The sequence below is a fragment of the Quercus robur genome, chromosome 8, assembly GCF_932294415.1.
Source record: "Quercus robur chromosome 8, dhQueRobu3.1, whole genome shotgun sequence".
NCBI lineage: Eukaryota > Viridiplantae > Streptophyta > Magnoliopsida > Fagales > Fagaceae > Quercus > Quercus robur.
The window spans coordinates 22,055,602-22,127,690 of NC_065541.1; the positions used below are offsets into that span (position 1 = coordinate 22,055,602).

General features: G+C 35.9%; 3 protein-coding genes across 3 annotated transcripts; all 3 read right to left on the bottom strand.

The window, feature by feature from the left end:
- Positions 1–26,222: 26,222 nt before the first annotated feature.
- On the bottom strand, positions 26,223–34,073 carry LOC126694993 (uncharacterized). Its single transcript, XM_050391581.1, has 8 exons — positions 33,386–34,073; positions 32,962–33,007; positions 29,162–29,211; positions 28,790–28,831; positions 27,711–27,824; positions 26,745–26,823; positions 26,578–26,649; positions 26,223–26,490 (listed from the first exon to the last, which is right to left on the bottom strand). Exons 1-8 carry the CDS (start codon positions 33,991–33,993, stop codon positions 26,443–26,445), a joined length of 1,059 nt encoding a protein of 352 aa, XP_050247538.1. The 5' UTR covers positions 33,994–34,073; the 3' UTR covers positions 26,223–26,442.
- A 1,833-nt stretch (positions 34,074–35,906) lies between these two features.
- Positions 35,907–47,703, bottom strand: LOC126694994 (pentatricopeptide repeat-containing protein At4g21705, mitochondrial-like). Its single transcript, XM_050391582.1, has 2 exons — positions 47,282–47,703; positions 35,907–37,393 (listed from the first exon to the last, which is right to left on the bottom strand). Exons 1-2 carry the CDS (start codon positions 47,558–47,560, stop codon positions 36,134–36,136), a joined length of 1,539 nt encoding a protein of 512 aa, XP_050247539.1. The 5' UTR covers positions 47,561–47,703; the 3' UTR covers positions 35,907–36,133.
- Positions 47,704–66,706: 19,003 nt separating this feature from the next.
- On the bottom strand, positions 66,707–69,882 carry LOC126693937 (expansin-A12). Its single transcript, XM_050389990.1, has 3 exons — positions 69,725–69,882; positions 69,066–69,375; positions 66,707–67,385 (listed from the first exon to the last, which is right to left on the bottom strand). Exons 1-3 carry the CDS (start codon positions 69,870–69,872, stop codon positions 67,073–67,075), a joined length of 771 nt encoding a protein of 256 aa, XP_050245947.1. The 5' UTR covers positions 69,873–69,882; the 3' UTR covers positions 66,707–67,072.
- Between the last annotated feature and the right edge of the window lie 2,207 nt (positions 69,883–72,089).

Below are 72,089 nucleotides of genomic sequence, written 5' to 3' on the forward strand. Positions count from 1 at the left end.
CCGTTACCGTCCGGTGCTCTTCTATGCTTAAAGCCTGAACCTGATCCTCCATTTCCATCATGGCTATGTAGCATTCGCGCGCGACCATCTGACTTCCGCGCAACTCCCATACTCCGTAGTCAGTCGGGAACTTTATCATCAGGTGGTAGGTGGAAGTTACCGCCTTCCATGAATTGAGCGTGGGTTGCCCGAGGATAGCGTTGGAGGCAGACGAGCAATCGACCACCAAGAATGTCACGTCCCTGGCTATCTGTTGAGGGTAATCGCCTACTATTACGGACAATGTGACCGCGCCCAAGGGGAATACCCGACTCCCTCCGAAGCCAACGAGCGGGGCATTTGTCGGAATCAATCACTCCCTGTTGATCCTCATCTGCCGGAACGCTGGGTAGTATAAAATATCTGCTGAACTGCCATTGTCGACCAGCACCCGGTGTATGTTGTAGTCTTCTACCCGCAAGCTGATGACGAGCGCATCGTCATGTGGATGGTGAAGGCGTTGCGCGTCCTCTTCTGAGAACCCGATTATGGGGCCTTCCCTCCGTGCTATCTTCGGCACGACTCCCGTCAGCTGAACATTTTGTACCATCCGAAGGTAGGTCTTGCGGGCCTTCTTGGATGACCCGGCGATAGCCATTCCTCCTACGATCATCCTTATGTCCCCTATGGGGGGCCTCGGTCGCTCATTATCCCGTCGGGGGTGTTGGTCTTGTGCAGGGGAATCCGTTTTCTCCTTACTAATGAATTTCTGCAGTTTTCCTTGTCTGATAAGGGCCTCAATCTGTCGCTTGAGGTCATAGCAATCAGCCGTGTCGTGACCATGGTCACGGTGGAAACGGCAATACTTATCCCTGGAACGTTTGTTGGGATCACTCTTCAGCTTTCCCGGGAATGTCAGAGCATCCTCGTCCTTGATTTGCATAAGGACTTGATCTATTGGGGCTGTCAACGGAGTGAAGCTCGTGAATCTTCCTCCCAGGAGCTTAGGGCACCTCTCGTTCCTTCGATCTCCTGTTCTTGCCTTCTTCCGGCCTTGGTCCTGCCGAGTGTCTTCCTGCGTTTCTCTTTTCCTGGGCCTCTCTTCTCAAGCTAACAACGCGTCTTCAACGTTCATATACTTTGTGGCATGATAAAGTACTTCCGACATGGTATTTGGGTCGTTTTTGTATAGGGAGAACAAAAACTTACCCTTCTTCAAGCCATTCGTGAATGCCGCAACAAGTATCTTATCGTCGGCTTCGTCGATCGAGAGTGCCTCCTTGTTGAAGCGGGATATGTAGGCTCTTAAAGTTTCATCTTCTCGCTGCTTCATACTCATCAAGCAAGCCGTAGACTTCTTGTATCGATGGCCTCCGATGAAGTGTGCGGTAAATTGAGCACTGAGTTCTTTGAAGGTGCTGATGGAGTTCGGTGTCAGTCGGCTGAACCAAATTCTCGCTGCGCCCTTCAGTGTTGTAGGGAAGGCCCTACACATGATTGCGTCTGCTACTCCTTGAAGGTGCATTAGGGTCTTAAAGGTCTCTAGGTGGTCCAGAGGGTCCTTGACCCCGCCATAACTGTCAATCTGTGGCATGCGGAACTTACTTGGTAGGGGGTAGGAGTTGACGGTGGCGGTGAACGGCGAGTCGGTTCTGTTCACTAAATCGTCGAGATCAGAAGATACCCGTCCTTGAGGGCATTCATCATGACCTCCATTTGCTCCTTCATCGCCTGTATCTCTGCGACGATAGGCGGTGGGGCGAAGTCCATGAGAGACGGAAGGCTTACGTTTTGCCGCTCCGGTCGGCTTGGGGCATTGCTGCCCTCATGCCTCTCCTGCTCCCTTCGCTCGGCACTTTTACCTTCCTGGTTTTGCTCCTGAAGGTTAGGTCCTGCGTCCCTTTGGCGTAGTTGCTCCTCCAGGTCGTGGTTCTGCTTTGTGAGTCGTTCTACTGCTGTCATGAGAGTCTGGACCTGCCTTTCTAATGCAGTAGATCTCGGTGGCTCGTCTTCCTGAGTGTTGTTGGTGGTGGCCATCGAGCGAGTGAGTACCATGCGACTCTTATGTCCGGGAGGCGATAATCTAGCTTAAATTCTTCGCTTTCCCATAGACGGCGCCAACTGATGATGCCGAAAATACCACCAATGAGCCACACGGTCCTCGCGCGCTACAAATAGCACCTGCACAACGAAAAGAAAGGACCTAGCAGAGAGTACCGGTGTGGTACCGGCCAAATACCCTCCAAAGGTCAAGTCAGAACTATTCTCACTGCTTTAGAGTGCTAGAGAGGGTAAATTATGCGTACCTTGGTTCGTGAGGGTGCTTGGTTTTTATAGTAGTAGGGCTTGACCCCCTTTTCCTTGGAGTAGAAGTCTTTTCCTTATAGGAGTCTCCTTGGGCGTATTTTGCGGGATCCTTTCCATATAGGAATCCTTCTTAGGTTTCACGAAACGTGGAGTGCAAGTCATTTACTTATACACGCAAACGTGATTAGCAAGCATTCTTTGACGAGTGCCATCAGTCTATGTTGTGCCTTCGGTCTATGTACCGTCACTTTAAGGATGACCTTCAGCTTTATGATCCCGTCTGTCTATGGAGTTTTTTACTTCATAGCGCCGTTAGTTTGTTAAACAGAGGCTGACAGCCAAATTGGTACCGTCACCCTTGTCTTTCATTTGACCACTTCTTTTATCCTTATCACGATTAATGAAAAACTTAAACTAAGATTCATATAATAAATGCGGATAAAAACATCTACAAAACTCTCTCAAGAATCACTAGCATTATATTCAAAGATAAAAAAATAAAATAAAATAAAATAAAATAAAAACAAAAACAAAAACAAAAACAAAAACAAAACAAACAAAACAAAACAAAACAAAAAAAAAAAAAAACAAAATGAGAAGGTAAGCAAGACTCACCTGGTGAAGTTAGATCCTCCACAAGAAAAAGAGTTTGAACGAAGCGTGAGTGTTTGAGGAATGTGTGCTAAAACGACTCTTTACCTAACAACTTTTCTAGTCATTTTATTAGTCTATAGACTAACACCCCATATCAATCAATCATCAATATATATAAAAGCAAACCTTATGTGGGAGAGCTTATGGTTCTGCCATGTAGCGCATTCTATGAAGAGAACTGAAATATTCTTAAATTAACCACAACAAAGAGAAGAACAAATATATAAATAAGAACTCTTTATTTCCTTTGGTTCAATGTTTCAAGACTATTTTGTAATACATTTTTTATTCAATGCTTTAAGACAACTATTTGTTTCATTTAGTTCAATATCTCAAAACTTTTCCTCTCTCTCACACACAAAAAATTATTTGTATTTCCATTCACCCTTTTCACTTATACTCCTTTATATACACATGCCCACAGCCTTTCAAGAAATCTCATCTCAAATACAATTAGACAAAAAATGATGTCATTTACCTTCAACCTTTCAACAACACCTACATAACTCCAACATTACAGTACCATTTGATTCTAACATGTATAAGTAGACTACGACCAAGGAATGAAGCTTTTGTTTTTTATTCAATGATGGTAGATTACGGTTTTGATGTTGAAGTCAAATTTTGTGAAGGTTGTGATTCGCTTTGAGTCTTTGGATGTTTGGGATCTTGGTTTGGGAAAGTCATAAATGTATTTTGTTTTAAAACTAAAGAAAAAGAACCATTCTAATTGATTATTTATGAAGTTGGATATTTTTATTTTTTTATTTTTTGTTAAAACTCATAATTTGTAGGTTTTTTGTTTACTGCTATTTGTACAGTATGAGCCATAGAAATAAAAATAAGAATCAATGATGATTTCAAAATATTTTCCACTTTTTTTTTAGTCAATTTCTCTTTGTTTAATCACGTTCTCTTTATGTTGAAACTTACAAATGATATCCTTAATTTCATTGAAATAATGAATTGGGTGTTTGTGATTAAGATCTCTATATTTGGTTGTGAGAATAGAGTGGTTGACTAAGTGTTTGAGAGGTTGCTTAAATTAATGTAATTTTAGGATATAAAGTATTTTGTGCTTTAAATTCTTATTTATAGATTTTAAAATCATTTAATCTATTTAAAAAATGAAATCTACTTTTAACCGTAAATATTATAATTTATTATAGTCTTATAGTGTTATACAATTTTTTAAAAAATTAATTATGAATTAAGAAAATCAAGTTTCAAAGTATTCAAAAATATTGTGGGCAAACATAAATATTATACAATAAAATAAGTAATGTATATATGTCTTAATATATATAAAAAAAATCATTTTAAATGAAATTGTAGAGTAATCCGTGAAATTGTAGAGTAATCCGCGCATTGCCCGGAACATCGCCTAGTTATATGAATACAAATTCTCTATACAACTTTTTGTGTTCCACTTTATTTTTCACTAATCAAAACTTACCATATATATATATTTTTTAATTTTCCTTATAGAATAGCCAAAGCTTGAAATGGAGAAAATTTAAATACATGGCAAGTTTTGATTGATGAAACACAAAAAGTGGTATAAAAGATTTATATTCATTAAAAGGTTTCAAAACGAGCAACATGTGGTGATTATTATCCATTATTAATTAGGTCTTACAAATATTCTGTAATACACTCCAACAGTTTTGGATTTTACTAAATATACAAAAATGGTTGTGTTAGACTGCAAAAATAAAAGGGCAATGATTTGCTACAAACCAAGTTGTAGCAACTCTTGTAAAATGAACACATGTCAAGTAGCCATTTGGTAAAAAATTCAATCGTTAAAAATTCAATCTTGACAATGAAGTTTTTATTTAAATATAAGCTTGGACATGTGTCTATTTGAGATACATTGACATGTGTGTATTTTTGTAAGAGTTGCTGTAACTTAGTTTGCAACAAATTAAATCATTTCCCAAAATAAAATAACACTAACACTAAAAAGCAAACAGTGATTTCCAAACTCATCATGTTAATAATTTATCTAATATTTGGAAAAAAAAAAAAAAAAGAGCTAGCGTTTTTTAATAATAATATGTTCAATTATATTTGAAACATTTTTTTACGCAAAATGCTAAAAAAAGTGTCACAACTGGTAAAGTTTCTAATAGTTGAATAAGAGATCTGAAATTTAATTTTCGTTTACACTAAAAACCAATTAGTGTTTTGGTTTGTTGATAAAGAACAAAATATATCACAAAAGTGATGCTATAGATTGAAACTCTATAAAAAAAAAAATGTCAAATACTAACTATACTATTAGAAACATAGCCTCGTTAGTCCAAAAAAAAGAAACACAGCCTTAAAAGGGCCAAATAAAATTGTCATAGATGCTATTTAGGCTTTCATGATAATTAGCTTATATATATATATATGCATTTAAGAAAACCTTTTTGAATTTTTTTTCATCTTTTTTTTTTTTGATACAAGATAGAATTATACTCTAACATAATCTAAGTGTATATGTGTGTGAAACTCCTCCCTCCTGGAGACTTGAACCCTGGCATTTGCCCCCCACACACCACAAGCACTTATACTTGTGGAGTGACCATCGTACCAAGGGTGTGTGGTGATATATATATATATTTTTTTTTTTCATCTTTTAAAACCTTTGAAATAGATATCATTTTGTTAGAAACTTCTATAGGTATATAGATACTAATTGTTGTAATATTGCATTTAATTAGTTAGTTACAATTCCAAGCATGTTAATCACTTTTAACACATGTTGGAATTATTAATATACATGGGGAATTATTAATATACATGTGGAATAATAGGACCATTAGGATAAGGTCATGTGGGCCAATAGAATAGTTTTATGATTCTATAAATACCTACTTGTAATCACATTTCCATCATGGAAAAATAAACCAATTTCTTACTGCATTAATGCATCTTTTTCTCTATCTCTTTCTTTCTCTATGGATGGTGGCTACCTTGAATTATATCAATTCCCCTACAATTCCTATTCATCTCCATTAAGAACCATTGGATTCCTAACAAGTGGTATCAGAGCCATCGATCTTGAGATGAATGAATGTGACCGAAGAGAATTTTAGAAAGAATTACGACAAATGGTGAACAAAATTTTAGAAGATGTCAAGGCTTTGTACGAATCTCACAATGCTATTTTAGAGAAGGTCAAGGGCTTGGCTGAATCTAAAAAAGGCCATGAAAGAAGAACTTTTGAAATTACAAAAAGATCTTGAAAACATGTCCGAAGAAGAGTTACAGCTTCTTGAAGGTACAAGTGACAAGTTACAAATTCTTGAATCAACGAAAAATGCCTTTGATTTTGAAAGCAACAGTGAATATGTGGCTAATCAACATCTTGCAAAGGTTGATGAAGTTGTGGTGGTTGATGCCACTCGAAGCCAAGATGATCAGCTCTTGGAAGAGACCCTGAATGGTTATAAGGTACTGCTGTTAAATTGCAAGACATTGCCAGCTCTTGTGGAAGTTCTACCAATCAATGTTGACTGTTTAGGTGATCACACTTATAGCAAGACAAAGCATGCTCACAACCAATTAGGGAGTTACACTATTGATAGTTTCATTGGACGTGCACAAGCTATATTAGTTGGACTTAAGGAGATATGGTTGAGCAATAAAGGTATTAGAGCCTACGGATGTGAACCTGGGGTCAATCATCCAACTTGGGTATTTAAGCACTAGAAGTACAACTCTGTTTCTTTCCCTCCATCTTATGAAGAATGGTTCAAGAAAGCAATATTTGCTTTCCAACATCAAGGAGTTTATGATCCCATCAATGAAGACATTGAATATTTTCCTATTGGAGATGATTTGGACTTGTTAGATCCGTTGGTCTCACACTATAAAGTGAAGGGCATAGCAAAGAGTGATCTTGATCCATTTGTAAAAAAGTCCTTTGTGTTAGAGAATGCTAGCGTTGACAAGCAAAGAGAAATTTTAGGCCCGCATATGTCACCTACCCATCCAAGTTCAAAACAACGTAGAAGACGAAGGGTGATTGATGGTTGTCCAATTACGCTTATCAAGAGTGAGTAGGGTGATCATGATGTCTTTGGAGTATTGGTTTGGGGGCCAGTTTCCCCTCATGAAGTGTAATTTCACAACAACACTTTGTGGGCAGGGTGTTTTCATGGGGAGGGAAATGTTAGGAATGCTATAAGCATATGGATAATAATTGTTGTAGATTTAGTTAGTTAGTTACAATTCCAAACATTTATTCACATTTAGAACATGTTGGAATTATTAATGCACATGGGGAATAATAGAACCATTAAGATAAGGTCACGTGGGCCAATAGAATAGCTTTATGGTTCTATAAATACCTACTTGTAATCACATTTCCATCATTGAAAAATAAACCAACTCATTGATTAGTGCATCTCTCTCTCTCTCTCTCTCTCTCTCTCTCTCTCTCTCTCTCTCTCTCTCTCTCTCTCTCTCTCTCTCTATGGAAGATAACTACCTCGAATTAAGTCAATTTCCCTACAATTCCATCAAGTCTCCTGTAATTCCTATCCACCCCATTAGGAACCACCAGGTTCCTAATAGCTATGGAATCCATCATTTATTGCCAACTATCACCAAGAAAAACAACATCTAGTTCCATGGCTTTGTGATAGTCACTAAGCAACGAGATTTGGCCCCAACGTGAATGTGTGGTACGTTTATGTTTTCATTCTTGATTACATGAACAGACCCATTTGGTGAAACATGAGTTTGTCTAACTCCAATGAGCACTGGATTACTCACAAGAACAGGTAATTTTTTAATAGTAGCCTTCAATAGATCCAAATTTGACTTGTAGTGCTTGAACAAAGGCATCCCAACTAGCAAATAACTCAATATCTTCATCAACTTCAAACCACACTAATGCTTCAGCATCCATGTGAAAATAGGTCATTGGAAGCTTTTCATGATTTGGGGTCTTGTAATGGTTGAGGTATTAGTTTGCTTTATAAACCGCAAAGCAGCATGTTCTTCACCCTAGAACCTAGGAAAATTAACCTTGATTGAATTTGAAAAAGTTATGGCTAGAGCATTGCTTGATATATGATTCTCATTGGACCAAGGGTTGTTGTCTTCTTGTTTCTACATCAGATAATTTCTTCAAAAATAATACTAAGTTGTTTCTAAACTTCTTGAAAGTTGGAAATAGCTTCGTCTAGAAGTATTGTAGATTTAGTTTCAACCATGGCTTTAGGATGAACGGTTTTGATACCACTTGTTAGGAACACCGTGGTTCCTAATGGGGATGGATAGGAATTATAGGGGGATTGATGGAAATTTTAGGAAAATTGACTTAATTCGAGGTAGTCACCCTACATAGAAAAATATTGAGAGAGAGAGAGAGAGAGAGAGAGAGAGAGATGCACTAAGTAATGAGTTGGTTTATTCTTCAATGATGAAAATGTGATTATAAGTAAGTATTTATAGAACTATAAAACTATTCTATTGGCCCACATAACCTTATCCTAATGGTCTTATTATTTCCCATGTACATTAATAATTCCAACATATGCTAAATGTGATTAACATGCTTGGAATTGTAACTAACTAACTAATTAAATCTATAATAATTATTATCCATATGCTTATAGCATTCCTAACAATAGCCAAGATTATCACAATTTTAATAAGAAATTGAGTTCTATATTGCTGAAGGTTAAGTTCAATATGATTGTTGCGTTATGTTCCTATGTCATGGCTGTGATTAATTGCTTTGGAGTTGTTCGTGTAATCAATGATCAAGATGCTTTGGCTTATCGAGTTAGTGGCCAGTTTCCCCTAATGAAGGTGTCATGTCACAACAACACCTTGTGATCAAAGTGTTTTGAAGTGGAGGGAAATGTTAGGAACCTCTATAGGTATATAGATAATAATTGTTGTAATATTGCATTTAGTTAGTTGGTTAGTTAGTTACAATTCCAAGCATGCTAATCACATTTAACACATGTTAGAATTATCAATACACATGGGGAATAATAGGACTATTAGGATAAGGCTATGTGGGTCAATAAAATAGTTTTATGATTCTATGAATACCTATTTGTAATCACATTTTCATCATGGAAGAATAAACAAATTTCTTAGTGCATTAGTGCATCTTTCTCTCTTAATCCCTTTCTTTTTTTATAGAGATGACTACCTCAAATTAAGTCAATTCTCCTACAATTCTTATTTGTTCCCATTAAGACCCACCGAGTTCCTAACACATTTGAAAAAAGTAAATAAATTATTCATTTTTCAATGCTCTATTTGAATGAGAAGCATATAGTGTGGGAGATAATGAGTCTAACACTCTAAAACTATCACATACAAAAGAAAAAGAGTCTGAGATTTAGAGCAGATCTTACAACCCATGCAAATTTTTTTATTTTTTATTTTGAAAAAAGTCTATAGGCACAAAAGATTTGACAAAACCTTTCACGCTTGTTAATGTGGCAAATTGATAGTAACAAGTAAAAACATGATTATAGTGGTGGACCTAGATGAGAATTACTAAAAATTTGATAACTCAAATATTGTGAAAAATGTTGTGGAATTTGTATTTGGGTATGCTACATCCACAACATTTTTATAACAAATCATTGGTATTAAGATGTTTGATTCTAATTTGAACTCACCACAAAAAATACTTTTTTTCCACCAACAAAAATTAATAACAACTTGCTACTTAGGATTTGTGGTAAAAATATTGTCGACGTAGCATTTCTTTTCCTTTTTTTCATGTATTTCATTTGATAAAATTATTATTTTATTTATTGGCTAAAATTTGGGATTAATTTATACTATTACAATGAAATAAATAATCCTACTAGTTAAAATTTGGGGACGTTTTTCCACTTGGGGCTTATGTGACTGCGTAATTTACCTATATTGTAGATCCAATAGTAAAGATGTCATTTAGTAGAATACGCAATGCATTTTTTTCTCATTTCTCTTTTTATGGAGAAGAATGACTAATTAAATGTTTAATTAATGCCTTAAAACACAACTACATCTTTACTAGTTGTCTACTTTAACATGTAACTCTGTTTCTCAAAAAAAAAAAAGGTAAATTCCATTCACACCCCCTGAGATTTGGGCTAATGTGCTTGCTCACTCCCAAGTGTAGGAAATCGTAATAATATAATTCTCGGAGTACCAAGGTCAAACCACAAGGAGTGAGGTAAATTCAAAGAAAATGTATTTAAAAAAATAAAAATAAAAACTTTTGATAAAGATGAAGAATAATTTTTTCCTGGTAATTGTAAACAAGAATAACAGTGATAACTTATTTAAGTCAATAATGTAAATACTAGGGCATTAGGGTGTTTCCCTATATCGATATGAAATTCTTTGTGATCTAAGAAATTATATATTTCATAATTGATTGTTCGTATACAATTAAATACTTATGATTCGATCGAACTGAGACAATTCAAGAAAGCATGATAACTTATATTAATAATGCAGTTAGAAAAGTTTTCAGAAAAAAACCCATTCACTTTAAAATCTGATTTCAATTTGAAACTATTAGAAATTTATCTAAAAAATAAGAAAAATATGATTAAACTTATTGAAAGTATGGAAGAACTAATACATTAAAAGAAATCTAATTGAACAATCAAATATGTTGTTGATAAAATCTTAGAAAGAATCACATTGAATATTCATAATGTATAGAAGAAACATAACCCCTAACCCTAACAAAGAGTTTAGGTTGCCATTAAAGAAAGTAAAATACAAGGTTTTCTCTGCCAAATTCGTTCTACCTAGCCTCCCTTCAAAACCCTAATGTCAAAGTGTCCAAAGAAAATAAAACTTTTACTATTTTAATTTTCATCCAAATTTACAGCAGTAGATTTTGAGTTAATTTCAGCTTTCAAAAATTGAGAATTTCAAAAAACTCAAACTATAAAGTTGTAGATATTTAAGTTACGGTTCCAACCCATCTAGCCATGTGTCAATTAGATTTTTGAGGAGAGAGATAAGCCCAAAATACTGATCAGTGCTTAAATCTGATTTTTCGTTTTCAGATTCTACCTCTTTGATTTCTTTCCTTATTTAAAGATTCCAAACATAGTAGATGACCCAAGTACTCTAGCTGCACCTCCTTAGACATTTAAAAATGTTCCTTTAGCTTCTCTTTAATTCTAATTTGGCCTATATTCTTTCACAGACTCTTGTAAACTCATCTTTTTCACATGATTTCATAAAAGTAGAGAATTACACGCAATGAATGACATCTTATTCAAGAAATTATGTAAAGATAAATAATAGGAACTAATGCAAATTAATGGCTTGATTATACAAATTAACCATAGTAATAAGGAGATAACACCCACATAAATATATAACAAGTATACATTTTAAGGCATTATCATAATGCCAACCAGGTCCATGACATTTCAAAATTGACCACGTTAGTCCTAAAGACAATTTAATCCTAATTTCATTACCCTTCGTTGCTCATTTTACTCTCTCAAACCTCTCTCTCTCTCTCTCTCTCTCTCTCTCTCTCTCTCTCTCCCTTAGAAGTCAAACCTCTCTTCTCCCTCTCATCTCTCTCTCTCTCTCTCTCACAAACCCAACCCAACCCACTCTCCTTTCTCTGCTCACATTTTCACTGTCTCTTTCTTCTTTTCACAGTAGTAGTTTGTGGGTTTAATGGTTTTGGGCCGTGGTTGTGGGTTGTCGATGCTGGGTTTTGGTTTGTTGTGGGTTTTTCGATGGTGACGGGTTTCAATGTGGGTTGGATTTGCAATGGTTGTAATGGATTCTAATAAAGTCGTGGGTTTACTATAGGTTTTTTGGATTTGATTTTTGTTGAAGGATTTGAGTTTTGTTGCTGTGGATTTGGCTAGGTTTCGTGGCCAATGGCGGTGATAGATTTCTTATATGGGTAGATTTGTAGTGGGGGTGGTTGCTGGGTTTTTTGGATTTGGGTTTTGTTGCTGAGGTGGTGGTTGTGGCAGATCTAAGGTTAGAGAGATAGAGGGATGAGTGAATTGAAGAGAGAAAATATCTAAGATGAGAGAGAGAGAGAGAGAGAGAGAGAGAGAGAGAGAGAGAGAGAGAGAGAGAGAGAGAGAGAGAGAGGAGGGGGATGAAGTGAACTGATGAGAGAAGAAGTACGAGAGGGACAAAGGTGAGATTTATCTAGTCCTAGTCCTACGGTGTGGCTGACTTAGCTATACTAGTTGTGGTTCCTTAACAATATAAAGTCTGCATTTATTTTGATGCACCAATGGTTTTTTTTTTTTTTTTTTTTTTTATTATTATTATGAAGCACCAATGGTATTGCCCAAACAATACAATACATTAAGGACTTCTGATAGTGACTTGAACTCTTAGGGTACGTTTGGTACACTGAATGGAGATTACAACAAGAATTGTAATCTTTATTACTGGGAATAGAATGTGTTGTAATGTAATAACTAAACATATTCATTAGTTTGGTTGTGAGTTATAATATTAGAATGAAACTTAACATTTATATTAGGAAATTTCTTACTCATACAATTATATCTCCTTAAAATTTGTTATTTTTAAATTTAAGATAGATATGTGTTATTTTTTTATGATTTTTTTATTTTTATAATTGTTAGATATATATGGAAAGTTTATTTACTTGGAAATATATTAAGTTTTGAAATTATTACACTTACTAAGGAATAGCTACTACAACCTCTTAAAGAGGAATAGTTATTTCTCATTTTGAAGAATAGCTATTCATAAGGAATGATTATTCCTTATAATAAAAACATAATCAAACTAAAGAATAACTAAACCATAGGAATAACTATTACATTATAGAGATTATTACAGTCTACCAAACATGCCCTTAGATGATTAGTTGATCATGGGATTCCTCTAAAGAACTTTGTTTCCACCAAAATTAAGTGACTTTCCTATTTGATGGACTGCCATCAAGGACATTCATGACGAAGGAAGAGAGTTACCGGGAAGAGAGAAGCTAACAGAGGGCTAACGGTGTTTAGGGACAAAGTTGTCTTTAGGGACTAAAGTGGTCAATTTTGAAATCTTTTGGACCTCCTTGATACTTGCCCTAACTTCAAGGGTAATTAATCAAATTTACCAACAACAACAACCAAAATAAAAAATAAAAAACATGTAACTCGTTTTTAAGCCACACCCAAGACTTAATTTTTTTTTTAATAGTGATATTAGAGACATTGTAAATCTAACTTACATAAAATTTATAAACTAATAGACTAATACATCAGAGCATTTTGAAATGATATTATTCAAATTCATTTTCAAATCAATTTTTTAATTTTTTTTGTAATAACTCTTTTTTTAATTTTTATTTTTATAAAAAAAGAACACCATAATTCTATGGTAAGGACACATTAAACCTTATTTTATAATTGGATAATTTAAATTTAAACCCCCAAACTTTTCCTATCAAATAAATAAATAAACCCCAAACATAAATGTGCCTTTAAAAACCCAAACAAATCCCACCCTCACACATGTAATTGATATCTATGAAAGTCTTAAGTTTAAAACGTCCCATTTAAAAGACAAGGATTTAACGTGTTTCAATAATAAAACTATGGGTTTTCTTTTTTCTTTTTTGTACTTTTTTTGTAGGTTAAAACTAATTTGCTGAGCTCCAAATGAGAATTTACTAAAGGGTAAATTGTAAATTATACCCCAAAATTTGGGGGTGTTTGGATTTTACACTTGAAGTTTTAAAATTTAGATTTTACCCCCCTAAAGTTTGCAGGTATTTGGATTTTACACAGTGATGTTTTAGAATTTAGATTTTAACCCCTAAAGTTTGGAGGTGGTTGGAGGTAAAATCTAAATTTTGAAACGCTAGGATGTAAAATCCAAACGCCCCCAAACTTTAGAAGATAAAATCCAAAATTTAAAATTTCAAGGTGTAAAATCCAAATACTCTCAAAATTTAGGAATGTAATTTGTAATTTACCCTTTATTAAAATCTTTGATCAATATTAAATAAGAGATTTAAACTTTTTTATTTTTTAGGATACTAAGTATTTTTAACACACACACACGGGGAGATGGGAGAAGTTTTTTAAAGAAACTTACAGTGGTGTATGGTCATTTAATTCAATCAAGTCCTATGAGGAATAAAAGATTTGAAGTTCAAACTCACCTATAGAAAAAATCAATTGATGTCTTGGGCATGGTGATAGAGAATAAATCATCATTAAACGGATGGTATAGCTTGAAAAGAAAAGTCAACGAATACCCTAAAAGCATTTTTTTAAGAAACTATTTTATGAAAACTTTCATAAGGAGTAAAAAATAATAATAATAATATTTTGAATTTTTTTCTATAAAAGTGATATTAAAGCTTTCTTAAAATAGGTTATTAACAATGTTACTAATATGATCATATGAGCGGAGGCTAGGCTAAATAACCTATCCAAAAATAAAAATTCATTCCTGTCCATAATCATTCAAGTGCCATAATCATTCTAATGATGACCATCATTGCGAAGAAAAAAAAAAGTGACTTTACCTTTTACATTTATCTAACTTTCCCATCAATAAAAGCACCCACATCAGTTGATGCAAAAAATCTGTCCATTTTGCCAAAAAAAAAAAAAAAAAAAAAAGAAAGAAACTTGCCTTTTTTTTTTTATTTTGCATACCTATTTTTACAAAACTCTCACATCAATTTCTCTATTATACACATTTATTCAATAAAATATTCAATTTTTTCCCACTGTCACCTCTCTCACAGACCCAACACAACCCACACAGCCACCATCCCATTCAACCAAGCTACCATCAATGAAATTCACATACCCATTCAATCGAGCCACCATCAACCAGCCTCCAAAAACCCAAATCCAAAGATCCATCATCAACCCACACAATCACCATCATCAAGCCACACAACAAAAATCCAAAGATCCAATCACCATCATCACCATCATCAACCTACCCAAATCCAAAGATCCAAAAACCCACTAGAAACAAAGGAAAATCATCAAGCCACACAACAAAAATCCAATAACCATCATCAACCTACCCAAATCTAAAGATCCAAAAACCCATTTATCAAAATTTCAAAACCCACTAGAAACAAAGGAAAACCATCGGCAGTAAAAGTCAAAGAGAGTGAGGGATGGATCCACTATCCATCCTGATCAGCGAACAGACCCATTCAAGCCAAAACCCACTCAATTTGAACACCCAGCCACCATCATCACCCGCCCCAATCGGTGAACAAACCCATTCAAGACCCATTGAAGTTGTCGAGACCCAAAACCCCGTCACCTCGTCGCTTCATGGCCATGGAGACGTGGGTTCCAATGAAGCCAGTGGCACCAATGACGAGGACGGTGAGGCTGGAGTCGGAGCGGCATCAAGTCGAGTGAGTGACATGGTGCTCCCAGTCAGAGCCGCCATAGGAGCTAAGAGATTGGCGAGGGTTAGAGCCAGTAGGAGAAGAGAGAAGGAAAAAGAAGCAAAGATGAGAGAGAGAAAAATGAGAAAAACAAAAAGCAACCAAAGACAAGAGAGAGAAAAAATTAATAAAATAATAAATGCAAATGTTACAGTAACCGTGCATATATGCACTGTTACTATAGCAATTGTGCATTTATGCACATTTTTACACCCATTGATATGGGGTTTTTTTGGTCAAAATGTGTAAAATGAAGAGTTTTTTGCATTTTGCAAGACTTTAAAATGTAAAATCCAAATTTTAAAACTTCAAGGTATAAAATCCAAATACTCTCAAAATTTAGGAATGTAATTTGTAATTTACCCTTTATTAAAATCTTTGGTCAATATTAAATAAGAGATTTAAACTTTTTTTTTTCTTTTTTAGAATCCTAAGTATTTTTAACATACACACGGGGAGAGGGGAAATTTTTAAAAAAAAAAAAAACTTACAGTGGTATATGGTCATTTAATTCAATCAAATCCTATGAGGAATAAAAGATTTGAAGTTCAAACTCACCTATAAAAAAAATCAATTAATGTCTTGGGCATAGTGATAGAGAATAAATCATCATTAAACGGACAGTATAGCTTTTTTTTTTAGAAACAGGTAAGTCAATTTTATTGAAGTAAATCAGCCTGAAATACATGAATTAAATCTTGTGGAAGTTCTTCTATCCACACATCTGTATCAGCAGATAAAACTGCTCTCTTAGCAAGGGAGTGGGCTAAATTATTGCCCCCTCTATATACATGACAGAAACTACAAGATGGGAATCAGGAGCTAGCTTTTTTAATATCTTCAATAACATGGCCCCACTGTGTCCTATTTGGTTGAGGATTATTAATAGCTGTAATGACCTTCAAAGAGTCTCCCTCCACTTCCACGTGACCAAGACAAAGCTCCTGGGCAAAGAGAAGAGCTCTTCGAGCAGCCAAGGCTTCGACCAAGTCCACAGAACTAGGAAGTGGAATGATTTGGCTCAGTGCAGCGATAATCATGCCTTCCACATCCCTCACTGCCACTCCCAGTCCCGCACGCGAAGAATCTTCAAAGATAGCACCGTCGAAGTTGAGCTTGTAAGCTCCTAGACCCGGCGGCTTCCATTTCCGTCTCAAGCACTGAACGGAGGTCTGAGATGGCCTGACATGAATGTCTCGGAATTCCTGCAGAAGCTCCCATGCCCGTTGCACCGTTTCCCCTACTCCCCAAACCGGCTGCTTCTCTCTCAATTTATTACGTTGAACCCAAATACACCATGCAACCATTGAAAACAGAGCAGCAATGTTTGGACTTGTCTCTGCCATCACGAATTCGACAAGCTCACCAAAGGTTCTGAAAACTTTGGGCCGTAGGGAGCTAAAACCACGGTCCGAAAGCCAAATGCCTTTGACTCCATCACACAGCCATAAACAGTGAATGGTGTCTTCAGGGTGTACTTTACAAAGATTACAGATTTTGTCCGATAAAACATGTCGTGAAAACAGGTTCAGCTTGGTGGGCAAAGACTCCCTTGAAGCTCTCCACAAAAAATGCTTCACTTTGTTGGGTACTTGCAACTTCCAAATTCTATTCCAAAAAAGCTTACAACCCTCTGCTTCAGATGAACTAGGCAGAGCAGCCCTGCTTTCCGAAGATAACAACTGGTATGCGCTTTTAACCGAATAATTCCCATCAGTGGTGAGTGGCCAAATTAGCAAGTCATCCATTGGAAAATGACTCACCGGGATACTTTGAATACGCTCAGCTTCCCATGGTAAGAAATTATGCTCAATAAGCTCCTTATTCCATGCTTTAGTACCAGGGATGAAAAGATCCTTGACTGTGGACAGAGACAGATTAAACTTGGGAGATACAATCTTGCCTCCCCCTGTAAAATCCAGCCACCTATGATTCCAAATGTTTATGGATGACCCATCTCCTACTCTCCACCGTGCACCCTTGCCAATGACCTCTCTTGCATGTAAAATACTTTTCCATGCAAAAGAGCTTCGCTGGTTAAAGTCTGCTTCCAGAATGTTGCCAGATGGGAAATATTTCGGTTTGAACACCTTATACAGCAGCGTATCTTTCTCATGCAGGAGTCTCCACACTTGTTTTCCGAGGAGGTCATCATTAAACTGTCGAAGATCCCGGAATCCCATGCCTCCTAGAGACTTGGGAGAACAAAGAGTATCCCACTTCACCCACTGAATTCTTCTTTTGTTATCTTGGCTGCCCCACCAAAATTTGCGGATCATCGCCTCAATATCTTTTATTAAACCCAAAGGTAGCCGAAATACACTCATCGAGTATGTGGGAATAGATTGAATCACCGCCTTGATCATGACCTCCTTCCCAGCTTGAGAAAGTAACTTTTCCTTCCAACCTTGCATTTTTGCCCAAATCCGCTCTTTAATTTGATTGAAACATGCTCTTTTTTGTCTACCCACAAATGATGGCAAACCCAGATATTTTTCATAATGTTTGATAGCCGACACCCCTAGCAAGACCTGAATGTCATGTTGAATCTCCTCCGGTGTGTTGCGACTAAAGAAGAGAGTGGTTTTTGTCTTGTTCACCAATTGGCCCGATGCACCCTCATACCAATCAAGTAATTGTTGAATTTTATGACACTCAGTTCTATTAGCCCTGCAAAAAAGGAGGCAATCATCTGCAAAAAAGAGGTGAGTAATCTTAGGGCCCTGACGGCATAAAGATAAACCCCTAATTTCCCCATTGTCAGCTGCTTTGTTGAGAAGAGCATTTAGTCCCTCCGCACAAAACAAGAAGAGAAAAGGGGACAGAGGATCACCCTGCCTCAACCCTCTAGAAGGTCGGATGAATCCTTTTGGTTCACCATTTAAGAGTATGGAATAGGTCACAGTGGAAACACATTGCATGATCAAAGCCACCCAGGAATCTTGGAACCCCATCTTCAACATGATTTTTTCAAGAAAACTCCACTCCACTCTGTCATATGCCTTACTCATATCGAGCTTCAAGGCCATAAAACCTTCCTTGCCCGAGCTAGAGGTTTTCATATGATGCAATGACTCAAAAGCAATTAAAATATTATCTGTGATAAGTCTATCAGCTATAAATGCACTTTGGGCTTCAGAGACTATAGAATTTAACAAAGGTTTTAGGCGATTAGCAATAACTTTGCTGATAATCTTATAAAGCACATTGCACAAACTGATAGGTCTAAATTCTGAGACACTTTCAGGATTACTCACTTTTGGAATAAGAGTAATGAAAGTATGATTAATAGATTTAAGGAGATTACCAGAGTTTAGACAAGAAAGAACAGCTTCGGACACCTCTGGACCAATATGATGCCAAAAGGATTGGTAAAAAAGAGGAGGCATTCCATCTGGCCCTGGGGCTTTTAAAGGAGCCATTTGCTTAATGGCAGTATCAATTTCTATCATAGTGTACGGCTTCACCAACTCCACGTTCATTTCCTCTGTGACAACCCTTTTCACTCCTTCAAGGACACGGTCAAGATCATGGGGGTGTGATTGAGTGAACAATCTAGTAAAAAACTCCACAAAAATGCCCGATACAACACCTTCATCATACTGCCAAGTTCCTTCAGAATCTTTTATACCTTTAATGAAGTTTCTTCTTTTCCTTTGGGTGGCCACTCCATAAAAATATTTGGTGTTTTTATCTCCCTTTGCCACCCACTGTACTCTAGCTCTCTGCCTCCACATTCTGCTCTCTTTGTCCAGCAAGATATTAAGTTCCTTTCTAAGATGGGTCACATTCCCATAATTTCCACCTTTGGCTGCTTCCTCTTCCGCTTTCCATAGCAACTCCTTCGTCTTGGCTATTTGTCTCTTAACACTGCCAAAGTGATCTTTGCTCCATGACTTGAGCATTTTTTTACATTTCCTGAGCTTCTTGGATACTTTAAACATGGGACTCCCATCTTGTTGAACTTCCCAAGCTCTTAAGACAATGTCATTGCAACCCCTATCTGCCAGCCACATCTCTTCAAAACGGAAAGGACGCCGGAACCAATGTTGTGATTCGCTGTTGGGATCAAGAACCAGCTTTATGGGTCAATGATCTGATGAAAAACAATGGAGATGGCGAACTGAAGCTGCTGGGAATTTTGCTAACCAATCATAGTTGGCTACTCCCCTGTCTAACCGTTCCCATATTACGTGACCATATCTTCGGCTATGCCACGTAAACTCAGGTCCAGAGAAACCAAGATCCACCAAACCACAATCGTCTAACACATCCCGGAAAGCTTGCATCTGGTCATGCGCTCTAATTCTGCCTCCTCTCTTCTCTTCCGTCCTGAGTATCTCGTTAAAGTCTCCCATACAACACCATGGCAAGTGCGGTTTGGATTGCAACATCCGTAGCATACTCCAAGCTTCCTCCCTGTAGTTTGTATTCGGTTCACCATAGAAACCGGTAAAACGCCATGCCTCCGCTGTCATTCCGTTCACCACAGCATCTATATGAAATTTTGAGAAACTATCCACCCACACCGTCACTTCCGACTTCCATAGGAGAGCCAAACCTCCGCCCCTACCTTGACTAGGAACGGTAAATACACCAGCATATTTGATCTTGCACCGAATCTTTTCTAGCTGTTTTCTTCCAGACCATGTTTCTGACAAGAAAACCATCATGGGATCTTGAGCTCGAATAATTTCTACAAGCTCGTCCTCTGCCAGTGGGTTCCCAAGCCCACGGCAATTCCAGGCTAGGCAACTCATGGCTCTCGACGGGGCTGTCCTGCAGCCTCTGCCATTTGGTCAAAAATGGTGTCCATGGCACAGAACTTTTTCCCCATCACTCCAACTTCATTGTCATCTTCTTCGTCACGAACCTGGAGTTTTCTCTGTAATGGCGTACTCTGCATGGTGGTGTTTTGGAAACCAGCATGGGCCCTTTCAATGACTAGTCTCTTCCAACCACGAGGCTTGTTTTCACTTGCATGTGGGCTATTTATTTGAACCATATCTACTTCACCGTTTGTAGCCAAGCCCACTGGTCCCTGCGGAATTAATTGATTTTGGGCCTTTCCAAGGCCCATGGTAGTGGCAGAAGCATTAGACTCAGAGTCCACTTTAACGTTATCAAATTTTGAAATGTCGGCGTCTAAACCGTGTAACGTATCCTCAAAATCCATTACTACCCGAGAAATCCGCCCTGCATTAACTTCAGCCCCTGAGATCACGGAATCTGGATCATCGACAGTTTCCTTTCTAGAAACTACCTGTTCACGGCTCTCCTTCCTCTAATAGCGGTTTCCGGCGTGCTCAAATCTGTTGCCGATCACACTTTGACTCCCTGCAACTCCACCATTATCTCCGTCATCCTCCCCTTCTGTATCAGCGTTGTTATCTTCAACATCACCCCCCACCCGAATAGCTGAACATTTTCTCGTATTGAAGAGAGGAGCGCGGAGCCACGCACCAAATTGTCTATCGTTCTCCGTCAGAGTTCCATTACTCCTAATCCATAATTTGCAGTCCTTGTCGCTGTGAGATAGTCTTCCACACCAATAGCATAAGATCGGCAACCTTTCATACTTGAAACATATCCAACCAATCTCCCCATCCTCTCTGCGAAGTTTCCGGCAGCGGCATAAGGGTTTTGAAGTATCAACCTGGACCCTAATCCTCATGAATGTACTACCATCTTGATTACCCCAATCACGGATGCCCGGTACAACCTCCCCATAGACCCTACCAATCTCCGCTGCTACCTCCGGCGTCATATCACAGACTGGTATGTCATGTAGCTGCACCCAGAAGACCGTTTTGTTGAACACAAGGTCTTTAACAGCACCATTCTTCTCTAACCTGCACAAAGACACTAGATATTTATCATAACTCCAAGGCTCGCCTAGCAGAACCTTGTCTGCATCAGTTTTTTCAGAGAACACAAAGAGAACAACATGGTTGCCCATGTCTTTAACTTCAAAACCCTTCTTCGTAGACCATAGCTGTTTGAAGGTTCGAGCAACGGCCTCCATATTAAGGACTCATCGTGTCTAAAACTTGGCAGCAATGACTTTTCCGCCTAGTATTTCTGGTGATTTGCCACTGTACTCGTTCCCTTCCTCCTCTGACAAAGAAAGTTTTTTCCATATTACGGATAGATCTTCCATTTTGACTGACTAAGCTTAGGGAAAGTAAAGGACAAACGATAGGAAAGACGATATGTCACTACGTAATTGAGAACCAAGCAAACGCGAAAAAACTGAATAGCCTATACCCTAGGGTGAGGCACGACCTTCTACTGAGCGGCTAGGGTTTGGGAGCCCTTGCCAGACTTCAGAGAAACTTTTGGACATTTTTTTTTTTATAACGGACAATATAGCTTAAAAGGAAAAGTCAACGAATACCCTAAAAGCATTTTTTAGGGAACTATTTTATGAAAACTTTTATAAGAAAAAAAAAAAAAAAAACATATAATATTTTGAATAGTTTTTTTCTATAAAAGTAATATTAAAACCTTCTTAAAATAAGTTATTAATCATGGTACTAAAATGAGCGTATGAGGGAGGCTAGGCTAAATAACCTATCCAAAAAGAAAAATTCATTCAAGTGCCATAATCATTCTAATGATGACCGTCACTGCGAAAAAAAAGAAAAAAAAAAAAAAAAAAAACTTTACCTTTTACATTTATCTAACTTTCCCACCAATAAGTCTGAACTTTAAACCTAGAAGTCTAGACCTTCAGCTACAGCAAACACTATAAAAGGAAAGAAAACCTCCATCTCTAACTTCATTATTAGCTCCAGCAAACCCTAAAATTGTTGCGGCGCGTACGTGTTGATGAGCAATCTACCTGACCCTCTTCTCCAAATGGCCTTTCTCCTTTTCCATTTTATGATTTATCTCACCCGCTCGACAAAATGCTTGTGGCGACGGCCTTTCTTTCTTTCCTTCCAACCGAAAAGGCCATCGCCGCAACCATTTTGTCGAGCAGGTGGAAGCTTCTCTGGAACACTCCACCACCTCGATCATACATCAGAATTCAGAAGCTAGTTTTGGCTCTCCGCATACGCATAGCACCGTTCCTCCAAAAAGCTATTCTCGTTGTGAGTTGTGACACTTTCCTTCTTGACATATGGACCCAAACTTCCATACCCCGTAATGTCCAACAGCTACATCTCCAGATTTACCTTAATGGCCATCACGAAGATTTCCTTTGTTGGATAACTTTTCGTGTTCTTGACTGATGTCTTTTTCTTTTTTCTTCTTGCAAATTGAAATGTAGAGTTTGACTGGTTGACCCTCGAAGCTAATGATTCTCTGCATCAGAATACTCAGGGACGGTCCGATCAGATTTAAAATATACGTACTTGACGAGGACTAGACCATTGAAGATAAGATTGGATATGGAAACAGGGTATTCAGGCTTCCTGGTGGCAAAAAGGTAAGAGACCCTGTTTTCTTTGTTTTTGATTGGTGAATATTGTTAGGATTACGGTACATATATTAATTAAAACCTCAATATCATGCTCTATTGAATTGATAAAAGTTTCTAGTATCAAGGTGCGATGTTGTTGCGTGCATCCTCTTTGGTTCTATTTATTCTTCTAGGTTCAAAAAATTGGTCGGATTGAACTTTTTTGAACTTAAAAGATCTAATTTATTCTTTTAGAAGTTCTTGTTGTTGTTGTTGATAAGGTCAGTTAACTTAATCGGAGGACACATTTAATTAATCTTCCCTAAACTTACACTTATGGTCTAACGTGTATGTTGTCAACTTGTCATGATCAGTATTACGACTTTGAAGATCGGTTTTGCTGAATGGAGCCACTGGATGATGATCCTCGTTACTTGTCATCGATCGCACCTTAAAACTTTTACTTTTAATCTATATGGAGGATTGAAACGTGAAGTTGAATTTGTAAGATATTTTCTAAAAGAGACCTAGGAGGTGTTTGATATATGCATTTAAAAACTGAAAATATATATTTAAAAATATATAAAAATATATATAAATGAAAAAGTGTGTAAAAATACATATTAAGATTTAGAGTACTGTACTAAGTTTAATAAAGAAAATTATTCTTGAAAAACTATCAGCGTTCCCAAGGCACTCAAGGATATGTCTACTTACCGTTGGGAAAAAGGTAAAAGGAGTGGGGATTTTGATTTTTAACGGTTTACACTTTACAGTTGAGGATGTCAATGCTTATTATCACTTAGTTATTAATCTATAACTAGTGCTTAGCAACTAATTTGAAGGGGGAGAGAGAGAGAGAGAGGATCATTTATCTTAAGTAGTCTGACCTCCATGTCGAAGAAATTGTTCAATAGGATAAGTATGTTTGCTTTTTGAATCACGCGATTTTTTTTTCTTTTTTTTTATTGAAAAAGAGATGTTCATAAATAGGCTTTGTTAACTCTTGATATGCCTGGAATTTTAGAATCTGGCTCACTCAATTTGTTCCCGATTATTACAAGTGAAATGGTAATATAATTGAATGATTTTATTAGAAGTGTGACCTCAGAAATTAAATGTTGAAAGAAAGACTTAGAAATTTTTCTTTTTTAATCAATCTTCACGACTATATATGGACTATCACAGATAACTCTTGGTGGAACAAGTGGCAAATTCATTATATCAACATGGCACCTCCATTACTTGTCATGACTAATGGATATTACTCATATTAGAATGACGGATTTACTAAATGTCCTACAAGCTACTAGATTTACTAAGAATCTGTTTGGCATCAACTTCAGCTGTTAGCTTTTAACTTTTAGTTTTTATATACAACTTTTTAAAACCTGGTTTTTTCAATTTTTTTTAAGATACAAGTATACTTTAGTACACCTTCAGCAATAATTTTCAACAAAAAACTAGATATACTATTCCCAAATGGACATATGTATTTGTTCTTTAATTAAACCCTTTTTTTTTTTTTTTTTGTTAAGAATTTAAAATTATAATTGTAAGGATGACAGGCCCAGAAGTGTATATTGGGCCGAGGACACTTAATAGTCCAAAGACAGGTAAACGTCACCGTGAAAGTGCACATTAGTGAACGAAGAAAAGGGTCTAGTCATGAGGGTTCAGGAAGGAGATCTAACGACAAATGCCACCTCGGCTTGACGGAGCAAAAGTCAAAAGGGTGGACCTACTATTAAGAGCAACGTCCTAGATAGTTCTACTGGTAAGGATAAGCATCAGGAATGGATAAGGCAATAGGAAAGTAAGAAATATCTAAGTGAAAGCTGCTGCCACCACATTGAATGCTCTGTAGCTAACTCTCTGGCCACATTAATGTGAAGGTAATACCTAAACAATGATATTCAACCTTACAACTACCTCTAAAAATTTCAGGAAGGTGCTAATGTGACAAAGATAAAAGCTAGCCATCTAATCAACACGTGGATGGCTGAGATGGAGCGAAGAAGAGTAATATAAGGAAGGAAAATCCCATTGTAGAGAGGCATCTGAGAATTGAAAAGAAAACACTGTAGCACTGAGAACTGAAATTGTACTCAAGTCTAAAAGTAATATAATCAAGAACTACTTTCCTTGGACTAAGCCGAGGAAGACTTTCTTTGCATAAAACTTGTTTTTCTTGGCTTTCCTACTGTCTTCAATTCATTGTGAGCGTTGTATAGTTCATTGAAACCTAATTTTTAGCCCACTCTACAAATTCATTGTATTGGGCTCTTTAGGTCTTAATCCATTTACCTTTTGGGTTTAGGATCCAAAACTTTCTCTTACAATAATGTTAGCCCAATAATTATAAAAATATACCCATCTACTTATAAGATAATAAAAAAAGAAAAGTAGTGATATTTTCACAACATTACAATCAAACTAATAATTAAAAAAAGGTAATTATAAATTTACATGGAAGTAAATCTTACATTTTTTTTTTTTTTTTGATAAGTAAAATAAATATAGTAGTAAATCTTACAATATAGACTAGACAAATATGTATAATGTTGTACACATTTATTTGATTAATTTATAATGTAAATCTTACATTGCTAGTAAAATGTAAACTAAGAATTTTCCTAATAAAAAAATTTATAATCAATCTAATTAAAAATATTCACAACAGTCAGCACTGCATAATGTTTTTAACTTAAATATTAAAAAAATAAAAAGTAAAAAGAGAAAAGACAAACCCATACCCCAAAATCGAATATTTTTAAGTTGGTAAAAACCCACTCTTGTTTCAGTGGGGGAGGTCATCGGCAAGCATGCGCCAAACTTTGCTCCTAACGATCAACTTAATGAGATTTGAGTTCCACGAATATGCAGGCTAGAAAGATGGTACTAGCTGCCATTGCAGTGGGCACACACCAACCACTTGCAATTACACTGCCCTTTTACAAAAAATTAAAAAGAAAGAGAACCTTAAACGGGCCCTAGAAAACAGAAGGAGAAAACACTGAAGTAAACGGCCGAGAAAACACAGAAAAGGTGAAGAGTCAAGCAAGAAAGGAGAAAACACTTGAGTTTGTACTGGTCTGAATTGCAAAAAAAAAAAAAGGGGCCAAAACTGCCCAAACTGTAATGACTGGTACACGGAAAAACAGGCCAGTTTTTCAAGTGAAATATATTGGTGCCGGCTTGGTGACCAGTAAGAAATAGTTCGGCCTACCAGTACGAAATCAACCAACTTGTGTAAAGTAAACCCATTCAACAATCATTGTATTGAATCTCTAATTTGAAAACCATGCTTTCAATGTAAAAGATTGCTTGTCAAGTTGGTTTGCTTTGATTTTCTGCAATATTGCAAGCGATTCCATAAGTATGGAAAAAGTAGAAATTATTAAAAAGAAAATGACAAATATTACAATATAACCTGCAAATTGGCAGGAAGGCAAAACAAAACACAAACTCAACCCTCCTGAAATAAATATCAACTAAACACAAAATTTTACAGCCTCGAATATAACACAAATCTGGGTAGCTTTTCGATACAGGATACTTCAAAAATGTTTTCTACTTAAATATAGTGGTACCCCCTTTGCACATTACATATTCATTAGGCAAATGCAATGCGAAAAACATGACATATGCTATGTTCCCATTACATGGCCACCCATCTTTACATAGCAACATCTGGATCCAATTTTCTCTGAATGGCGGCAGCAGCCTATAACAGTGGTGGAGACCTCAATATATTTTTTGATAAATAATTGGAAAACACAAAGTAGGGGCAGATCAAGTTTATTATACTCACCTCAAAATTTCCAATTTTGTACTGGTAAGCCATCTCCTCCCTCAGCTGAGCTTGCTCTTTCATTGCTTGTGCCTGGAATCCAAATGGAAACAAAGTGATAAAGCATGACTTGCCATCAAGTGATGGGTCAAGTAAATTAGAATTTAAGTGATCAATTGGAAACTAACCATTCCACCCTGCATTGACCTCTTTAAAGCTACCACCTGTTCTTCCTTGTGCTTTTCACGTTCTCGCATAAGTTCTTGCCTGAATAGCAGAAATAATTAGAGCCCAGGTTAAGAGAGATAATTTTTGCTTGACATTTATTTAGAAAAAAATGATGATAATGGTGAATAGTATCTACAACTTATCATTTAACCTTCTTTTACTTTATTATAACACTTCTTAAAACTTTTAGGTTTTATAGAGGAAGAACAATAGCACCTTCCGTCATTTTTTAAATATGAAACCTTCAAACTCTCTTTTCTGGTTATTTTAACAGACCCTTTTTTAAACAATTCACCAAGACCAATTATTAAAGTATGTAGATAAAATCACACAAGTCAAAATACTGAATAATACCAAAATCACACAATAAAAATACTTAATAATACCTTTTCAGATCAATGAAAATACTCTCTTGATAAAGACTCTGAAAAGTAAATTTATTTGACAGTACAGACAAAATCTGAAGGAAAAAGCTGTCTCTCATTGCTAAATATGAAAGGATGGTCAACTTTTTAGGATATAAAATTCCAAATAAGGTTCTCGTTTAATTTCAGAAATAACAAGACATTCTAATAAAGAAGCAATAATAATAACAATTACATTAAAAAAATTTCCAGAAATTTAGGGCAAAAAAGTTTTGCTTTACAGAAATCCAGAAAGAGATCGATAGAGTAACAAAGTACCACTTAAAATTAGCATTGGTTGAAAATTCTCAATTCCTAACTGGTTTGATGCTGTTTTTGTCATGCTTTAGCTATTTGATTTAAGACAGATGAATATGAACACATGAAGACGGTGATTAAAATTAAAAACAAGAATCCTTTCTTCATCAGATCAAACAAGACAAAATCACAGAACTACTAGGATGCCAGGCTCTTTGCAACTTCATGATAGATTCAAATAATGTAGCATGCACTGAAACATACCGACGCTGTTCTTCATCATCGAAGATAGTACGTTCTTTCTGAATTACTTTTTTAAAACCTTTCATCTGTTCTTTTTCCATTTTACTTCTGTAATAGGCATCAAGGTTGTAATACCTGAAACCACAAACATTGAAAGGATTTATTGGCTTATTAATAGTCAGTAAACTGGATGGACTGATTTATTATACAAAACCTTGTATAAGGTGAAGATATCAACACGAGTGTCAAATAAGCAATTAGCACTACTCTCTAAAATAGATAAGACTGTATAACATCAACTAAATATATGAAATTAAATCCTAAAATCTTCTTTTTTTTTCGTTTTTTCGGATGATGTGGAACCTTACCAAGGCAAGGCCCTTTGGAGTAAACCACGGAACTGATAACAAATGACTCCTAAAATCTTCTCTTTATTTCATCCTGGCAATAAACTAAAAAGTGTATACCCCTTATTTCATCAAACATGTGCATTTTATGATTTAGACTAAAATAAATAAAAGACTGCCACATTTTTGTCACTGATTTGGGCCTATTTTTAAGTACTTATGTAGATGAAGAACCATGATGGTGATGATGATGATAACAAAAATAATAAAATCTACCCAATGGGCACCATCTGTTATAATTTCACAATTTACTCCTTAATGTTAAAGCACCCACAGCCTAGTTCCAGTCTCCAATAAGCACAGGTCTCCTCACTTATCCCTCCCCCAACCAGATCTCCTTTATTATTGGTTCAAAGCCTATATGCTCGCTCTTGCCTATGCTCTCAATGACCTGTCCATATGCTTGTACTTATCTACTGATCAAGACACACTTCAGCCTTGATTTCCTCCCTTTTGCCAGTTTCACTAATGAAAACGTAGATTGACAAATAACACTTTGACTACAGGGAAAGATATACCTTCAACAGAGAAAAGACTACTCATATCCAGGAAAATTTGAGATAAGCCTAACAGAACCAGAGTCAATGAACCTCAAACTACTACTAATAAAAAAGAGAAAGACTAATTACGTTACAATTCTACACAAAAGAATGAAAAACAGGAGACTATTTAACTAACAGCAAAGAAGCTCACTTTTTAGAAGGAAAAGTAGCTGTATTGTGATCCTCCATGAATCTGCCAAACAAAGAGGCATTAGACTTTTTTTTTTTTTTTTGGATAGGTAACAAGCATTAAACATTTATACAATACTAAAGTTCTTTTGCAAAAATTTATTTATTGGTAAGTACTACACACCCCTATGGGCTTGAACCTATGACATCATCCCCCCACCTTGCACTCACAAGGATAGCAGGTGCCATTTGAGCTAGAGCTTATTGGCTAAACATTTTTACTCAATTTAGAAGATAAGAGGAAAAAATAATTAATTTTACAAATTCTTAAAAATAAAAAAAAGGTTTTCTTTTAGAGGTTAACTCAATCTAATCAACATTTTTGTGTACTTACTGTTTAAACATCTGCTTCTCTTCCCAATTAGGCAAACTTTCAAGGTTCACCTGCAAAGAAATATCACAAACAATTATCACATCCTAAGCATACGACCAATTTGAAAAACGAATACATATCCAGCATAAAAGTAATGCAACTCTAATTTCTTGCATCCTATAAAGCACAAACAGGGCAAAATCAAATGGTGCGTACATGCCAGCATGCATATATGCTATCTCTTACCCCATGATCAATTGGACGGTAGATCCAATCAAATGGTGTGGACGTGCCTGCATGCTCTCTCTCTCTCTCTCTCTCTCTCTCTCTCTCTCTCCAATACCAGATACCTCTGTTCTTTTTTCTTTTTCTCTTTTAATAAAAAATAGGGAAAAGTTATCAGATTCTCTAAGGGCATTGGTTTAGGAAATATTTTTAGGAACTTTTTATGGAAAAAGAAAAAAAATAACTGATTTTTTAATAGCTTTTTATATTTCCCATAAAAATAGTATCAAAACTTTCCTAAAATTGTCCATTAACAAATGCCATAAGGAAAACATTAACAGGACCCCAAAAAAAAAATTAATAATTCAATAAAGACAAAGGAGCCCCACCCATGTACACATGATGGGTACAAAAAGTACACCAACATTAAGCACAAAAAGAAAAATTCTCAAGAAACTCAAATGAAAATAAACCGGACACATTAATCCACTCAAATATAGATTTGAGGAATGAAAACTTGAGACCTGGTCCATCTGGAATGGATTTCTCAGGTCCCTCGAACATTCTAGCATCTCTCAGACTAAAGACACCATATGAGACAGTGAGGGATCACATTCGAATCACACTATTGCCGCTTGTATCAAACCTGCCTTGCCAACTTGCTAGAAGCTCCACCACACCCCTCAACATTACCTGATGGACCCCAAACAAAACAAATACTATACTCCAAAGCTCTTGAGCAATAGGGCAGTAAAGAAGTAGAAGATTCGTAGTTTCCCCAGCCGACTACTGGCTTACACGTACAACACCGGTATATAACCATTACCCACCGCTTCCTGAAAATATCAATGGTCAGGATTTTTCCTAAGGCCCCCTTACTTGGGACTTTAGGCTTCCACAATTTTTTCCAAGAAAAGGAAGATTGGGTTGAAGGGTGTAACAATGTGTGTCCACTTCCACTTCATCATATCTGACTGGAGTAAATTAGACCATAAAGGTTACAATGAATTCCAGTTCCAAATCCTATACAGCTATACTGTTGTAACAAAACTAATATCCCAATGATGGGACTCCCCCAAAATGATCTAATGATCAGCCACTGATGCCTCTTGTATCACATGCTATTCAAAAATAATTTTGGGAATGTCTCCCTCAACAGTTATCCTCCAGACCAAGAGAGTCATGCCAAAACTTTATGCAAGTGCCATCACCCACACTAAAACTACTGAACCTTAGAAAAGCATCCCATCCTGCCCCCTATGGTTTTTTTTTTTTTAAATAATAAAACTTCATTGAAAGAAAATAATCAACTACAAAGAACCAAAGCACACAGGAAGTGTGCTGAGGTAAACATGAAAACAAACAAAATTAAGGTGCATGAAAAGTACAACTATTAAGCAAAGCAGGTGAGTTAAAAGTGAAAACACAAAAAGCCATTGTCCACCCAAGTAAAGTACAGAGAAAAGCTAGTTTCAGGTCTTGAGTTGAACTTTCGGTTCCTTCAAAAATCCGAGCATTTCTGTCCCCCAAAATACCCCACATTAGGCAATGAGGAATCATGTTCCAAATAACCCCATCCTACCCCCTATGTTCTTCTAGAGGCTAACCCCATGCAAACCTCAGAGCTCGTTAGAGGACCAAGCCCCCACCCTCCAACACCCCCCAACAAACACACTGCCATATTTCCGATCCACCACCTTCCGCCACAAGGCCTCCTTCTCACATGCATACCCCTACAGCCCATTCCCCAATACAGCCTTGTTGAGCTCAACTAAATTTCTGATACCCAAATTGCCACTCTGATTGTTTCACAAACTTCACTCCAATGCACTAGTTGATACTTAAACTCATTTCCAAGTCCACCCCACAAGAAATCTCTCTATAAGTTATGCATGCAGCAAGCTACTCCCATGGAAATGGGAAAAAAAGACAAGTAGTAAGTAGGTAGGTTGAATAAACTATAAAGTACTCTCAATTAGTCTATTATCTTTGGTTGATTCTCTTCTCTATTTCACGATTTGAGTGACATATAATCTATTATAATTTAATTTTTTCAACTTTATCATTACAACACTATTGTTGCTCACCGATTCTATTTTAAGCAGATCAAACTATTTCTTTCCTATCCATTATTGTTTTAGAATATTTTCTATGTGTTTTTGAATATTTTTATGGTTGTTATCTTTAACCTAAAAATATAGAACTAGATGAAGGCTCTTGCCTTATACGGTTTGGACATAAGCTTAAATAATATATAATTGAGATTAAACTCAATAAGGATTCAGTGTAAAACCTCATCTTTACAACTCCAATAAAATGTTTTCACATCAGAATTTTTCAATTAGATGAATAAGTATTTCCACACAATCAAAGCTCTAATAAAAACCTTTTCACCATATAATTATAAAATTCTTTTGTAAAAAGAAAAAGGGCCCAAAAAAAAAAACCACTGGTGAAGAACAAGAAACACTACTAATCAAATGTTTATCAAAAAAAAAAAAACAGTACTAACAACTTTGCTACAGAAGCTGCCATTGACACCCTAATCATCCCGCTTAGGTTTTGTGGTTATCATATAAAAGGATTTCCTAGATGCAATTAGAGAAGCAGGTTGTACCTGACCTCCATGTGTGTGTCTTGCCATTCACTGGATAGGATTAAAAGTAATTTAAAAATTATTGAATTTACAAAGAGAGACCAAACTTGCAGTCACCATTAGTTTGCTTGAAGTAAAGAACGTGGAAGAGGAGTATTTAGGTACACAATGCAGTGGATAGAGGCAGAGAAATTGGACTTTGACTGGACCTACATGTTAAAATAAATATTTTGGTTTGAGAACCCATCGCCATAAGTTGCAAACGATTCGTGTTTTCCTGTTTCAATTTCTGGGCACCAAACTAGAGATAAGGATTTCACCTATTGGTGGAGGTCCGAATGAGATCTTAGGGGCATAAGGGTGGCATCTCCAGCAATATTATTAAAGGAATTTCTTTTTCTTTTTCACAATTTCCTTCTTCTTTTTTTTTTTTTTTTTCTTTTTTTCCCTCCTAATTTTAGCATGGAATTTTATAACTATAGGGTAAAAAGGCTTTTATTAGATTTGTGATTGTGTGTAGAAATACCTATTCATCAATTTAAAAAATTATGATGCAGAAATATTTCAACGGTGTAAAGATGAGGTTTTGCACCAATTCCTTATTGAATTTAATCTCCATCTGATTTTATCATGAATGCTTTATAATATGTCTATAACCAATGCTAGCCACTTGGGCCATGGCACAAAGAAAGTGTAGCCAGTCCCCTCAGAGATGAAAATTTGGCACAACCACAACCTCTATGACCCAACTTTTAACATATACTATACTATGATAACTAATAATTTGCAATGTCTCTACCGTTTCCATATTGTTGTGTGCCCCACCTCCATGCTTGCTTCATCTCTCTCTCTCTCCCTCACACACAGATTATCACATTGAAAGTTAAAAAGCAGAGGGAATTCAAGTTTTTACATATACCCATTATTAATGATAACGGCTAAGGAAAATGATATGTCTAGAACAAGCTATAAGATGGTGAAATTGTCAGAGATGGAATACCTGTTTTACTTCTGCCAACCATGCAGTGAACTCTGGCCGTTTGTTCCTACAAAGTACAAAGTATCATGAAAACAAAAACAGTCAATTTCTTTCATACAAAATTGAAAAATCAGTTAGCTAACAAGAAAACTACAATCGAAATCTTCATATTATCTCATTCTTATTTCTCATTTTCCGAAAGAAAAATTAACATGCATTTATTCTCTCCACAGCCAATGATCCTAAATAATTTTAAACAAAAGCAAAAATTAAAAGACAATTAAGTGTGCATACTTTTTTTACCACACAAAATTCAAAAAAAAAAAAAAAAAAAAAAAATGTTTTGTTCTTTTACATTTTCAGAGCAACCTAAAGGAGAACATTGGTTTTTTTTCAGATTTTCTCAGCAACCAAACACAAACACAAACCCTAACCAGTGACTTACCACATATCGGTTTCTCTGATAATCCCATACTTCCCCCACAAGTTCGTCACCGCTCCCTTCTTTCCTCTTTCTTTCTTCTCCTTCTTCTTCTTCTTACGTTTCTCTCTCCTCTTTCTCTCTTCTTCTTTCTCTCTCTTCCTCCTCCTCCTCTCTTTCTCTTTCCTTCTCCTTCTCCTTTCTCTCTCCTCATCCTCTCTCCCTCTCCTCTTCTTCCTCCTCCTCCTCTCGCCCTCGCTCTCACTCTCCACCCCCGAATCCGAACCACTGTCCTGATCCGATTCCGAATCAGAATACTCCGATTCAGAATCCGAACCCGAACTCGAATCCTCTTCGCTACTGTACCGCCTTCGCGATTTCCTCTTCTTTCTCCTCTCGCTTTTCCCGTGCTTTTTTCTTACATCCTCTTCCTCTTCCGAATCGTAACTTTCCCGCGCTTTTCTTCGAGACTTAACGCCTTTTCTCTCTTCTCCGGAACCGGAATCTGAATCGGTACCGGAATGCTCTCGCGCTTTCCTGGATTTTCTCTTCGACGGAGCTTCGGTTTCTTCTTCTTCTTCTTCCTCATTTGCTCGCTTATCTGGCAGCGCACCGTTTCGATCTTTTGCCATTTTCGTTTTTGGTTTTGAAGATTTTTTTTTTTTTTTTTTTTTTTTTTGGTGACAGTGAGAGAGGGAAGGGAATACGAGCCACGAAGCAGAAATGGGACAGTGATGGAGCTATTTATATTGGTTTCGGATTTGACGTATCTGGGCTGAAGGTTAAAATATACGTTTCGGCAGAAACTAGGCCCAAATGTTTTCTTTTTAAGCCATTGGCGTCAGTAGCCTATTGGCACCCAGGTACCCTTATGTCCTGATGCTCGGGGTTCTAGCCCCCGCAAAATCACCTAGTGAAAAAAAAAAAAAAAAAAAAAAATTTCTTTTTAGGAAACCACTAGACCCAAAATTAAATAAATCCTTTTCGTCGGCTTTTTTTCTTTTTTTTTTTTTGCATAAATTTTTTTTTAAAAAAAGTAGTGATTGTAGAAGTTTTTGAAAATATAATAAATATCCAAATTTTGTTTATGTAAAATATGTATGTGATATTTTGTAACTAGACACTTCTCGCAAGTGCTCAATAAACAATATTTGTAATTGTGATTCTTAGTTAATAAATTAAGCAAGACTTAGGTATAATACTTAAGTACTGTTTCTTAGATTTCCTTCTTAAAATTGAAAAATTATTAGATACTCTCGAAGTACCATAAATGCGTAGTCCTTCCTCTCACATGAATGGTGAGTCTCACCCTGATTTTAATTAGTGAGACTCACCATTTATGTGAGAGGAAGGAGTATGCATTTATGGTACTTCGAAAGTACACAATAATTTTCCCTTTTAAGATTCTACTATGTGACTTTTTTTTCATGGAATGGAAGTGTATTTTTTAATTAAGCAGAATCTTAAAATGTGAATTTAAAGAACAACACCTAAAGTATTGTATATAAGTTCTACCCTAATAAATAAATCCTCTTTCTTATTAAAAACAAAATCTTAAAAAATAAAATAAAATAAAATCTTAGAGCTTGTAACTTGTAAAAAATTATATATTGACTTTTTAATTTTAACAAATTATATATATATATATATATATATATTAAAAACCACTAATGAAGCAACTTATTTTTGTGAGAGAAAATTTTTGATTGATGCCTATTATACTCAATTGGAATTGTTTTCTTCTATGATCGACCATCATACATCAATAACTCTAAATTAGATTGGTTTTTCCTTAACTAATAAATGCTTGGACAAATAATTTTCTACCTAATGGGGAGATAATTGGATAGATGACATGATCCTATATTTATTACAAAACCAATAAACCTTAAAAACTAATGAATTCTTTTGTGAAAAGATTTTCGGACTAAAAATTAGGATTTTTGCTAGTGGAAATTATTGTGTAATAGATGATAAAGAAGAAGAGTCAATATTTTGTGAACCATGCAGATTAACACTTGTCATCTAACAAATCACATTGAATGAATAAAATTTATGAAAAATTTAATTAAATCATTTTGATGTCAAAAGCCCCCTCCTCTTTTCAGAAATGACACTGTACCTTTTCCGGTTTTGATACTACAGTCTACCACCATTTATATGCTATTATAAATGGAGCCCAAAATCAAATACATATTTTTCAAATTACATTTTCATCTAGAATAACCTCAAAATAAGAAAATAAAGAAATGTTTTTTTAAAAAAATAATAACCTCAAGGGTTTAAGTGTCAGTTTCTACTTTCTAATGAGGAGATGTTTTCAATAGAGGCTAATGTAATTTACCTTTTAAACTAATGTCCACTCATGAGATGTCATTTCAACCAATTGTTCTGATTCAAATATATGCCCTCAACATTAATAGACTGAAGCAAAACCACTTGAACGCACAAGGCGTTTTGCATATTGCAAATCAAATCCTAAACTAGGCAAATTTTAGAACAAATATTTCAAGTGTCATCTGTAAGCATTTATTATATAAAATCGTAGGGAAACAAAGGAAAAGAGAACATCAATAATCAGAATAAATTTTTTGACATGAGTGGCATATTGTTTCATATTTTGAGTGTGGCATTCAAAAACTTAATTTTCACAAATACTAGTAGTTCCAACTGCTCGCTGAATCTTAGATCTGATCACAACAGTTCAAAAGTATTTTTGAAGTGTGCACCATAATTGCAGATCAATATGCCATAATCAAGCAAAAGCATCCATCAAAAGCCATGCACCATTTTAGGTTTTTCCTGTCTTGAGTTTAGAATACTATCTGTTTCCTCATTTTGATCTATTTTGTCAGCTTTCATGCTCTCTAAAAGCCCATCCACTTCTTTCCCACCCCTGATATACGCCTTGAACAAAGCATGGTACATTTCCCTGTCCAATGGAACAGTAGTCTTCAAAGAGCCCAGAAAAGCTTCAACTTCTTCAACGCCTCCATTATCACCGAGCCAATTCAATACGCTTGAAATCAGTGTAGCTTTAGGCCGCCACCCTTTATTTTCTGCCCGTACAGCCAAAGCTTCCTTCATGCATTCAAAAGCCTTCTCCATATTCTGCTTATCCACATAGCCTGCTGCAAGAATTGCCCAACTATTTGGGGTTGGAGTCTTCCCTTTATTGACTTTATCTCGAAGTATAGTTTCAGCTTTTTCAATCAGTCCCTTCTGACAATACCCAATAAGGAGAATGTTTGGCACGCGGAAATCATAACAGTGGCAGGATGACTCCCACTCCTCAAGCAACTTTTCAGTTTCTTCGAACTCCCCAAGCTTCACTAGAGAGCCCAGCATGGTTATATAATCCCTATTGATTTGCTTCTTACAATTGGATTTTTCAAGTCCCCACAACCTCATCATCTCATCTTTATTTCCAAGACTTGCATGGAGTGAAATCAGATTATTGTAGCCAAGTGCATCTTTATTTACCTTTTCCTCACATTTCTTCAGGTAAATTAGTGCTTTCTCACGCATACTTGCTTTGATGCAATAGTTGGTCACCATTGAATAAGTGGTCCAGTCCATAGAGATGTGCGGTATACTCTCCATTTCTTCTAAAACTTTCTCCATGCTTTTAAGATCAGATCTTGCACCATATGAATTTATGCAAATTTTGTAGCTAAAATGGTCAGGGGAGACACCATTCTCCTTCATTTCTGATAAGACATCAGGGACTTTCTCAATCTGGCCAGTGTTTGTATATAGGCACATGATATCATTGTAGATGAGAGGACTGAAAGTAAAACCTACGTCTTTCATCTTCTGCAAGTGAGAGAGGGACTTGTCAACATTGCCTTCCCTGACATAACAATTTAAAAGAGCACCATAAATTTTGTCAATTTTGTCTTGATCACTCAAGTTATTAAAGTAGTTTTCTGCAGAATCCAGCCCACGAACTCTACCAATCAGGTCTAACTGCACAGCTCGATCACCTGGTGAGAATGAGCAGAGTCCCTTGCTACTCACCCACTCTGAAACCTACAGCAGAGGATTAACATGGTGACTTCAACTACAGCGACAAAAAAGAAACCACAGATCTCCTAGACATTCCAAAGTTTGAAAATTAATCAGAAAAAAGAAAAAGGAAGAGTAAGGAGAGAAGCATGATATAAATCTAATAAAAGAGTTTAGGTAGAAATACAGGAGAAGACACTATATCTATACTGTGTGTGTATTGCTGGTGTTTTCCTTCTTTTTTTTTGGGGGTGGGGGTGGGGGTGGGGGTGGGGGTGGTTATGGATGCATGTACGAGTGAGAAATCATCCTCAAACGTGGACATAAGATGCTCCAAGCCTTAAGCCAGAAGCATAAAAAGCTTTCAAAAGCTCATTTTTAAAGGTTACTAGCATCATAAATGTTGAATATATTATTGAAAAACAGTTACATTTGCTGGAAGATTAATTTTACTGCCGCTCTCACAAATTCACTCAAATCTGGAAATTTTGCTCCTTTCAGTAAGCCATGGAATGCCAGCAATAATAATTTATTTCTCAATAACTCTTTATAGTAGATTTTGCAAATTAAAAAAAAAAAAAAAAAAAATGTAATCACTTAAAATAGACGTATAATATACTGTTCTTTTTAATATTTATGGAGGTTATCCCACAAATGCACCAACTGGCATTGCTAGTATCTTATTCCAAGATGAAGTTACTACCACTAGACAGAATAATCAACCTATGTAAAAAAGCATTAAGAATGTCATGTAAAAAAGCATTAAGAATGTCAATACACACACACAAGGATCTAATTGTACAACTTTTTCTATTTTTATCTGTCCTCTTGGCGCCTAGCCAGAGGCCATAAATATATAGTTTTGTAAAGTTGTAATTTACAACTAGTTTATGTTGGCTTTAATTCCGTACTAAATTTAATTGTAATTATGTTCAATCTTACGTACCTTGTATTTTATGTGGGATTTATTTGTAAGGGTTATGTGTGAGAGAGAGAGTGTGAAGACTCAAGGCAATTGAAGACTAAAGCTGTTTTCGCAAGTAGCTCGCGAGTAAACTTCCTGCGAAGTGAATCATGTATCCTGTATATGAGAGTCAGGACAAGATGGAGACAGCTGGTTTTCGCGAATGTCTCGCGAGTAAGGCCTTCCCGTGAAATATTCTGTTTTGCTGAACTGTTATTTCTGATACACACTTTCTGTACCCACACTATATATACCCCCAGTACCCACATATGTTGAGGAGTTCTTCTGAGAGAAAATCCTAGCCACAAACCTTGAGAGTTAGAGATTGTTATACCCACAATTCTCTACAAAATTCATTGTGGATTTTTCTCAACTCCTACCTCTCCATTTCCATACCCTTAAGAGGTTGATAACCCAAACACTTACCACACCCTTTTCAGAGTGTCAAGTGAGGTTTTGGTACTGTTGGGAAGCATTAGAAGAAGCCAAGCTTTCGTAGATGCAATCAGGCGTATTGCGGAATCTGGAGAGCTAGACAAGACACGGTTCCAAGAAACCTTGTTGGAGTAGGAGCTTAGAGGGCTTAAGTGCATTAGGTAGATTAGGCTTGGAGGGTCTCTTGCTACTCATGTATTCCAACTAATTGTCTAGTGGATCGATTACCGCATGGAGGGCAGCAAAGAAGTTTTACGCCGAATACTTCAGTTTTCTCTTCGATAACACATCGACGTGTTATCTTATGTTTGCATTCTTCTTCCCTACTCTTTTAGCTTTCATATTACTGCAGTGTTATATTAAATATGGCTTAGAGTAGTTATATTATCTATTCGCTCGCATTTACTCTTTTCCGCACTCAGTTTAAGTAAGAGTAAAATCAACCGAGCTGTAACTTATAATTTTGGGGTCTAAACAGCTCTTGTGTTTTAACACATTTTCAAGCTTTCAATTGATATCAGAGCGAGTACACTCATTGTGGTTTTATTACCTGAGTGTGATCCTTGACCCTTTTCTGATGGATCGATCACAATCGCTTAATGCTCCACTATTCTTTGATGGGAGCAACTATGTGTTTTGGAAAGTCCACATGAGAGTTTTCTTGTGTGCTATAGATGAGTCGATATTGGACTTCGTCGAAAATAGGTATGTTAAACCCATGACAACCAAGTCCGAGTAGGACAAGGCAGCTCTTACTTTGGCTAATGCAAACAGTAAGGCTATTAACTCTATATTCTGTGGTGTGTCTACTGATGAATTTCACAAGATATCGCATGTGGAGACAGCCAAGGAAGCTTGGACGATTCTTGAGACTACCTATGAGGGTACCAAGAAAGTTAAGGACACAAAGTTCCAGATGCTTATCACCAAATTTGAAGAGCTCAATATGGGTGACGATGAGTCCTTTGATTCATTCTATGGGAAGCTTAATGAAATCATAATTGCTAAGCTCAATCTTGGAGAGAAGATTGAGGATGCTAAGGTGGTGAGAAAGATTTTGAGGTCCTTACTAGAGAGCTTTCATGCAAAGGTCACAACTATAGAGGAAAGTAAAGATTTGGATGAAATCAAAATCCAACAACTCATTGGATCTCTCCAAACATATGAGCTAGGACTGCCTTCTCACAAGACGAGCAAATCTCTTACTCTCAAAACCATCACCAAGAGAATGGATGACTCCTCCGAAGAAGATGATGTGAAGAAGGAGGTAGCATTCCTTGTAAAGAACTTCCGAAAATTTCTGAAGATGAAAAACAGTGAAAAGCCGTTCAACAAAGGGAAGTTTTCATCCTCCAAAGGTGATAGGAAAGAGTTCAAGAAGAAAGATGGGAAGGATTTTCAATTCCCTCAAGGAATCATGTGTTATGAATGCAATGGTCATGGACATCTCAAGAAGGAGTGTCCCAACTATTTGAGAGGGAAAGGTAAAGTGTTTGCCACTACCTTTAGTGATTCTAACAACTCAAATTCAGACACGGAAGGAGAATGTGACAATAAAGGAAACTATAGAGCCTTCATGACAATTGCCTTCGTTGATTCAAAGGATGATTTGAGCAATTTGGTTGATGAAATTGGTGATCTTTCCGAGGATGAGGAAGTTGAAAAATCGGAAGATGAAGACATATACCAAAATGAAGGTGAGAACAACCCTCAAGAAGCTTATGATTCTCTGCTGGAAGATTGTGAAAAATACGCCAAAGTACCTTACTGTGAAAAAAATGAAAAAGGTTGAAGAAGGACATAGGTGTATACTTGTGCAACTCAAGGAAGCAAAATGTGAAGTAAAAGGACTCAAGGGAGAGTTGATTGAAGCTTACTCTAAGATCAAGTTTCTTGAACTTGAAATTATTCAAGCTAATGTCAAGGTTAAGCGCATCTCCACCAAGAAACTTGACAATGTGTTGTCTTCTCAAAAATCTTCACATGATAAGACTGGTTTGGGCTATACCGGAGAAGGAAGTTCTAGCAATGAACCCAAGAAAGAAGTAAGGTTCGTATCAGCCAAGAATGATGAGAAACTCAAAGAAGTGAAGCCTAAGCTTGAGACCCCTGCTGCTGTAAAAAGAACCATTGGTGCAAAACCAAAAGAAAAAGGAAAGTCATTACCCAAAAATCAAAGGGGGCCTCAAGTGAAGCATGTGTGTCATCACTGTAGCGTACAAGGGCACACAAGGCCAAATCGTTTCAAGCTTCATGCACTTGAGAAGGCTGACTCTATGCGTGGCCAAGAAATCAAAGAGAAGACCAAAGGGAGCACAAACTAAGGGAGATAGTAAGGGACATCACATTGGAGACGTTATGGAGATGTTGAAGAACACATCATTGTGTCTTACTAGCTTTACTCTGAGGTTTGAAAGTTATGTTGGCCATACCCCGCCATCTAAGGCTCTCACCCAAAATACTCGTGAAGAGTGAGTGAAGAAGGGGTACTTATGCATGATCAATCTCTATGCCCATATATTAATACTTCCGATGTTTAAGGTCATAGGTTCATACATCATGACATACATAATCATCTTGTGTCATTGCTTCCAGTTTATAGCATATTTTTTTTACAAGTTTTGTTTTGTACTTATTATTTTTGTTGATCTTACTTTACTTGTTCTGTTTTTTAGTGTGTTCAAAAATTCAAAAACCCATAAAAATTGAAAAATCTCCAAAAAGTTTGATCGCTTGTGTTGTGTATATCATATGTGAGTTTGGCCTAGTACCTTCATACTAATGGCGTAGTGCATTTACAAGTTTAACTTGTTTTGTATGCACATATATCTGTATGGGAAAAATCTTGAAATCTATGTATAACTGTTGTAAATCGATCTTCAAACTTGTCATGAATAATTGGTCAATAGTTTTGTTGGTTTTGATACTTGCATAAACTTGTGTCTATATTTCTTCCCACTTTATTTTTATGTTTTTGCTTAAAAAGCTCAACAAATGTAAATCTCAAAATGAAAAGAGATAATGAGTTGCAAAAACCGTCATATATACTAGTATTTGACTAGGAAAAAGGGAAAGCGACTCTTTATTGAAATGTATTGTGCTCAAAAAGCCAAATGCTCATTCTCAATATTAAAATATCAGAAATTTCAAGCACCGATCTCAAAATGAGATGTATTGTTTGAAAAATGATCAAATGTTATAATTTGAATAAAAGCCAAATGAAAAACTTCTAAGATTTGTAATCATTTTGTTGTAATAGGAGGTCATATATGTTCATTTATATAATTGAGATAGACCACTTGACTTAGCACCAGTTGTGTATGACTTGATTCAATTGATCATTGAAGCTTCATTCTGGACTAAAGACTATTCCACATTTGATACTCACACACAACACAAGACTTATGTTCAACAAATGCTTATTTCATTTATGTGATTGTACATGATCAAATGTGATGTGTATGCTCAATTACTTGTCAATCAAATCCAAAAATATTTTTGAGTGTTTTATATGTTTTTTAAAGTGATTTTATACTTTCATGTTTTAAGTTTTTGTTCAAAATGTATTTTTGTGTTGTTCTTCAAAAACTTATTCAGAGGCATTCTCGCGAAAAGCTCGCGACTAAGCACTTCCCACAAAAAGAGTTTAAGGCAAAACTGGAAAACACAAAATTTCAGACAGAGACTTTCGCAACTGTTTCACAACTAGAAGCTTCTTGCGAAAGTTTTTGTGCTTCAGTGGTGTTTTTCGCGAGTAATTTCGCAACTATCTAACCCACGAAAAACGCATGTTTTCAGTTTTATAGGGTTGATGTGACTGATTTTTAAAACACTCTTCAATTCCCTCCTTTGCCTCACTCGAACCTCTCTCACCCTTAATTTGATTTTTACTCAAAACCCTCCAATTTCAAGTACGAATCTCTGCAAATTTTCTTCAAAGGTATGTTTCTTAACATTCTTTTCAGCTTTTCATTTTAGATTATGCAGAATTTGTCTTAGGGTTCTTGAATTGGAGATTTTCGAAAAAGGGGTTGGGAACTATGACTTTGGGCAAATTTTTTTCAAAATTTTGATTGGGCTGTGTCCCATTTGTCTTGATTATATCTGTGTTGGCCCCTTGTGGCATTTTGATCATGTATTTAGGCATATTTTCATATGTTCATGCATTACCCGCATGTGTAGTGTAGTGTTGCATTCCAAGTGTTTGACAAAATGTTCAAGTGGCATTTTTTTAGTTGTTTGGATTCAAATGAGTTCCAAACTTTGGGTTTATCCATGATTGAACTTGAATAACATGTTTTGATTATTGGGTGTGTGTTTTACACACTTTGACCCACTTGTGCCTCACCATGCCTTGCCATGCATCACCTAGGCACACACTATGCACACCTCATGCACAATAGATGCACACACATGCACAGTTGCTATATGTCATGATCCACAATTTGTATCCGGTCACCAACTTGACGACATTGTCCGCTCCAAGGACAATTTTCTTATACGATCTCTTCACACATATAGAGATTGACATTTATGGACACATCTTCCATCTCCTGACCAAGAGCATTGAAAAGAGGAACTCCAGAACTATCATGCCATTCCCCACTCTCATCATGGGTCTCATTGCAAAGACAAATCTCAAACTTCCGAGTGGTTTCACAATTGTTCAAAGAGACTATCCCATTGGTCCTAACACGATGACTAGAAGCAAAGCTCACATCATCAGATCCAAGACCGGTGTCTCACAAATACCAAAGGATCATGTTGAGGAAAAGGGTGGAGATACTGAGGAGGAGATTGACAAATTCACCTCAGCACTAGAGAGTTCTGCTCAACCATCCTCTCAAGCACAAGCACGAGGACCCGATAAACTTGATCGCATTGTTGCTAAGGTAGAGCAGATGTATGGCATGCTAGACTCCCATATGCAGCACACTGCGGACCAATTTGCATACATCCAAGGTCAAATTACTACACTATCTTCTCAGATTGAGGATATGTCGATGGAGTAGGGATCTGATTCACAGTTCGAGCAATTCTAGCCTTTTTGGCCATTCTAGTAAAAAATGGGGAGAAAATTTTGAGGGGAAGTATGCACAATTGATGGGGAGCAGAGCATAATTATAGCTATTGGTTCATTGTTGGCGGTTTAGCATTTTTTATGTTTGGTTTAAACTTTATTAGTTTTTATAACTCTTGGATAATTTTACATTGCTTTCTTTTAAAGCTTAAGTACTTTGGTTTTAATTTTCAGTTTAATATCCAGTACTTGTGTTTATTTCATTGCTTTGTAACATTTTTTTAGTACTTTTAGATATTGCTAAACTATCTTAAATACCTCACACTTGTACCCTTGTAGGATGTAGTATCCTAGATGCAAATACTTCGTGTATTCTGCATTGGTTGTGTGTTGGACATGCAATTGATCATTCTGATTGATCTTTATTGCATTGCGTGTCCGGATGAGCATTTACTAGTAAATGCTCATTGTAGTCATTCGTTAATGACTGACCTTGTTTGATCAAAATATGCTTAATGTTACATAGTGTTTATAAACTTGATCGCACTTTACTTGCTCATATGCGTACCATGTATTCAACTTGTCATAAGCTTAATGAAAGTTTTGTTTGTGTACGAGTGTTTCAAGTTACAAGTATATACATGCAAGTGCTTCACAGCTTCTAGATTAGGTGTGAGTGAGTTTTGCCACTATTCCCAAACTCACGTTTAAGTCTAGAGTCTGTTTTAGGGGTTTTGCCACGAAATAGCTGAAGAGGGAGATTGTAAAGTTGTAATTTACAACTAGTTTATGTTGGCTTTAATTCCGTGCCAAATTTGATTGTAATTATGTTCAATCTTATGTACCCCGTATTTTATGTGGGATATATTTGTAAGGGTTATGTGTGAGAGAGAGAGTGTGAAGACTCAAGGCAATTGAAGACTAAAGCTGTTTTCACGGGTAGCTTGCGAGTAAGCTTCCCGCGAAGTGAAGCATGTGCCCCGCACATGACTGGAATGCGAAGAGTCAGGACAGGATGGAGATAGCTGGTTTTCGCAAGTGTCTTGCGTGTAAGGCCTTCCCGCGAGATACCCGCAAAACATTCTGTTTTGCTGAACTATCATTTCTGATACACACTTTCTATACCCACACTATATATACCTCCAGTAGCCACATATGTTGAGGAGTGTTTCTAAGAGAAAACCCTAGCAACAAACCTTAAGAGTTAGAGATTGTTATACCTATAATTCTCTACACAATTCATTATAGATTTTTCTCAATTTTTACCTCTCCATTTCCATACTCTTGAGAGGTTGATAGCCCAAACACTTACCACACCCTTTCAGAGTATCAAATGAGGTTTTGGTGCTACTGGGAAGCATTAGAAGAAGCCAAGCTTTGACGGATGCAATCGGACATATTGCGGGATCTGGAGAGCTAGACAAGACACGGTTCCGAAAAACCTTGTTAGAGTAGGAGCTTGGAGGGTTTAGGTGCATTGGGTAGATTAGGCTTGGAGGGTCTCTTGCTACTCGTGTATCCCAACTGATTATCAAGTGGATCAATTACCGTTTGGAGGACGGCGGAAAGGTTTTACGCCGAATACTTCGGTTTCCTCTTCGATAACACATCGGAGTGTTATCTTGTATTTGCATTCTTCTTCCATACTCTTTTAGCTTTCATATTACTACTGTGTTATATTGAATATGGCTTAGAGTAATTATATTATCTATTCGCTCACATTTACTCTTTTCCGCACTTAGTTTAAGTAAGAGTGAAATCAACCGAGCCTTAACTTATAATTTGGGGATCTAAACAGCTCTTGTGTTTTAACACATTTTCAAGCTTTCAAGCTTGATGCCAATGCTAAACACCATTCCTTCTGTTATACATTCCTGCATGTGAAAGAGAACTCAAGAAATTTTTTATGCTCTAAAATGAGCAGGTATGCTCTTCTTGAGATTCTAGCTTATTATAGAGATGTCGGAAAATTCACAATCAGAGTACTCCATCCCTTCCCAGATCAAACAACTCCAAAAGAGCCCATGACATGGTCAGCAATGGAAAAGGTAGGAAATAGGGAGAATTTGCTGAGGAACACAATTCTTAGTTGGAAATTCACATACAGGTTTGAGAGTAAAAGAAAGTTTACAAATCCAAAATGTAAAGTTACTAATCCACATGACACCTCCCAGTCCCACTATCTGTAGGATCAGATTTTCAGGGATTATGGACACACAACTTTCAGTATTTGTAGTGTCAAGAAGATTTCAGTCAACTAACCAATGCTAGAAGATCAATGTCAAGCAATATATGGTTCAAATTAGAGATTCAGTAAATGGAGAAGGATTTCTATGCGGGTCCAAAGAACCAACCTTCAAACTGACATCATATGAATACTTAAAAAGATATATTGCACCAAGAGTAAACAAATGCATCTACCAGCTTGAAACAAGTCAGTCAAAAATATGCACATCAATCCATTCCTTTTTCCACACTAGTATTCCTCATCTTATTTACTCTGATTTTTAGCGTGAGATTGTGGGTTTACATCTCGCTAGCGTCTCTAAGTTACCAATAAAAATCATGTTAAATTGTCCTCTAATACTTCTGCAAATTCCCCACTTGCAATGCATATTCTTAATTGGATACTTCCTCTTGTAGGCAAACATTTTTGGAGTTTTGTAGTTTAGCCAGACTTGAGTGGGGATCAGAAAGCTACAAACCCAAACAAAAGAAATTCACTTTGCCATAATGAACCCTAGAAAAGATAAGTTTCATTTCTTAGCATAATTTCATTTCAAAACGCACCAAAATTCTGATATGCCAATTAACATGCATTACTTTTAAGTTTCAACACAATTCACTGAATCATCAAAATAACTTCAGAACCAAAAATAGACATCAATGGTGTCTAAACCACTAATATAGGATTTATTTCTGCCTTTGTACAAGCTCATGAACACTTGCTTCTCTAAATGTCAAGCACAAATGATCAGAACAAGATCTCAAAAACACACACACACAGATATATATATATATATATATATATATATCACCCACCACAAATTGCTTAGAAGATCTTAGCAAAAGAGATTATATAAATTTCAACCCTCTTATAAATTTCATCTTTTGCAACCAGGGAAAACAAAAGGTCCTCTTAATCTGATCTAGCCCTTTTGATGATGAGTTACTCATTTGCCCAAAGACCCAAAACCCAAATAATACACCAAACCCATTCTTTCTTTTTTTAGCTCTTTTTCCACCATTTCTCAACAACCAAACAGAGAACCTTCCCAACTGTGAGCAATACAACTCTTTACCATTATTGAAGCAAATTTTCCATCATACAATCAAAACCAAACCAGCATTTCAAAATAAAACCCAGAGTAGCTTTCCTTTTGTTCAACATTTCCAAAGCAGCTACAACAAAATCCTCAAGCTACATGTAAAATAATAATAATAATAATTTACTCAGCAACCAAACAGAGCATTACCCAGAAAATAAACTGACCTCGAGAGCTTGGTTGAAGCGCCTGCGAGCTCGGAGGTCGCGGACAATGCGCTGGAGCTCAAAATTCTTGACTTCGTTTCCTTCTTGCACCCACTGATCAAGAACTGGGACTACACTGAAGAAAGGGTCCCCCATAGGACAAATTCTTGAGAAGAGGTTTTTTCTGCTAGTGGTAGTGGTACCATGCTTTCCCGTGCTGTAAGATCTTACTATTAGGATTGCATTAGTTGTGAGGTCTCGGGACCTGTTTAGGATTGCGAACATCATTTTTGATGTCATGGAATGAAAGACACTTTTCTAGAATTTGTGTGTGGGGATTTAACAGTTTGCCTAGGATTGAGGAGGGTTTTTGTTTAGGGTAGGATTTTTGCCTTGTGTTGAAAAGGGTTTAGGGATTAGGGGCCTCTTTGGTAAGCTGTTTTATTTTTTAATTGAAATAATGTTCATATATCAATTTTCTCAACAACAAAAAAAAATCACGTTAATTTAAATAAAAAATATATATCTCTCCTTTTTTTTTTTTTTTCCTCATCTTTTTCTCTTTTTTTTATACGTCTTCAATTCTATCAAAAATGAATCCAAGTTGATATAATCTCAAAAACAAAACAAAACAAACAAAAAATTAGAAAATGTAAAGAGAGGTAGCTAATTTTATGGAATATGGAGAGATGTGGTGGGAAAAAAAAATATAATGGTAAAATTTTTAAAATATTAATTTAATAAAAGTTTAGATGATATATGCAAGGACTCAATTTGTGTCAATCCCAAACTCGTATCGGGTTCTAACACTAAAGGCCCAAACAATAAATTTATAGAGCGTGGATATAAAAGAACTAGATTAACTTCAAAAGAAAAACGATTAAACTTAACGTTCTTAGATGGATTAATACATATATTACTACCAATTTATCCTTGAAACAAGCTAAGTTCTTATTTCGTAAGATTTTCTTCTAAGCATCAATTGTTTAGAAGTTCTGATCCCCTCTCTCAATGCATTCTTCCATGTTATATACTACCATTTTGGTGTCGTCTTCACCACACACGTGTAGATTGGATTCGGGGGATCCCTTCCTGTCCCATCTAACACTTCTTGGAACCTTCAACCAGCAACTGTAAGGCTGCTTCATCACTGTTCAAGCATCACCTCCACATTAATGCAGTCAGAGAGTTAGCTGAGAGGCAATTAATACGGAGGCAGCAGTTGTTAAAGATATTTGTTTATCTTTTCTTTCTTACCCTTGGCCCCATGTCCCACCTTTAGTGGTAATGCAACTTCGAAGTGTGTTTGTGACAATAAGACGTTCAGGTCGTCCTCGGACACATATTGCCGAGAAAGATTTTGTCCTCAGACGAATACTAGACCCATCTCATGTGATATCTACTCCTCTTTTCATTTGGTTCCCCTTATAACCTTATGTGGGCCTATTCAGATAGTTTAACGTCCTCGGATGGGCCACAGGCCCAATTAACACGATTTTTAATAATTATTGATTAACTGGCCCCCACAATATAATATTGCTTATTGTCCTTTTAAATCCTTGATATCTTCTCTACATGATATCATTTCTACTTCATAGTATATTTCCTCTCCTACTTATATCTTTAGCCTTCATTAGAGAGTTGATAAATGAATGAAATGAAATGGAATAGAAATGAATGAAATAAAATGGAAAATAAATACATGAAATGGAATTAAGTAATTTTATTTGAAATTTTTTAGAAAAAAAGAATGGAAATGAATTGAAGGTAGGTAACCTTTTTTGGGCATAACATAGAGGCATATAAATGGGATCATTTTATAATAATAATATTATTAGATCTCTATTTTAAAATAATAGGCTTAATATATAGGGGTATTTTGGTATAGCCTTATTAGTATAGCCTCATCATACGTGCTTTGCGCATGCAATGAGTAGGAAAGTGTCCTATTTTGTAGGCATTTTAAGTAGGGATGGCAATAGGGCGGGGCGAGGCCGAAGGATGGGGTCTTCATCCCCGCCTCATATGGTTTTTTCTTACCCCATCCTCGCCCTACCCTGTGTGATGGGGAAAGCTTTCTCACCCCATCCCCGCCCCTTGGGTCCCGTGAAGCCCCGCCCCATCCCGTAAAACTCTACTTTTTGTTAATTTGCCCTACAACTAGTACAATTTTTTTAGTGAAACCTATTTCATTAATAAAAATATACTTGAAATTACAACTAAATTTATCCCATCAAATCAAATAAATTTTTTTAAAAAAGTGAATAATATATCCAAGTGTTTAACAAGACAATCATTAAAAAAAAAAAAAAAAAAAAATCTCATAGTATAACACAACAAAATAAAGGCAAAGAACCACATTGGGTAGAATAAAATAAGCTAATATTGATATGTTTGTTTAAATAGTAGGATTTTAAGGTATGAAAAATTTACAATTATAACCCTTAGCAATGTGGCGTGGGGCAGGGACGGGACGAGGTGGGTCTAAACCCATCCCCACCCTGCCCCGTGGTGTGGGGCTAAAATCTTGCTCCATCCCTGCCCCACCACCTTTGCGGGGCAGAGGAAACCCATGCGGGGTGAAGCGGGGAAGGGCGGGTTAAGTAGGGCGAGAAAAAATTATCATCCCTAATTTTAAGTGGAGTTAAAAATATATTTTTACCGTATTGTGCTCAATTTTTTCCCTCTTAAACGCAAGATTTAAGGGTATTTTTAGGTATTTCTAGACCACTTAAAAGTCCAGTTCAAAAGTAGTAGAATCTCTTATAGATAACTAGCCTCTGAGCATGTGCTCACGCACGTGCTCAGAGGCTCTTCTATTTTTTGAGTAAAAGTTAATAATTTGCATAAATTATAATTTGAAATTGATATATTTTCCAATCACCAAAAAAAAAAAAACCTAGCGGTGTGATGAGTATTAAGCGTTTGTGATGAAATAATTTTTTCATCACAGCCTTAAAATTTTTTGTGATTGGAAAATACATTAATCCCAAATTATTATTTATGCAAATTATTTATCCCAAAAAATAAAAGAGCCTCTGAGCACGCGCGTGCTTAGAGGCTAGTATTAATTTGTATATATCGTTAAAAAATTAGTTTTAAAAACATTAATCAATTTGAATGCTTTTTGAACGAAAGTCTTTTATCCAATAACATAGATGCGAGACAAATTGTACAATGTACATATTAGCAATTTTAAGCATTATAAAATCTCCCCCTATGTGCGACACGACTTAAGAGGTTTTTCTAATATTTTTTAAAATAATATTTTGCATTCATCTCAATTTGGGGCATATGCTTTGTTACTAAAATTTATGTGTTTACCAATCACCAAAACACCAAAAAAAAAATTACACACCCACAAACTCATACATCTCATCACATTCCTAGGTGTTTTGCAATTTGGATGGAACACAATGCCTCACATCATATTTGTATTACATATTTAAAATCAAATTGCCGCTATATTCTTCTCAAGAAAAAAAAATTGCCACTATTTACAAACTGGTAAGATGATACACACAAATCACACAAAAAATGTCTGCAAGTATATTCCAATTTGAATCTTTGAAACAATTGAGTAGCTAAAGTGTTAAAGCCGTCAAATAAATTACTTACCCCTTTAGAAGACTAATACCTTTAATACTTCTAGGAAATTAAAAATTAAGTAATTTTTCATAAATTCCAAAAAATAAAAATAAATAAATAAAGTTAGTTTTCAGATACATAATCAGCCAAACTCAAAGTCACAACCTCAAAAAGGGCAATGATCATTACAAAAAATTTCCAAAACAAAACTAACTGAAAAATAGGAAAAAAAAAATTTATAAAAAAATGACATGAAAAGAAAGCACCAAAGATTTACAACTTGAATTTTTATATAGTCAATATTATACAAATAGGAAAAAAAGAAAAAAAGAAAAAGAAATGCCCCCTCACAAAAAAAAAATAAAAAATTATAATAATTGTACGTTTTTAGATCCCCGTAAACTAGATTGTTTAACCTAATTAATTAACCAATTGAATACTTAGGTTTATTATTCAGATCTAGGTTAAAACAATAACAATCATATCATGTAAAGTAGCGGAAAAATAAATAACAAAACGATATGATGACCTAGGAAAACCAAACAGGTAAAAAACCTGGGAATGATTTAACTTAGTTATCCTTAAGGTAAAATAAATCCACTATGAAAGAATTGAAATTTGTACAAAAGAACTTAGACCACTAACATCCTATTGCTACCTCGAGTAGAAAACTTACTACCATGACCACGTGACAGCTCTGAGTCCACAGACTACTTCTTTCTTTGATCTACAACAACCACAAGTTCTCCTACTTGTGACTTTGAGACTCCACTCAAAGGTTTTGGATCTTCTTGAAAGTTCTTTGTGCAATAACTGAAACCACCATCAAGTTCTTCATGCAAATCTTAATCTTGATAACCCTAAGTGTGTATGAAGGTAATCAACTCTAAATCTCACAAAAGATTCAACACACAACCATCAAAAGACTTCTAAAACGTAGCTAGGGTTTTTCCTTTTATACTTGGAGTAAAACACAAGACCCTACACATTAAACATACTTGGGCTGAATTGGAATTTTTGCAGAAAAATAAATCTGCACGTGGTTCGATTAATCGAGTCTAATTTTTGATCGATTGAGCCTTGCAGATTAAGTCCAATAATTCTGCAATCACTCGATTCCGATTTTACAAATAGACACACTTTAAGCAAGCCTAACTCTAGACTCTATGTTTTGATCATGGTTTGCCAACACAATACAAATTGAAGTTCTAATACATTAGTTCCTAAAGTCTTAGAACCTAACAATAATACATCACTTTTTTTTTTTTTTTTGAATGAGAAATTTTCTCTATTAGATATGTGCAAATTTGGAATGATATAAGTGTTGATTTTTGTTGTTGAGACTGAGAGTATCAAAAAAAAAAATTGTGGAAATAAACCGGAAAAGAGACATGAGAAAGAGATTAAAAAAAAAAAAAAAAAAAGATGGTAAGATTAGTAAAAAAAATTACAAAAACAAAAATACACAAACTAATAAATTAATAATTTCAACATTGTGAAAGGAAACAAACCTTTCTAAAATTGGAGATGATGATAAAGTGAGCAAAAAATTGATGAAATCCTGAAATCTATGGAAAGAACCTATAAAGAGATGTGAAATATATATAAATAGAGATAGTGTGTGCTTATATAATGAGTGAGATAAAGAAGAAAATATATATATATTTAAAAAAAAAAAAAAAAAAAAAAAAAAGTGAGATTTGGAAGTGGTGAACGTGGGAACTATTTGAACTAAAACTGTTTAGTTTGAATCGTAGGAGTGGGAGAGAAGTTTGTTTAAAATCAAGGATTTTGAAGCTAAAAACTTGAGTTCTAATTTAAAGGTGAGAGAAAAGGGGATAAGGATAATTGTTAATGTTTTTATTTATTATTATTTTTTAATAAAAATAATTTTAATTGGAACTGTGTTTTAGACCTAGGTAAGAGCATCTCCATCAGCTCATGTAAACTCTTCTAAAATAGAAAAAGGTGCAAGTTTTACACATTTTGAGCAAAAAAAACACCCACATCAGTGGGTGTAAAGATGTGTAAAAATGTGTATATATATTCATGAGCTACAGTATCCGTGTGTATTTACACAGTTACTGTAGCATGTGTATTTATTATTTTATTAATTTCCATTCGCACCAATTTTTCTCTCTCTTCTCCGTGCACAACGACCTCAGCTCCTCATCTTCTTTTCCTCAGATGCACACAAACACATCCACACAAACAAATCAACACAGAAACACACTCACACACAAACAAACCCACACAGACAAACCAACAGAGAGATATAGGTCGCCGGTGAAGAAAGGATATGGGTCGTCGGAGCTTGGTTCGTGGATTGGCTAATGAAGAGAGGATTTGGGTCGTGGAGCTTGGTTTGTGGATCAGCCAATGAAGAAAGGATTTGGGTCGTGGAGCTTGGTTCGTGGATCGGCCGGTGAAGAAAGGATATGGGTCGCCGAAGCTTGGTTCATGGATCGGTCGGTGAAGAAAGGATCTGGGTCGCCGAAGCTTGGTTCGTGGATCGGCCGGTGAAGAAAGGACTCGGATCGGCCAGTGAAGAAAGGACCCAGATCGGCCGATGAAGAAGTGATTTGGGTTGGTAGTTTTTGAGAGAGAGAGAGAGAGAGAGAGAGAGAGAGGTGTTCAGTTCAGGAAAAATGAGTAAAGAGAGAGAGAGAGAGAGAGCGCGCATATGTAGGTAAGTGCAGTTGAGAGAAATAATAAAAAAATTGAGAAGAATGAATATTTTATTGAAATATCTTGTAAAATAGATAAACTGATGTGAGTGTTTTATATAAGTGATAGTGTAAAATAGAAAAAGTAGGTTTTTTCGTGTAAAATAGACAGAAAATTTAAAAGAACTGATGTGGATGCTCTAAGAGTTAATGAGAAATTGGAATTAAAAAAAGAAGTTGGAATTCATTTGACAAAAAAAATACCATGCTTCGCCGCATCTCCATTTCCCTCTCCTTCTCTAGAGGCTTCTGAGGATGAGGATACTGATGATGGTGCCAGTGATGATGATGATGAGGATGAGGATACTAGCTCTTCCAGTGATGAGGAAATGACGACTTCTCAGTGACTTACCCTTTGTCATTTGTGACAAAAAGAGAGAGTAATTTTGGGATGAGAGTAGTCATGTATTTAGGGGGAGAGTTAGCATAGGACATTTTTTGATAGGAGGAGTGTCTTTGTTTTTTAGGGATGTAGTGAGGATTTATGTACTTTTCGTTTCTTTCTTTGTAGTTACATTATCCTTTTGTACATCGAGCTTGTGACCATTTAGTGATAACAAATATTGTATTTATTTATCTTTTATATATATGATGATGTTGTTATCATTTCACCTATCTCTCCATGTGTTGTTTCTTTTCTCTTTTTATACACATGTTTCTTTATTGTATGCAATCCTTTATTTCTATTTCACACTAAGATGCCTTGATGAGTTTTGTTTAAAGTGTTTCAGAAAAACAGGTTGTCAAAATCTATCATGCCATGAACTCTTTTCTTGCAAAGTTTTTCAAGAGTTTGTGTTAGGATTAGATTTTATTATTTTCAACAAGTGATTATGAGTTTAGTGGTTTATGACTTCTTTCATACTTCATTTGTTTGTTGTGGTTTTGTCACAAATTGCTAAGGGGGAGATTGTTAGGACAAATGTGGAACTTATTAGAACATATATTGTTGTAAATTGGCTAATCCTTTGATAAAACGCACTTTACTTGTAATTGGATAGATCTAGGATGGGTCCAGTACTTCAAGGAACAAGAGTTCAAGCATAGTAATATGTTCTTCAACATTTCCATAATGTTTCCAATGAGATGTCCTTCACTATCTCCCTTAACTTGTGCCCCCTTTGATCTTCTCTTTGAACTTTCTTGACCACGCATAGAATCAGCCTTTTTGAGTGCATGAAGCTTGAAACAATTCAGCTTTGTGTATCCTTGTACGCCACAATGATGACACGAGTGCTTTACTTGAGGCCCCCTTTGATTTTTGGGTAATGACTTCCCTTTTTCCTTTGGCTTTGCACCAATGGTTCTCTTTACTACAGCAGGGGTCTCAATCTCAAGCTTCACTTCTTTGAGTTTTTCTTCACTCTTGGCTGATACGAACCTTACTTCCTTCTGGGGTTCGTTGCTAGAACTTCCTTCTCCAATATAGCCCAAACCGGTCTTATCATGTGAAGATTTTTAAGAGGACAGCACATTGTCAAGTTTCTTAGTGGAGATGTGCTCAACCTTGACATTAGCTTGAATAATTTCAAGTTCAAGAAACTTGATCTTAGAGTAGGCTTCAACCAATTCTCTCTTGAGTCTTTCTACTTCACACTTTGCTTCCTTGAGTTGCACAAGTATACATCTATGCTCTTCTTCAACCTTTTTAATCTTTTTCACAGCAAGATTCGCAACTTTGGCGTATTTGCCACAATCTTCTAGCAGAGAATCATATGCTTCTTGAAGGTTGATCTCCCCTTCATTTTGGCACACATCTTTATCTTCCGATTTTTCTAACTTCCTCATCCTCGGAAAGATCACCAAGTTCATTAACCAAATTGCTCAAATCATTCTTAGAATCAACAGAGGCAATTGTCATGAAGGCTCTGTAGTTTCCTTCACTATCACATTCTCCTTCCGTGTCTGAATTTGAGCTGTCAGAATCATTAAGGGTAGTGGCAAACACTTTACCCTTCCCTTTCAAATAGTTGGGACACTTCTTCTTGAGATGTCCATGGCCATTGCATTCGTAACACACAAGTCTTTGAGGTGATTAAAATTCCTTCCCATCTTTCTCCTTAAACTCCTTCCTATCACCTTTGGAGAATGAAAACTTCCCTTTGCTAAACGGCTTCCCACTGTTTTTCATCTTCAGAAACTTTCAAAAGTTCTTTGCAAGAAATGCTACCTCTTTCTCCACATCATCTTCTTCGGAGGAGTCGTCCATTCTTTTGGTGATGGTTTTGAGAGCAAGAGATTTGCTCGTCTTATAAGAAGGCAGTCCTAGCTCATCTGTTTGGAGAGATCTAATGAGTTCTTGGATTTTGATCTCATCCAAATCTTTACTTTCCTCTATAGTTGTGACCTTTGCACGGAAGCTCTCCGATAAGGACCTTAAAATCTTTCTCACCACCTTAGCATCCTCAATCTTCTCTCCAAGATTGAGCTTAGCAATTGCAATTACAATTTCATTGAGCTTCCCATAAAATGAATCAAAAGACTCATCGTCACCCATTTTGAGCTCTTCAAATCTGGTGGTAAGCATTTGGAGCTTTGTGTCCTTAACTTTCTTGGTACCCTCATAGGTAGTCTCAAGAATCGTCCAAGCTTCCTTAGCAGTCCCCACATGTGATATCCTGTGAAATTCATCAGTAAATACACCACAAAATATAGTGTTAATAGCTTTACTGTTTGCATTAGCCAAAACAAAAGCTGCCTTGTCCCATTCGGACTTAGGTGTCATGGGTTTGACATAGCCAATCTCGACAGAATCCTATACCGACTCATCTATAGCACACAGGAATGCCCTTATACGGATTTTCCAAAATGCATAGTTGCTCCCATCAAAGAATGGTAGAGCACTGAGCGATTGTGATCGGTCCATCACAAAGAGTCAAGGATCATACTCAGGTAATAAAACCACAACGAGTGTATCCGCTCTGATGCCAATTGAAAGCACAAAAATGTGTTTAAAAACACAAAAGCTGTTTAGACCCCCAAATTAAAGTTATGGCTAGATTGATTTTACTCTAACTTAAACTAAGTGTGGAATAGAGTAAATGCGAGCAGATAAACAAATAAACTACTTTAACCTATAATCATAAAACCACAGCAGTAAAATGAATGGAAAAAGAGTAGGGAAGAAGAATGCAAACACAAGATAACATGCCGATGTATTATCGAAGAGAAAACTGAAAAAACTCGACGAAAAACCTTTTCACTACCCTCCAAGCGGTAATCGATCCACTAGACAATTAGTTGGGATACACGAATAGTAAGAGACCCTTCGAACCTAATCTACCCAATGCACTTGAGCCCTCCAAGCTCCTACTCCAACAAGGCTTCTCGGAACCATGTCTTGTCTAGCTCTCTGAATCCCGCAATACGCTCGATTGCATTCGCCAAAGCCTGACTTCTTCCAATGCTTCCTAGCAGCACCGAAATCTCACTTGACACTCTAAAAGGGTGTGGTAAGTGTTTGGACTATAACCTCTCAAGAATATGAAAATGAAGAGGTAGGAGTTGAGGAAAAACCATAATGGATTGTGTAGAGAAATGTGGGTATAATAATCTGTAACTCTCAAGGATAGTGGCTAGGGTTTTCTCTTAGAAGCACTCCTCAACATCTGTGGGTAATGTGGGTATATATTGTGTGGGTATAGAAAGTGTGTATCAAAAATGATAGTTTAGCAAAATAGAATTTTTTGCAGGTATCTCGCGGGAAGGCCTTACCTGCGAGACACTTGCAAAAACCAACTGTCTCCATCCTATTCTGACTTTTCGCATTCCAGTCATGTGCAGGGCATAGTTGTAAATTACAATCAAATTTGGCACGGAATTAAAGCCAACAAAAACAAAGTTGTAAATTACAACTTTACAAATTTGATTAAGTTACCAAAGGGGTCAATACATTCTTGGCCTATCAACATCAATTAGATGTAAATAATGTTTTCTTACATGGGGATTTACATGAGGAAGTGTACATGACTTTGCCACAGGGGTTTCACAGCAAGGGGGACTATCTTGCATCTAGTGCATTTGGTATTGGTAGGCCACTTGTTTGTAGATTGAGGAAATCCCTTTATGGCTTGAAGCAAGCTAGTAGATAATGGCATGCTAAGTTATCTGCCACCATCACAAGACTTGGTTTTGTTCAGTCCAAATCAGATTATGCACCATTTGTTCATTCCAAAGGCTCTTATTTTAGAGCCCTTCTGGTATATGTTGATGATATTTTGATTACAAGGAATGGTTCTAAGTGTGTTGTAGATTTGAAGAAGCTTCTTGATACTAAATTTGGTATAAAGGATTTGGGTGCTCTAAAGTACTTTTTGGGGCTTGAAGTAACTAGAAGTGCAAAGGGCATTAGTCTTAATTAAAGAAAGTATGCCTTGGAAGTTTTACAAGATTTTGGCATGCTAGAGTGCAAACCAATGAAAACTCCTATGGAGCAGCATCTTAAGTTGTCCAAGGATGAAGGTGCCTTGATTGAAGAGCCTTCCTTGTATAGAAGGTTGATAGGAAGACTAATGTATCTAACATTGACCAGGCCTGACATATGCTATGCAGTTAATAGGTTGAGCCAATTCCTAAGTGAACCTTGGCAACCACACATGTTGGTTGCACAAAGGGTGTTACAATACATTAAAGGAACTCTAGGTCAAGGGATGTACTTTCTTGCAGATCCAGACTTTCAATTAAAGGCTTTCTATGATGCAGACACTAGAAAATCCTTGATTGATTATTGTGTTTTCCTTGTAAATAGCTTAATATCTTGGAGGTTAAAGAAGCAAGCAATGGTTTCTAGGTCTTCAGCAAAAGTTGAATATAGAGCTATGGCTTCAACTTGTGAGACCACCTGGTTATTTTATTTGCTTAAACATTTTAAAATTCAACATACTATGGCAGCACTCATGTATTGTGATAACAAGGCAGCATTGCACATTGCTGAAAATCCTGTGTTTCATGAAAGGACGAAGCATATTGAAGTGGATTGTCATTTGATTGGAGAGAAGATACAAGCAGGCATGATTAAGACCATCCATGTAAGGACTGATCTTCAGCTAGTAGATATCTTTACCAAGGCACTTGGGTTACCTGCTTTTATGAATTTGGTGAGCAGATTGGGTTTGATAAATGTTTTCAATACAAGCATAAATTATCCTAAACCATTCCAAGACTCATTAGTTGTGCCTACTTTAGAAGCAGCTCTGGTCTTGAGGGCGAATGTTAAGAAAAGGATGAGAAGAAGCTTGCTAAGAGTGGTTCAGGTTCAAGCAAGGCAAGACTGAGCAAGTGCAAGAATTTGAAGAAGGGACAAAACGGCATGAAAACAGTGAAGCTGAAGCTCAAGAAAGGTTTAAACGAAACAAAAGGTTTTGAAGGAAGAGTGAAGTCTTTTAATGAAACGACAGAGTTTTGGATTGAACAGTTAAATAAGCTGTTTGTTGTATTGAAAGGTTAAGTGAGGCATGTGAGTATCATGTGAGTGTAATTGTATTCAGTTAGGATTAGGACACTGGTCATAAGCTTATTGGATGCGTGATCAATGGGTAGTTAGTGAAAGATTTTGGAGCTTATCAGAGTGTACAACAATGGCGGACAAGTAAGAACAAACAAATGAGAGAAAGAGAGAGAAAAAGAGATAGAAGTTTCTGGAGAGAATTGAAATGAAATGTATTTTCACAACTTAATCAATACAACCATCAAGACTGTTTATATAGTATAATTACATCAAGGTCATTCCAGAGACTAATCTAACTGAATATAACAAGCTCCACATTATGCTCCATAAATCAAGGGATGACAGCTGGAAGGCGGTTATGACAGCTGGAAGGTCAGAGCTGGACGATTGGAGCTTGACTAAGCACTGAAGCTAACTCTGTAACTTGATGAAGAAACAGCACGGGAAGACTTAAATCAGATACAACATCCCAAAACGACCCATTTCATTAAACATAAAATAGGCTAAGTTAAACGACATCGTTTCTAATGTGAAACTAGTCATTAACTAGCCATTTGAGTCTTCTTCTTCTATTTTCACTGTATGCTCTGTTTGAGTATCATGAGTGACTTTAACATCCCCCCTCAAAACCATGGGGTCAATAGACACCATGATTTTGGAGCGAAGAAAACCAAACCGAGAAGTGGATAAGCTCTTTGTAAAGACATCAGCAAGCTGATCACCGATGGCAATGTACTTGATTTGGAGATCTCTACGCAAGACCTTTTCTCGAAAAAAATGATAGTCAACCTCTATATGTTTGGTACGGGTATGAAATACAGGATTAGATGCAATGGCTAAGGCTGAAACATTGTCACACCAGAGCTTGGGAGAACAGAAAGAAAGATACCAAGATCCTTCAAAACTTGGCAAAGCCAATAGAGTTCAGCAGCAGTGGTTGCTAAAGTTCTATATTCTGACTTAGTAGAGGAACGAGAGACAGTATCTTGTTTCTTTGCACTCCAAGTGATTGGATTATATCCAAGATATACAATATAACCAGTAATGGAATGCCTGTCAAAAGGATCTTCGGCCTAGTCTGAATTAGAGAAAGCAAATAAGGAGAAAGGGCTAGGTTGAAGTAAAAGTCCATAATTCAAAGTACCATTAACATATTTTAGAATTCTCTTGGCAGCAATTAAGTGAGCATTAGTAGGATGAGACATAAATTGGCAAACCTGCTGGACTGCAAAGCTAAGATCAGGTCTAGTAAAGGTCAAATAGTGGAGAGACCCAACTAAACTCCTAAATTCATGAGGATTGGAAAGCAAAGATCCATTAGTAGGTGTCAATCTAGTATTAGGAGCAGATGGGGTACGAGCAGGTTTGGAAGTATGCATATTGGCCTTAAGAAGTAAATCCTGTGCATACTTAGTTTGAGTCAGAAATAGCCCTTTGGAAGATTTGGTAATCTGAAGGCCAAGGAAGTAATGAAGAGGTCCTAAGTCTTTAAGTTCAAAGGCTGAACTGAGCTGTGCAATCAAAGAAGACAAGAACTGAGGATTGTTCCCAGTTATGACTATGTCATCAACATAGACTAATAGATACACAACCAAAGAACCTTGTCTAAAAATGGACAAAGAAGAATCTGAGAGTGAAGCTTGAAAGCCCAGATGCAATAATTCAGTAGAGAACCTCTCAAACCAAGCTCTAGGGGCTTGTTTAAGGCCATAGAGAGACTTAAGAAGCTTGCAAACATGGTTAGGGTGAGCTGGATCAACATACCATGGTAGTTGGACCATGTAAACCTCCTCTCTAAGAAAACCATGCAGAAAAGCATTGCTCACATCAAGTTGTCTCAGTGGCCAATTGAATTGGACAACAAGAGATAGAATAATCCTCACAGTGGGAGGCTTGATAACAGGATTGAAAGTTTCCTCAAAGTCAATTCCAAACTGCTGATGAAACCCCTTGGGAACAATTCTAGCTTTATACCTGTTAATGGAGCCATCACTATTTCTTTTAAGTTTGAACACCCACTTACACCCTACCACATTTTGAGAAGGAGAAGGTGGAACCAGAACCCAAGTGCCCTGCCTTTGAAGGGCATCAAACTCAGTAGCTATAGCAGAACACCATTGTGGATGCTGAGCTGCTATTCTGTATGAGGGAGGTTCAGTGAGGGTGTAATCTTGCTTGGGAGGAGATGTAACCTTCTTGGATGGAGCACATTGCACCGAATCAGTCATGATAGCAAGGGCCTTTGGCTTGAAAATGCCATCCTTTGATCTTGTGATCATGGGATGAGTATTAACAGCAATAGGAACCTGAGTAGGTACAGTGGAAACAATAGTAGGGCTAATGTGTGGTGAGATAGTGAAAGGTGAGGAGGAATTATAGGTAGTAGAGGTAGGGTGAGGTGACAATATGGGAGATGAAGAGGCATGTGTATAAGGCTGTGTGGATGTAGGTGTATCAGTAGGTTGTGCAGATGGTGATGTAGCAGAAGGTAAAGAGGGTGGAAGGGCGTGTTGGGTAAGGTGTGTGTCATAGGAGATAGGAGTTGATGACTGTGTAGGTATAAAGGGTATAGGAAAGGGTGTTGATGTGGAATTTATACCAGAATCATGTGATGAATCAGTGGATAAAGGAAGAGAAGAAATAAACTCATTTTCATTAAAATGAACATGTCTTGAGATATAGACCTGGGAAGTGACAGGGTCTTGACAAATATAGCCTTTTGAATGAGCAAGATAACCAAGAAAAATGCAAGGGGAAGTATGTGGTAAGAGTTTATGAGCATTGTAAGATTTTAACAAGGGAAAACGGATGCAACCAACAGTTCTAAGATGTGTAAGATCAGGTTTAGACTTGAACAAGACTTCCCAAGGAGTAGAATTGTTAAGAGTTGGAGTGGGAAGTCTGTTGATAAAGTGAACAGCTGTGGAAATAGCATAGGACCAAAAAGTTGGAGACAACTGAGAATGAGAAAGTAAAGTAAGAGCACACTCCACTATGTGTCTATGCTTTCTCTCAGCAACTCCATTTTGCTGTGGAGTATGGGGACAAGAGAATTGATGAGTAATACCATAAGAGGCACAGAAATGCTTAAATGCATTTGAGGTACACCATTATCTGATCTCAAGGTTTTGATCTTAGAATCAAGTTGATTTTCTACAGATGCTTTAAAGAACTTAAAGACTTCAAGAACATCTGATTTGTGTTTAAGAAGATAGAGCCAGGTAAATTTGGAATAGGCATCAACAAAAAGAACATAATATTGAAAGTCATTAGAAGATTTGACAGGGGCTGGACCCCAAACATCAGAATGCACTAATTCAAGAGGTTTAGAAGCATGAAAATCTGAAATAGGAAAAGAAAATTGATGCATTTTACCACTTAAACAGTGCTTACAATGAGAAAAAGTCTTATTAGTACTTGAGATATAGACATTATCAATGGAACATAAAACAATATTCAGTACTTTATCACTTGGATGTCCTAACCTATGGTGCCACAACAACCATTTATTTGGTTTCTTTACATGAAAGCTTGAATGAACTAAAGGAAGGTTAGGAGCAGTAGAAGGATGATTCTGACATGAAGAAGAAATAGATTTGAAGTGAGATGATGGCTTGATGAAATTCTTGGAGTAGATTGAATAAACACCATTCTCACTTAAGCCCTTGTAAAGGAGTCTCCCGGTAGGAATATCCTGGATTTTGATGATATTGGCATCAAAGTAACAAGAACAGTTATTATGTAGGCAGAATTTGTGAACTGAAAGTAAATTCATGGCAATTCTTGGTACATGAAGTACATTTTTAAGAACAAAATTGTGATATTTGGTATGTAAGGTAGTATTACCTATGTGGTTGATAGGCAAGGATTGACCATTTCCAACAGTAACTTGCTTAGGTCCCTTGTACTGAGATTGAATAGAAAGATTGTTTAGGTTTGCTGTGAGATGATCTGAGGTGCCTGAGTCAGCCAACCATGGATCTTGGTTGTTAGTGATGGCAGCATTGGATGCACTAGCCATAGCAGCAAGTTTTGTGGGAGGATGCTTGCCTTGGTAAGCAAAGTTCATCCTGTGGTAGCAATCTAATGCTTGATGACCAGACTTGCCACAAATTTGACAAGATGGCCGTTCATGCTTGAAACCTTGTGAGGTATTATGAGGGGGAAAATTCTGGGAATGAAAATCCTGAGGAGAGAAATTGTGAGAGCTCTGAGAGAAATTATGAGAGCTTTGAGAGAAATTGTTAGGTGAAAACTGTTGATTTCCACCATGACTGAATCTGCCTTCACCTCTTCCTCTAGAATTATTGTTTCTTCCTCTCCCCCTTCCTAAACCATGATTTTGATGTGATGAATTACCACCTGGTTTACCATGAGAGGCAAACATAGCAAGAGAGCTAGAGATTGAATCCAAGTGATCAGTCATAGCTTTTTCCTCACTTTGCAACATAATTGCAAGTTGCTCATAAGTGATTGGATCACTCCTAGTCCGAATTGCAGAACAGATATGTGCAAATTCTCTAGGAAGTCCTCTGAGCACAATGCATATCAATTCTTCATTGTCAACTGGCACTCCTACAGCAAGAAGTTTGTCACGAGCAACTTTTATCTTTTGCAAAAATGAATTCACAGATTCATTGCCTTTCTTGATCCCTTGAAGTTCAAGCTTAAGGTTCAAGATATTAGCTCTTGAAGTGGAAGTGAATCTCTGCTCCAAAGTATTCCATACTTCCCTTGAGCTAGTGACACCAACAACAAGTGAAAAGACCTGTGGAGTAAGAGTTGAATTGATCAAGGAAAGGAGTGCCTTATCCCTGATTTTCCATGCTTGAAACTCAGAATTAGCAACTGATGTTGCATTTCCTGCAGCATCAAGAACAAAAGGTGATGGTTTTGAAGCAGTTCCATCAATATGTTCAATTAAGGAATATGCCTCTAGTATAGTGATTAATTGATGCTTCCACAGGATATAATTGGTGTAGTAAAGCTTGATTGACATTAGGTTTGACATGTTGGATAGCAACAGCAATAGTGATGGAGTTGAGATTACAATTGTAGAAGTGGAAGGAATGGAGGTAGTATGAATTGGAGTTGGTGTTGTGTGCACAGATTGTGCTGTGTCAGTTGGATTTGTAGAAGCCATAGATCTTGGCTCTGATACCATGAAAGATTTTGGAGCTTATCAGAGTGTACAACAATGGTGAACAAGTAAGAACAAACAAATGAGAGAAAGAGAGAAAAAGAGATAGAAGTTTCTGGAGAGAATTGAAATGAAATGTATTTTCACAACTTAATCAATACAACCATCAAGACTATTTATATAGTATAATTACATCAAGGTCATTCCAGAGACTAATCTAACTGAATATAACAAGCTCCACATTATGCTCCGTAAATCAAGGGATGACAGTTGGAAGGCAGTTATGACAGCTGGAAGGTCAGAGCTGGACGGTTGGAGCTTGACCAAGCATTGAAGCTAACTCTGTAACTTGATGAAGAAACAGAGCACGAGAAAACTTAAATCAGATACAACATCCCAAAACGACCCGTTTCATTAAACATAAAATAGGCCAAGTTAAACAACATCGTTTCTAATGTGAAACTAGTCATTAACTAGCTGTTTGAGTCTTCTTCTTCTATTTTCACTGTATGCTCTGTTTGAGTATCATGACTGACTTTAACAGTTAGTTGGGCTTTCGCCCTTTTCTTTAGGAGTTAGTTACTCTGTTTTAGTTGTATATAAAGCTCTCAGCAAGTGAAATAACATCTCCAACATACAAACCATTGGGCCATGCACATGTTGTTGGTCAAGAATGAAAAATTAATAAATAAATGACACATCACGGTTTGACATTAGTTGAACCTCGGTCCGATCTCAAAAACCTTGAACCTCTTCCTTTCCCAATTCATTAAATTGTCCAAGTTTCAAAATCATGGATAAGTTCAATGAGAATTGGTTATTCAAAGTGTTGGATTTGACCGCTTTAGTAAAGAATAAAATATATATATATATATATATATATTTAATGAAATTAAATTTCATAAATATAAGAATAATTAAAAGATTAAATTAGGGGATTCAAGGAAATAAAAATAAAAATTTACAAAATGACAGTTATTTTATGACTTTGCTTCACTTTGAGTGTTTTCATAGAGGGCTTGATTGATTATATAATAAAGTCTTGGAGTTTAATTTAATTAATAAAACCTAGAATACAATTATATATTTCTATAGTGATACTTAATATAATTAAGGGTAACTTTAAGCCTGTCAAAGCTAGAGTTTTATTATATCATTTGATCTCATTTCAAGCCACATACTAAAACCTAAGAAACTAATCCATTTATTAAAAGGATTAGTTGTATTTTCAATAAAATCAAATAAAAACACTTCAGAGTTGCTAGTCTTATATATAATAAAATAACATTGGAGGGCCAAATTTTATATCAATTGAATTCCATTTGACTTCGTGATTGTTTAAACTTTTTACTGACTATTTGTAATGCACTCCTGCACGAAAGAAAACAACTTGTACTATAAGTCTATAAATGTAATCAAATTAAAGGTCATTCCAATTATGCATTAGTGAGTAAGAAAACATGGCTAAGAATCTCAAGTTCCTCAACGTCATTCCAGTTTTCATCCTTCTCATTAATATGGGTAAATTATTTCATCTTTTGTTATGGTTCCATAGCTCAAATATATTCTCTACCTTCAAACCAAGAAACTATATCATTGTTAGCTTTAAATGCATTAGGACTTAGGCATATTCATATAATTTTATTAGAAAAATGTGTGCCCATAGATTTATTTGAAGAGTTGCTTAAGTATACTTCTAAATGTTAATTTCAAAATTTTGTTCATTTGCAGCACCAACAAAAGGCTTTAGCTAGTCTGTGAGCGTGACAGTCGAAACTTTCATCGGATATGCTTACGGTTTTCACCATGCCAAGAAATCTGTACGAATCTTGAGAATGCTGAGTTCGGTATAATTGTAAGAATCATTTTTGGATTTTTGCCAAATGTGTGCGCTATTTTATGTGTCAAAGGCTAGAGTCCGGCCCAAACATGTATTGATTACAAATGTCATGTGTGTGCTATTTTTTTTTCACCCTTCTTGCACTACAATAATAATACATTGTTAACGTATAAATGAAATTTATGCCCGTGTTATAAATGTGGGCCTCAATTTTCTGTCTTTTGTTAAGCCTATATAAAGATTTCTTAGGGCACATTTCATCCACCGAATGAAAATTATGATATGAATAGTAATTCTTATTATTGAGAATAAAAGATTTTGTAATGGAATAATTATTCATATTCATAATTTTGGTTGCACTATATGAAAAAAAATTATAAAATATGATTCATATATATGAAATTTATTTTAATAGAAATATTCCATATTTTGTTTGGCTTCGCTATTCTTGAAACATCCCGAGATTTGGTCGGGAATTAGAACATTCAACTAGAATAAATTGATATCTATGTGAAAGTTCATGAAATTCCTTTTAAAGCAATTACTCCTTGGATCAGATCGAAGCTAAAACGAATAAGATATTGCAAAAACTATCAAAAACCTGTCCAACATATTGATATTCAATCAAGAATTAATTACTCTATTTAGGGAAAAATGAAATTGCAAATATCACTAGCTCTTGATTTTGGAGAAATTATATAGTACATTGGTGGACTACGTCACTTGTCCACTATTCTATTAAAAATCTCCCACTTGTTTAAAATTGCTGAGTCAGTAATCAGTTTCTGTTCAAAAAAATTTTCTAACTCAGTAATTTTAAACAAACGAGAGCCTATTAGTAGAATGGTAGACCACATCACTTGTTTACTATGAAGACCTTATAATTTCTCATGATTTTGGGAGCTACACATATGTGAATTACAAGCAAAATTATTAAACAAATTATGCATGGTACAATGACGTCCATAAATGTCATTGTCCTCAATATCACTAAAATAATATAATAGATGTCCTTGAACCATCAAAATGCTATTTGTTCTAGGACATGTTAGTGTCATAAAGGTGCAACGAATTAAGAGAACTGGTTTTGGGAAGAAAATGTCTGCCCAAACCTCCATGTCGAAGGAACAACATTGGAAAATTGAAGAGTTTTTCCGTCAACCAAATTGAGCTTAAATGACAGTTTTTGGCCTCGAAGATCGATGCTACTTTGCCAGTTTGCACCCCAATTCCTGTGCATGGGAACCCAACTTCTTAAATTGGAACCTGTTATCCATACAGCCTTCACGTCACCACTACCGCCAACATTAGAAATCATCACGATGTTGAAATTTGATTGTCCCTTCAAGGTGAAACGAACTCCGCCTCTCCTTTTGCATGAGACCCTTCAATTATTTACACATCGTAATTAGGTATATTAGATACAAGAGAAAGTTTACGAACATAACTTTTGTACCTCAATTTTAATATATGTGACTATATATAAATGATGGATATCTATATGAGCATATGTTATTAAGTTGTAATAAAATGTTTGGTCATAGAAGACTAGTTTCCTTCTTTAAAGTGGTTTAAAGGGGTTATTATATTTGCTAAATTTAGTTTATCATATTCAATATATTTTATATTTAGAAAATTACATTTTAGACCCTACAAATTAGGAGTATGAAAAACACTTATGTTTGTAAAGTAACAAATTAAATTCTAATTTTATTTAAATAAGAAATTAAATCCTATAGTAACTATTCAACCTTTGCACCAAATGTACCTAATACTTTTCAATAGCTTTGAAGTAACCAATTAAATTGCGAGATATTTTTGTTTACAAAAATTAAACTAATTAAACTCTCAACATATATTAAAGCTCATACTCAATGTTATTTCACTTAAATGTTATGTGTTTAATTTATTAATTTAAAAACCTCACACTTTCATTTGTTACTTTTAAAATGGATTAATTTGTTTCAATCGACCTTAAACTATAGGATTTAAAAAGTAAATTTTTGCCGGAGTATTAATCATGACACTTGAGTAAAACATATAATTTCATTCATCTCTCGATTTCATTTAAATGTTACAAGTATTTAAATACAAATCTAAAATGTAGATTAAATAGTACAATTATTCAAATATACAATTTTGAAGGTGTCCCTTTTTTTATATGGTTTAACTAGAGTAAATATTATTACGAATTTAAAGAAATAGTCAATGCAATTTAATTAATATTTTAAATGAAAGAATACTTTATACGTTATTAGATTCATGAAATATAATCTTAACCATGAAATAGATTCTCTCTAGATTTTAAATGAAATGTTGAAGATCATGTTCCCCACAATCAACTTTGCATAATTGCATTTTTTATCTACACATCACTATTAATGCTTAATTTTTTTTTTATAGGTTTATTTTCTAGTTTAAAAAAAAAAAAATTCTTTCAATACAAATGAGGTTATAATCAAATGCAATTGTTTCTTAATATTTATTGCACTCTAATTAGGAATTTTCTCCTCTAAAGTGTTAAAGAGTACAGCTCATTGTGTTTTAACTTTTAACTAAATTATTGTGAATGTTAGCTGACTATTAAGCTTAAAAGACCCTTCAAAGATAGAAACTCTCACATTCACTAAAAGCAATTTTTTTTTTTTTACAAGATAGAAATTCTATTTTAACTTAGGATCCATTTGAGATCCGTTTATTTTGTTAAAACTAAAATTTTTTTGCGAAAAGTACTATAAATAAAGATAAAAGTTAGCTAAAATAGTACAGTGAGATCCATAAATAGATTAAAAAGTGCAGTAGGATCTATGAATAGTAACAAAATAAGCTGAATAATAAAATAAGTTGGTAAAAATAATTTTTCCCAAATGGACACCTAATCTAAGTGTATATATATGTAAAACTTTCTCTCTCCCACCACACCACACCCCACAAGTACTTATACTTGTGGAGTGACTATCACACTAAGAATATGCGGTGGACCTGTGGTAAAACTCACTATTTTTAATTAACGAAAAATATTTTTCAACATGATCGATGAAGCTCTAGACATTAATTGCCTTTACCTTTTATACAGTACAGGAACAATGCCTTCATTGCCCTGTCGTGCAATGCGAAAGAAAGCAGACATGGACATGTCAAAGTGATCGTGAGGGGGATCACACCACCCTCCATTGTTGTTTGGAGGACAGAAATTGGTTGCGGTCACCGTCATAATGCGGCGCGGAAGGCACCACTTAGGATCAAGCCTGTAGTTGCACATCACTTGGTAGCAAGCACCACATGCCTCACCACTTCTGAAAAGTGTACCACTAACAGCAGCTGTATTCACTCCAAACCCAGCGTGAAAAGTGTTATCATAGCCACAAGCTCCACCTATATATTAATATCAATGTTTCAAATTTAAATAATTCTGAGAAATGATATATACTCAATTGAAGACTTCTGAGAAATAGTAGAAACTCACAACCTAAAATAGAAGAAGAAATTTGGTTTTCATATGGGTGTTCTGTTTTCAAATGCACTATGCTTGTGAGTGAAACACACAGGTTAGACTTACAAAATACATGGTTTATTAAGTTGTAACCAATGAAAGAGATATGAAACAAGTGATAGAACTGAAGTGATGCTAGTTATATATATCCAATATCAATCTAAAATTAATTTACAGGCATTGCCAACTTTTGTGTTACCTCGTATTTATATACTCAAAAATGTGACTTACCAAGGGTAGTGGGGTTCTGATTGGCTCCATAGAAAGTTGCATGGCCGTTAAGCCAATTGTTTACTTGACCGTTGATGCCCTTGAAAACCACAATAACAAGGAAAACAAGGTACAAAAGGAAAACAGAAGGAATTTTTGAAGACCCCATTTAGCTGTTCAAAGTTTAAACGCACTTAAAATCCTTGAAGAAAGAGCCTGCTTTTATAGATTAAGAACGCGGTTGTCGGTGATTACTATAGGATATATATATTCTTAATCTAATAAAAGGGAATAATTAAATTATACTATGCAATATCAGATTTTCTAAGAACGCGTTTCTTCACGTCCTATAAAGTACGGTATGACATTGTACGGGTGGGTTGACAGTTTGAGAGAGCTAGTGCATGTGATGGTTTTGTTCTATATGTTGGAAGTCGGTGATTCGTACTTCGTAGGTCAATGCCATATTGAAAGGAAAATGCTACTTATTGTAGCGGGAAGGTTACACTAATGGTTGGCGATTATATATTTGGATCAAATATTGAAAGGAAAATGCTACGTACTGTAGAGATTTTTTTCTTGTTGATTGCATAGTACTTGTTCAGATTGTGTCTACTTGGATCCACCTGCTATTCATTACAATTTTAGCAGAGCCTATGTTCCTAGCTATCGTCCAAAGTAGCAGCTTCAATATTTCCTTTAATTTAATTTCCATAGATATTTCCATTCCTTTTGGTCTAATGGACGAGGAAGATTATAACGATAACACATGCTGTATAGCCACTTAGCTAGCTGCTATGGCTAGATACAATAGTTGTTAATTTTTATTTATTTATTTATTTATATAGAAATTACAATAATCTGTCCTTGAATATTGTACAAAATAACAGCTCCTAAGTTTTGTGATTAATTAGTATATATAACAAGTACCAATAATTTCTTATTTTGTTTTTGAGTTGACATATTTAATTTGTGGACTAACCTAACATATCCTTCATAAGAAATAAAATTCCTAATTCTCCTTATTGATGATTTTTTTTTTTTTTTTTTAAACTATTGAGTTGCTTGATTTGTCCAAAAACTAGACACGTATAAATGCTTAACTAAAAACATGTTTAGGAAAAAAAATAGGGATTTAAAATGGAATCATTTTAACCAAACTTTTGCGATCATTACCGTGTCCTTATATTTCAAGAGGAGGCTAAGATAATTTTTCTTTTTTCTTTTTTCAACTCTACTGTGGCAGGATTAAATGCAAAGAAAAAGTTTGTTATTGGAAGATAAGAGATCGAAGGTGGGAGGTACATGTAAAATGGCAAAAAAATTTGTAATTCTTGTCACGATTTAACTCATGTCGATCTTCCTAAAGAATTTGAAAATATGAGTCCTAGTCTGTCATTGTTTAGTTCAAAACTTGAAGAAATTAACGCCGAGCCATTAGGTAACCTTCCAATCCAATCCCAGTCTAATTTTAAAAAATAACTGTAGCAATATGTCCCATTAATTTTCCTTCACAATAACATATAAAAATTAAAAAAAAATTTCTTTCTAAAAAAATCCTTTGTAAGACAGTTCACTGCTTTTCCATATGGCATACGTATGTGTGACCGAAAGGAGAGGCCAGTACGTGGATAACACCGACAATTGAATTAATGTACCGATTGCACCAGGAAACACATTCACATGCACCAGCTTTCTCATTGTCTCAAATTCTCTCTACTTTCAACAGGATGGGAGAAAAACGCGTTTTATAAGAATGGGGATTTGATTTGTTTCATTACACTTTGTTTTGGAAAAATTTAGAGATATATGGACTCTCTTAATTAATTGGAGTCTACTAAGATATAGAGTCTTTCTTTAAAAGTTGTGAATTACGTGTGCAACACTTCCACCCACTCTCATGGACCAGCATATCATTACTTTCCAAAATGTTTTTATATATTAGGGGAAATTATACTTTACCACCTTAAACTATACTCCAGATTACACTTTACACCCTAAATTATTCGAATGCACATTTTGCATCCTAAATTATTACATTTGTTACACTTTGCACCCTGATGTTAATTTTACTCTTATGTTGGATGAAAATCTTACTTAAATGACTTGCACATGTGTATTGCTTAAATTGCACAAAGTCAAAAGACCAAAACCCCTCTTTCCAATTAATTAAAAACCAAAAAGTTATTTCTTTATTTTTTACCCAACTCTCTCTCTCCCTCTCTTGTGCGTGCGTAGCAACTCCTCTTCCCAAATCAAAATCATCAATGGCACCACTATTGCTCCACCAGGACCACCACTGCAACGAATGGCCGACTTGACCTCTTGAATGTAAATGGTTAAATGGTCTTTACAAGAGCCACTGAACATGTCTGTGAGGGAAAGT

What these genes read in the sequence shown, in the direction of transcription:
- LOC126694993 (XM_050391581.1), bottom strand. Translation starts at nt 33,993, where the DNA reads ATGGCAAAAGATCGAAACGGTGCGCTGCCAGATAAGCGAGCAAATGAG. An exon ending in GCTACTTTTCCTTCTAAAAA is followed by an intron (nt 27,825 to 28,789) that starts GTGAGCTTCTTT and finishes TTGTGGTTTCAG; the next exon opens with GTATTACAACCTTGATGCCT. An exon ending in ACAAAATTGGAAATTTTGAG is followed by an intron (nt 26,491 to 26,577) that starts GTGAGTATAATA and finishes CCACTGTTATAG; the next exon opens with GCTGCTGCCGCCATTCAGAG.
- LOC126694994 (XM_050391582.1), bottom strand. Translation starts at nt 47,560, where the DNA reads ATGACATCAAAAATGATGTTCGCAATCCTAAACAGGTCCCGAGACCTC. An exon ending in GCTTCAACCAAGCTCTCGAG is followed by an intron (nt 37,394 to 47,281) that starts GTCAGTTTATTT and finishes CCTCTGCTGTAG; the next exon opens with GTTTCAGAGTGGGTGAGTAG.
- LOC126693937 (XM_050389990.1), bottom strand. Translation starts at nt 69,872, where the DNA reads ATGGGGTCTTCAAAAATTCCTTCTGTTTTCCTTTTGTACCTTGTTTTC. An exon ending in TCAGAACCCCACTACCCTTG is followed by an intron (nt 69,376 to 69,724) that starts GTAAGTCACATT and finishes ATTAATATATAG; the next exon opens with GTGGAGCTTGTGGCTATGAT. An exon ending in GTTCCTGTACTGTATAAAAG is followed by an intron (nt 67,386 to 69,065) that starts GTAAAGGCAATT and finishes AAATAATTGAAG; the next exon opens with GGTCTCATGCAAAAGGAGAG.